Here is a 72089-nt window from a genome sequence, read left to right on the forward strand (position 1 = left end):
GTTTTACATGAACCAAGATTGTGAGATATTGGAAAGTTCAGATATTAGCTAGCTTGTATTGAGTTCTGTTTTGCTGAGATGTGTGTTGTATGCGAATCAACATCACCATATCTGATACAAAGATGGATCAGAAACTTCATCTGCGTTTTTCAACCTGTGATAACGCACCAATTTGTGCAAGAAAACTGTTGCCTTTTCATGGACTTTTTTCTTGACTTCATTCTTTTTTATCCCACCGGCATGTAATGCGGTGGGATATAGTCGTCGCCTCGTCCGTCCGTCCGTCCGTAATCATTTTGTTTCTGGAGCATAACTCAAAGACCGTTCGATATTTTTTAACCAAAATTGGTAGATATGTCAAACATAACCTAAGGTGGTGCCTTTTGCTATTTACAGATTATTGTCATTTTTATTTTTCTCGGTTTCCATGGAAACGTTTTGGACTTAGTCTTAAAGAAGGGTGGGCTTCGTTTCCGGAGCATAACTCAAGAACCGTTCAATATTTTTCAACAAAACTTGGTAGATATATGAAACAGAACCTTGAGTGGTGCCTTTTTTGGTATTTGCAGATTTTTGTCATTTTTATTTTTCCCGGTTTCCATGGAAACGATTCGGACTTAGTCCCAAAAGTGAGGGGTGGGCTTCGTTTCCGGAGCACAACTCGAAAACTTCTCAATGTCTTTCAGCAAAACTTGGCAGATAGGTTTCCATGGAAATGATTCAGACTTAGTCTCAAAAGGAAGGGGTGGGTTTCGTTTCCGGAGCATAACTCAAGAACCATTCAATATTTTTCAACAAGACTTGGTAGATATATCAAACAGAACCTTAAGTGGTGCCTTTTGCTATTTACAGATTTTTAGCATTTTTACTTTTCCCGGTTTCCATGGAAACGATTCGGACTTAGTCCAAAAAGTGAGGGGTGGGCTTCGTTTCCGGAGCATAACTCAAGAACCGTTCAATATTTTTCAACAAAACTTGGTAGATGTATGAAACAGAACCTTAAGTGGTGCCTTTTGCTATTTGCAGATTTTTGTCATTTATATTTTTCTTGTTTTCCATGGAAACATTTTGGACTTAGTCTCAAAAAGAAACGATTGCTTTCTTTTCCAGAGCACAACTCAAAAACCGTATAATATTTTTTAACAAAACTTGGTAGATATAGCAAACACATCCTAAAGTTGTGCCTTTTGCTATTTGCAGATATTTGTGATTTATTATTTTCTCAGTTTCCATGGAAACAATTTGGACTTAGTCTCAAAAGGGAGGGGTAGGTTTTGTTTCCGGAGCACAATGCGAAAACTTCTTAATATCTTTCTGCAAAACTTGGCAGATATGTGAGGCAGATCCCAAAGTGGTGCCTTTTGCTATTTGCAGATTTTTGTCATTTATTTTTTTCATGATTTCCATGGAAACGATTTGCACTTAGTCTAAAATCAAGCTGGACTTTAAGTAACTGTCAGATGATTTGTTCTTTCAAAGATGTGGAGGCCGGGGGATATGTCATCTTCTGATGACTCTTGTTTTACAAGCATTGGTTGCTGAAGACCAATTCTAACCTGGATCTTTATTTCATCAAGTAATGAAAGAAGGCACAAGTTTCTCCATCCATAACCTGTTCCAGAGTACAGCAAGGTGGATGAAAGTTTGATAATAATTGATCTGTTATGGCCTAAGGCATCTGGTGACATCAATCGATAGCTTACTTTACAGTGCATACAGATGTAATTCTTGTCTTTGTTTTGATTTTATTGATTGTTGTTATTGTTGAATAGACCAGTACAATTTCAGCAGGTGATGTTGCAACATAGAAATCCATAAATATATTATAAAGCTTCAATATTGCTGTGTGCAAATGTGGACAAGAAACAAACACTCCTTGACTTTCAGCCAGATTCACTTTACTGTCATCTTCGCGACGTGTGACAAAACACTTCAGGACACCACCATTGTGTACAGACGGCAGTTCATGTGAGGGTCCTTGTCACTGGTTTGTGTAATGCTTCACAGTTTTCCAACCATAAGATGGCAGTCTGTAAATGCAGATGGATTGTTGCTGATTATATTAATTACTGGTCCAGATTTGATTAATCAGACACAAACCTAAGTCTAGTATCATATTCTCTGTCTTCTGTAATGTGTACAATGTAAAACAGGCCATGTCTTTGGTCCAATATTAGCACAATGTAATCTCCCTGCAGCAAGTCCTGCTACAAGGCAGCATGAATTAAGTAATCACTACCCTCCTAATCCAGGACCAACAGCTTATTGTTGAGGATTTACACTGACCTCCTAATCCAGGACCAACAGCTTATTGTTGAGGATTTACACTGACCTCCTGATCCAGGACCAACAGCTTATTGTTGAGGATTTACACTGACCTCCTGATCCAGGATCTACAGTTGAGTGTTGATGATCTATGTGGACCTGGTCCAAGAGTGAGTGAGTGAGTTTAGTTTTACCTCGCACTCAGCAATATTCCAGCTGTATGGTGGCGGTCTGTAAATAATCGAGTCTGGACCAGACAATCCAGGGATCAACAGCATGAGCACCGATCTGCGCAATTGGGAACTGATGACATGTGTCAACCAAGTCAGCAAGCCTGACCACCCGATCCTATTAGTCGCCTCTTATGACAAGCATGGGTTACTTAAGATCAATATTCTAACCATTCACAGGTCCTGATCCAATACCTCCAGTTGACCAGTGTGAATCTGATGCACTAAAGCCTGTCACTATTGTTTTTATAATGTGGCAAGCCAGTGAACACTGATAGTGTTTGATGGATTACGCCACCTGACTGGGTTAGTGAGGTCACCTTTCTTGTTGCTGATCCTAACCTTCCCACACAGATTACAGACATTCATGATCTGTCAACAACTGAACAGTAACACCCCATTATTCACCTTCTTGTCTGGGTCAGGATAGGTCTCCTGTATGTGGGTGCAGACAGTGTTGGGATCAGAATATGTCGGATGTGGGATAAAGGGTGGTGTGGGTCTGATACAGTGGAGACAAGGGTGGTGTGGGTCTGAATTACAGTGGAGACAAGGGTCATCTCGGTCAGAATATGTCGGGGTGGTGTGGGTCTGAATTACAGTGGAGACAAGGGTCATCTCGGTCAGAATATGTCGGGTGGTGTGGGTCTGAATTACAGTGGAGACAAGGGTCATCTCGGTCAGAATATGTCGGGCGGTGTGGGTCTGAATTACAGTGGAGACAAGTGGAGAATATGTCGGGCGGTGTGGGTCTGAATTACAGTGGAGGGTCATCTCGGTCAGAATATGTTACAGTGGGATAAATCTCGGGAATGGGTGTGGGTCTGAATTACAGTGGAGACAAGGGTCATCTCGGTCAGAATATGTCGGGCGGTGTGGGTCTGAATTACAGTGGAGACAAGGGTCATCTCGGTCAGAATATGTCGGGGGATAAAGGTGTGGGTCTGAATTACAGTGGAGACAAGGGTCATCTCGGTCAGAATATGTCGGATCTGGGATGGTGTGGTCTGAATTACAGTGGAGACAAGGGTCATCTCGGTCAGAATATGTCGGGGTGGTGTGGGTCTGAATTACAGTGAGACAATCATACAGTCAGAATATGTCGAGACAAGGGTCTGATCTACAGGGAGACAGAATATCTCGGTCAGAATATGTCGGGGTGGTGTGGGTCTGAATTACAGTGGAGACAAGGGTCATCTCGGTCAGAATATGTCGGGGTGGTGTGGGTCTGAATTACAGTGGAGACAAGGGTCATCTCGGTCAGAATATGTCGGGTGGTGTGGGTCTGAATTACAGTGGAGACAAGGGTCATCTCGGTCAGAATATGTCCGGGTGGTGTGGGTCTGAATTACAGTGGAGACAAGGGTCATCTCGGTCAGAATATGTCGGGGTGGTGTGGGTCTGAATTACAGTGGAGACAAGGGTCATCTCGGTCAGAATATGTCGGATCTGGGATAAAGGGTGGTGTGGGTCTGAATTACAGTGGAGACAAGGGTCATCTCGGTCAGATTATGTTGTAGTCAAGGATCAAGGATGGTGTAGGTCCGATCTGCAAAGGGTTTGGGGCAAGGGTTGTCTTGGTCAGAGCATGTGCATTGTGAGGGTAAGTTTGACCAGTCAGTGCAGGTGCAAGAACTTGCTGTGAAGTGTTGTGTCCCCAATGTGTTGGTCTTGATGGCTTGTTAGTACACCCATGACCAGTGGTCCTGATGTTATGCATGTACCTTCCGCATGACACTCACTCAGGCAAAAGAGTGAGTACGCCGCTTTTAGCAATATCATGGCGGGGACACCAGAGGTGAGGTGAGGTGAAATTGGGTTTAACGTCATGCTTGAGAATATTTCGCTCATATGACGACGTGCATGCGTGTGTATGTGTATGTGCATGTGCGGCTGCTTGTACTAGTCCAGATCTAAGCTGGTTTTATAGTGCTAGCCCACTGAGATACCATGCCGCAGTGAAGCATGAATACCCCAATCAGACACATTATACTGACTCCCGAGCCGACTAGTCCTTGTTTGTACCCATTAATGCCGAGCGCCAGGCAGGGACCAACAAGTACCATATGTTAACGTCTTTTGGTATGACGCGGCCGGGGATCGAACCAGCGACCTTCCGCTCTCCGGGCGGATGCTCTAACCATTACACCACGGAGGCGGTCGGGGACACCAGAAATGGGCTTCACACATTGTACCTATTTTGGGGAAAGAACCTGGGTCTTCAGCGTGACGAGCGGACGCTTTACCCACCGCCCCCTCGGCCAGGGATGTACTTACTGGGCCGTGTGAAGATCCATGTTAACACTAGTTCCTCACAAGATCTGACTAAAGGGAACAGGTGGTGTTCATGATGTCAATCACTGGATAATACAGTAGGAGCCAGGTGACCATCTGTAACCACCTGATCCACATTTGTAAACTGAGGATCTAACCTGACCCCACTGGCTGACTGAAGACACAAACACACCTTGTACTGTCCTGGTTTATTCTGCCATAACACATTACAGGCACTGTCCTAGATACACGTAAGATGAACGGTTGACTCACATGGAGTAAGGCACAGGCTAACAGACAGGTGCTCTGGGCTTCAACACCTACAGGACTAACACAACATGCGACATCAAACCACAGGACCTCTCATTGATTTAACAAATATCTTGGAGTGGTTTGAGTCGACAGTTGCTAACTATCAGGTCCCACTTAGACACTACTTCACAACCTTGAGACAAGGGAAGTGTAGAGGAGGCAATATACATAAAAATACATCTGACAACAAGACAACAGGTCCCGACAAGCTACTAGCAAATAGCAATGGGAATAGAGGGTTTCATTTTCTTTAACCACAACACAAATAAAATTGGCCTGGCAACAGATAATTGTCTACCTGATGTTTTTTACACACTAACAAGCTCTGGAGTAACAATGTTTCTTTTCAACATCCATCAGTGATTATGTGCATCCCCATACTTATTATGTCTTGAGAGAGAGAGTGACACCATTGTTGAATGATCCATTGCTGGATGTTGCTATATGGATCCAGTTCCTCTTGGAGACTTGCAACACATGATACTTCAAGCTTCACGACTCATATTACTATACACATATGTATATATATTTACACACAATATTTACATCGCTGACAGTTTACAGTATAACAATAGCAGGAGAAACTGTCTATATAATACAAAATGAGGTAAGCTGACAAAATAAAATTGCAAATATACCACCATGAGGCAAAGTTCTCTGATTATACATGGACCAACTAGAAACAATATAACCTTGCCTTCAAACACAGTTTGCATGCTAGATCTGCTTGCTCTACAAATGTCACCAAATGACTGAAACTACCAGCATCCCCTAGTAATGAGCCATGGACAACAACCGATACAAATGTACTAATCAGGCCATTCTGAATTATTTACTGTTATAAGCTATATATTTTGAAGTTTGAAAAAAATGTACATATAAAAAAAATACACTGTACAGTTCGATGGAAAATAATTTTTGCAACAAAGACCATCTATCCATCTGACATTTGAGATACATTTTTCAACAATTTTCTGCACGATATCAACCCAGTTTAACTAGACACTATAGATGCTCCACCTTGGGCTTTAAGGTTCTAGTTCTAAGTACATACTGTATGAAACCTAAGCCTCCTGGACTTTCTAAAACAACGTATTGTTATCTTTATGTGCAAAATGTATGGAAAGAATGTGAATCAGTCTATGTTTCTGTTTGAAGTCTTAGTTTTTATAACATTACACATTTGTCTAGTTGGCAACACAATGTATTTCGCTTTATGTTCAAGTTCCCCAGAATTGATTCCTTGCAGGCCATGTCTTGTGAAAAGAGCTCCCTCAGATATTCAAAAGATAAAATGCATGTGTTTACACATGCACAGAATCTTACCACTTTACCAAACACTTTCAATAAATTATTCATGTGTACGTCAACCATACAATAACACAAGCATGATGGTCTCGCCATCAGTATGGATCATTCGTTCTCAATATACTCTGAAAAATCTCACAAACTGGCCGATTACTTAATAAACATAATTATGGAATTTCATATTTACAACTTAACCTTATCATCTCTTTGCAAGATTAACTTTGTTTTACATGTCACCTGTACAGATCCACAATTTACCGTATATCCTTCAGTAAATCACGAAGTCAATGGTATCGCTATTGCTGTAATGAACAGTGTTACGTCCAAAACCCTTGCTACAGACTAGAAACCGATTAAAATTGCTTAAAACACACATGCAGAAAGTGTATTTCAGTTTCAGGTTTACTTTTCCATAAATCATTCTGAAATTTGAATGATCTGTTTAAAGTGAGGCAAACAAAAGATTTGTCATGTTTTCAACTTTTTACATAAAACTGCTTATACAGTGAAAATGCTGTAAACAATAACTGTATTGCTTCAGCCTGAATGTCATTCTATATCCACACAACAATGTTGTTGATCAGTAAACACTGAGGTAACCAACACAAGCTGACTCAAGCAAGTACAACTTGACAGTGGACATTATTCAAACATCTGCAGCAGCGTGGAGGAACGGGTCATTGGAATTGAAAAGCTTCACTTGTGGCTGGTACTCGATCATATCGATGTGCCTGTGTAGTGTGACATAATGTTTCACAATACCTGGAGAGAATGCATAATCAATAGCTAATCAGTGATATTGATCAGCTGATATATACCTTCATTAACGAGGGTGGAGAGTGCTGGCTTCCTGAGGACTTGTCAGACACCTGTGGTCATACCTCATTAAACCTCTTGTGATTTCATCTCGCCTATTTAGTTCATAAATTGGCTTGTATATCATGAAAATATAGTTGATAGTCATCATTTTGATTTCAATTTTGAAAAAAAGAAGGAATTTGAACCTTTTAAGAATCCAAATGTTAAACTAGTGGCCCAAATGAGGTAAGATTATACTGACATGGAGTAATGTAATTATTCTATTGGCTGACAATCAATTACATGATGGCAGTCCATGAAATATATACAGGCACTATCAATAATGTCACTACAAAGCAACAGGAATACAAAGGAAAAATATCCTGTTCTTTCAATGCAGATCTGCAAATCTGCAGAACAAAACTATTGGATATGTCTTAGTTCAATATAACCAATAAGATATAGATTCTTTATAAGGTCAATCTTGTAGTTAAGAACATGACAAAATGTTTTTATTGAACATTTGTTTTGATCAATACTGTCTTTTATTAGTCCATAAAAACAGATATTGACCCCCTAAAAGTTTCTATGTTGTATCTGTTAAGCCCTCCTTGACTAAGACCTCCTGACAAAGCCCTCCCATGTGCACCCTCGCTAATGTCACAATGCCACAAACTTATTCCCCGATATTGACTCCTGGAAATAACACTATTGATCAGGTGATTAACACTGTGTTGAAATATGGAGAATATATTCAGAAAGCCCTGTAATGGTAAAACCCTGGCCACCAAACACGACAAGCCAATAATACTGAAATAGACCAGGTATTACATCCACTGTACATCCTCGGTTTATTTCCAGATAATGCAATGATCCATGCATGATTAGCCTAAACAGCACTAGTCATCATGTGAATGTCTACATACATACAACATGTGATCCCAGCCTAGGAAATTAACACTCCAACAGCCATGTGTCTGATTCTGTCATCTGCCTGGATGTACATAAAGCTACTCTTCCATTTATTTTATGTTTTCTGCTTGGTGGTGACAAATGTCAAAGCCAAAAATATCTTTTCTGTAATGACTTCCTTCTATTTAATTACTTGGTATAAAGTTGTTTTTTTAGATTTTGTAGTCAGTGTAACATGTTATATTTGGGATTACACTTTCTTAGTAAAGTACAGATTCTAGTACTTTTGTTTGGTTGAGTCCCATCCGGGATTCGAACCCAGGCACCTAATCGCCAGCACACAAAGTCAGACGCCTAGACCGCTCAGCCACCGTGGCTTCCACAAAAATGAAAGTCGGACAACTGGTAGTCTAGACTGCGGACTTTGTGTACCCCTCTGATAAGTGTTAATTGGCCCGGCTCCCATGGCCGAAAGCTATGAAATACACAATATAAGAGGGGTACACAAAAGTCTGCAATCCAGACTACCAGTTGTCCGACTTCAATTTTTGTAGATTTTTGCGGTCTAGGCGTCTGACTTTGTGTGCTGGCAATTAGGTGCCTGACTCTGAGGGTGTGGGTTCGAATCCCGGATGGAACTCAGCCTAACAAAAGTACTAGAATCTGTACTTTACTAAGAAAGTGTAATCCCAAATATAACATATGTTACATTTGCCCACTTTCTAAATGGCATTGTGTATTTCATTTGTAATCAGTGGCAAAAACTATTTCTGAGTTAGAGGCAAGAAATTAGACTGCATCCAACATATATACATTGAATTCCACATTTGTCAACTTTTGGCTTGGATGATGTTTAATCAAGGAATTAGAAACAAAATGGCTGGGTTGCTCAGGTAACTTTCCACTGAGATACAACCATCCAGCAGGGTTTGTAGTACTTAGGAAAGCATGTGTTAATTTCTAATGCCGTGACAAATGTACTTGGCACAAATGAGTCTTTAGATTCAGTAACCATGGGAACAATAACAGATGGTATCAGTATATACGACAGGCCAGGACAAATTACCAGAAACTGGATTAGAAGATATCAAAATTTCTGAGATATTAAAAATGTTGCAAGAAATCAATTATAACTCCTCTTATTCTTATTTTCCACAGGTAAGCTTGACTGAGGGAAATAACAACATACTGAAAACACTTGATGTGACCTCAACTCACGTAGATGTACTTAGAGAACCATGTGTCTGGTGACGATGAAGTCTATAACTAGTACACAGCCATTGCTTAAATGATATGTTTGTTCCACAGTTGTGGACCATAAATATCAATCAAATGAAAAATAATTTTCCAGACATTGCAATCCTAGAATTCAACCTGATTTCACCTGGACGGATATGAAACAAAGATATGAAAATATCACTGAAACTATTCAACTATCTAGCAGAGTATTAAAGTCTGCACTAAAGATGGGTATTATTATTATAATATTATTATAGCTATTATTACCATTAGAAATACTATGTACAGAAAACACAGGTTAACAATGACACATATTAAGTCTACGACCCTTGGGTGTTCCAGGAGCCTGGTATAACAGTTGAAGGTGAGACATTAATAAACCGACTGGTTGAGAAAATACCTCACATGATGTACTAACTCCTTTGACTTACGACTGACTGACTGAGTTTGGTTTTACGCCGCTTTTAGCAATATTCCAGCAACATCACGGCAGGGGACACCAGAAATGGGCTTCACACATTGTACCCATTTGACTTAAGAACCTGTCCCACCCATGTGACATAACTCTCTATCAATACAGGTGATCACTACAATAAGAATTATTAAGTTTAATTATGATAACAAAAGAATAAATATATTTGTCATGATCCTAAAACCTACCTTTGTAATCCCCATGAAAACTTCTAATAGCAGAGGAAACACTGGCTTCAAATTTGTAGCTGTATAGAGAGGTACTGTGTGTTTGTTTCTTCTACAAATGTACCTCCATGTTAACTACCACATGTTTCATATGTAGAAAACATAAAATGATCAACGTTAACGAATGATAATGTAGACAAGCTACAAACAAAATATCCTACATCTTACATCTCATAATTTCTTATGAGACTACTTGTCTGCACATGATTTTTCTAGCAAATCAATTTTGTCAGAATCTCAGCTGTATTTGTTTACGAATCTGATGAGATGACATGTTTTGAAAAAATATATATAAAAACATACAGCACAAATGTCATGGTGTTCTTGGCATACTCCTAATCTTAACAGGATAAGACAAAATGGTCCCCAAATTTAATAATAAAACATTGTGGGCTGCCTTACTTTGACGTTTTATAAAAAATATAAAATAATGAAAAAAAAACCCATATCCTTTGGCAACTAAATGCCATATGTCAAAACTACACTTGGCATGTAAATTGAGGCCAGACCTAAAATGTTCAAAATAAACTAGATTCTTTACAAAAGTACTGAGAACCATACAACATGTACATGATCATGTGACCCCTTTACCATCGGTCTGACCATTCGGGACGAGCATCGGTAAATCTTTTAGCACTTTTAGGTAATCGACCTGATCTTGTTGAAGTTGCAGATCGCATAGTAGATGCAGCAGAGGCATTGGTTGATGCACTGGTCACACTGCACATGCTCCGTGACCTCTGGCTCAGAATCGACCCTGCTGAACCAGGTCGTGACCTGCGACCTGACTTGAGTAGGTTGTCTCCTGCAGCGATGGGGACTCCGTACAGCATGGTGTGCTGGTAGTGGTTGATCTGATCATCGCGGGACATTCCTCGTGTTGGCTTCACTTTTTGAAGACGGCGCAAAAATTGCTGAAATACAAACATTTGTACAAGTTCAGTTCAGATAGTTTCATTACATGCTGATATTTATATTGAGTATAATAGCATTATGTGAGTAAACAGTTTTTAAAGTTTATAATATACCCCATAGAGAATGTTAAGAGTTTGTGTCATTGAGGATCGCGTGCTAACTGTTCCATTGTTTGGAGCAAGGCCTATGTCAATGTGACGTAATTTGAACACACTTTTGAAAATATATGCAAGGATTTACCTCGTGTCCTGTATTTGAGGGTCCCTGGGACTCATATTCTTAACTCTCAGGGGTCCTGGACTACAAAATGGGGTCCCAGACACTTAAATATTATTATTAATACTGTTATTGTATTGTGTATCATGATCATCACATTGTTACAGTAATTAAATTGCAAATGATACCATAACCCAGCTAGTTGCAAATTTGGAATTTATACAAAAAGTATTTGGACTTTTTTCTGCGTCCCTCTGGATGCGCTAATAAATTTTGTTGTGTCCATTGTCAATTTTTATGCGTATAGGACGCAGGAATTCGCGTCCTGTAAATCCCTGATATGATATCTTTCTTTGCTTGTGACATCAATCCAGTTCATGTGAGTCTGTCCCAACACTAAGACAACACTGTTGTTTATTTGTCGTTTAAAACTTCACTTGTCAATATTCCAGCAAATAACTGAAGCAGTATTGGGAGAAGTCCATGTTGACAACCACACATACAGAACATAGGTCTCAACTTGGACTTACAAAGATCTGTTCCTCGCAAAGACTTGGAACATTCAAACTTAGTTCACTTGGGACAGTTATTCCTTTCAGCTTCTTCCCCACATGGGCACAATGTGTTAAGCCCATTTCTGGTGTCCCCCGCCGTGATATTGCTGGAATATTGCAAAAAGCGGCGTAAAACTAAACTCAGTCAGTCAGTCAGTCCTTTCAGCTTCTATTTTTTTTTCAAAATAGCAGTAGAATTGTAGCTTTGCACTGCTCTGAGATTTGCCATGTTTACAACCTGACATTTATTGGTAGCAGGTACAGTGCTGAGAACTGTTCGACCAGGAACAGCCCTGACCTTATTGTCTGATGCGGAGTTTACACCTGCTTCCACATCCATCATTCAAGTTGTGTAATTGATACCATTGTTGTTAGCAATATTCCAGCATCATGATGATTTGTGAAGAGTCAAGTCTGAACCAAGTCTGATCCAGTGACAGAAAGCATGAGCAACAATCTACTACACAGGGTCATGACGACCCACTATGACCCAGGTCACTCAGTCTGTGTAACAGATTTACTGTCATCATGGTCATAAGTGACAAACAGAGCTCAGAGGTGAATTTGCCCCAAGTGAAAAATGAAAGTGTTTGCACTTACACACTTAAAAGACTGATACGGGACAGTAAACGTGTAAACAATATCGTAAAACATGATAGTAACTAGGCAATGTAGGTTGTAATTTTCTCTGTTGACAATCAGTGTAGATGTGCCACACAGCCCTATGGATACGAACAGAATGTGATCATTGTTTTATACTCATGCTGACAATGCATCTTTCACTTGATTGAATCAATGGGTGTACATGGTCCTGTCACAGCTGCAACTGTTGCCACATTACACAGATCTCAAGCAAGCTCAGCTACAACCATGTTCTACATCATTTAAATGAAACCCAATACACATCAGAAATACAGGTTCAGTCTGTTAGATATAACCATGTTTGTCACAGGCTGCAATATCCCTGCAGGTAAAACAAAGGTGGGCTTCACACACTGAGCCTGGTATCTAACCTGGTGGAAATCTAACTCATTGTTGGGATTGGAGAAACACATTTGCCATGAGATAATGATCAATTTCCAGTGTCAGTCTCCAGACCTACCCAAAACAAAGAGCAACAGGATAGAGTCCCCATCCCACATGGACACGAGAAAATGTACTGAGTTTTAGTATGATAATGATGATAATAAGAAAAGCTTTAATTCGGTAAAACCTGACATGGCCTTCATGTAAATCGACTACTGGCCAAAATCCAATTATGTTGATGGGGGTTCATTTATTGTTTGCAGAATATGCTTGAAACATAAGCTCTGCACACTGCTTCATAGTTGATATTACATTATAAGGAATAAACACACGTGTGGCTGCATCACTCATCCAGGCATACGTTTTATCCCGTCTGGATTATTGCAATGCTCTCTTGGTTGGGCTACCAAAACAACGAATTGCAAAGTTACAGCGGGTACAAAATTGAGCTGCTAGAGTTATCTCCTGAACCGGCAAATATGAGCACATAACTCCAGTTCTGATGCATCTGCATTGGCTCCCAATAGTCAAACGGATAGAATTTAAGATTCATGTGCTAGAATACAAAGCTTTTCACGGTATTGGCCCATCATACATCAATGAACTGATCCAGTGCCATCAACCCTCCCGTTCCCTACGTTCTAGTAGTGCCCAGTTACTAGTTGTGCCACGTACGAGGACAAAGACATTTGGAGACAGATGTTTCTCAAAAGCAGGTCCTATGCTTTGGAACAACATCCCATTGGGCATTAAAAGTGCAGAGAAAATCTGTGCATTTAAGAGAATGTTGAAAACATTCTTTTTCAAATCATGTTACAGTTCCGAGTGACTCTTTCCTTGTCAGACTCATACGAAAGCGCCTTTGAGCAGGACTCATCTGGACATTGGCTCTATATAAATCTCTATATATTATTATTATTATGTTTTACAGATTAAAGATAATATGCAGCAGAGAGGGTTTGGGTGATCCTGGCACAGTCAGGCTGGTAAGGCTCATCATCAGCTCAGGGCCCTTGCCCCCTCTACACGCAGCCCAGACAGCGAATGGGACTTCTCCCAGGAAACGCTGCCTAGTCGAACCCACCAAGAACTTTCCGGAGAATATGATATTATTATTATTATTACTAGGACTATTCCAGTAATATTCCTGTATGAGACACCAAAAGGGGGTTTCACACATTGTACCCATGTATGGAGCACTAGCTTCCATCACCAGGCTACCTAGCACACCTTGCATTTTATGTTTATGTACATGTATGGAGTCTTGCTGTTTTGACCAGCGTGACTTACACTCTCAGTCCAATGATCTCAAATTCAACAACACATCACTATAACACACAGTATCAGCTGTACCTAGTCACAAGTGCTGAAAAACAGTGTAGACAAACGTAAATAGGTGATGACATCAGATAACAATCAATTATTCCACTAGCTTCAGTAGTGGGCAACTCATCAGCAAATGCTAATATTAGCACAACCCTGCCCTTGTACTGGTTCAGTTAATTAACTCTGCAATGTCTGCAATGAGGCTTCCATATCAAGTACAACAGACTTTTACACTGACAGCATTCGTGACTCACCAATCCATTTCATGCAGCCCCAAACATCACCATCATAACCTCCCACTTTCAAACATCATGACCTCCCCATTCCACACATCATGACCTAACCATTCCAAACATCACCATTACAACCTGAGTTCCAAACATTACCATCATGACCTCCCTGTTCCAAACATTACCATCACGACTTCTCTGTTCCAAACATTACCATCACGTCCTCCCCGTTCCAAACATCACCATCACGACCTCCCCGTTCCAAACATTACCATCATGACCTCCCTGTTCAGAACATTACCATCAGGACCTCCCTATTCCAAACATTACCATCACGACCTCCCCGTTCCAAACATCACCATCATGACCTCCCCATTCCAAACATTACCATCATGACCTCCCCATTCCAAACATCACCATCATGACCTCCCTGTTCCAAACATCACCATCATGACCTCCCCTGTTCCAAACATTACCATCATGACCTCCCCTGTTCCAAACATCACCATCAGGACCTCCCTGTTCCAAACATCACCATCACGGCCTCCCCATTCCAAACATTACCATCATGACCTCCCCATTCTAAACATTACCATCACGACCTCCCTGTTCCAAACATCACCATCACGACAGCACTGTTCCAAACATTACCATCATGATCTTTCAGTTCCAAAGATCAGTGCCAAACATCACGAATATGACCTCCCAACTCTAAAGATCACAATCATGACCTCGCTGTTCCAAACATTACCATCACAACCTCCCTATTCCAAACATTACCATCACGACCTCCCCGTTCCAAACATCACAATCACAACCTCCTCGTTCCAAACATTACCATCACAACCTAAGAGTTCCAAACATTACCATCACGACCTCCCTGTTCCAAACTTCACAATCATGACCTCCCCAGCTCCAAACATTATGACACCATCATGACCTCCCTGTTCCAAACATCACCATCAGGACCTCCCTGTTCCAAACATCACCATCACGTCCTCCCCATTCCAAACATTACCATCATGACCTCCCCATACTAAACATTACCATCACGACCTCCCTGTTCCAAACATCACCATCACGACAGCACTGTTCCAAACATTACCATCATGATCTTTCAGTTCCAAAGATCAGTGCCAAACATCACGAATATGACCTCCCAACTCTAAAGATCACAATCATGACCTCGCTGTTCCAAACATTACCATCAATGATCCTCCTATTCCAAACATTACCATCACGCCTCCTGTTCCAAACATCACCATCACAACCTCCTCGCTCCAAACATTACCATCACAACCTAAGAGTTCCAAACATTACCATCCGACCTCCCTGTTCCAAACTTCACAATCATGACCTCCCAAACATCGCTCCAAACATTATGACACCATCATGACCTCCAACAAACATTACCATCATGACCTCCCTATTCTAGTTCCAAACATCACCATCATGACCTCCCTCCAAACATCACCATCATGACATCACCATCACCATCATGACCTTCCTTACCTCCAAAACATTCCATCATGACCACCATCATGACCTCCCAAACATTACCATTCCAAACATCACCATCATGACCTCCCCAGTTCCAAACATTACCCCTATCATGACCTCCCCCCATTCCTTCCCAAACATCACCATCATGACCTCCCATCATGACCTCCCCATTCCAAACATCACCACCATCCCTGTTCCAAACATCACCATCACCTCCCTGTTCCAAACATCACCATCATGACCTCCCCACCTCCATCATGACCTCCCTCTGTTCCAAACATCACCATCACAACCTTCCCGCTTCTAAACATTCCCTGTTCCAAAACATCACCATCATGACCTCCCTATTCCAAACATTACCATCATGACCTCCCCTCCCCACAACCTGTTCCAAACATCCATCATGACCTCCCCTGTTCCAAACATCACCATCATGACCTCCCTAAACATTCCAAACATCACCATCATGACCTCCCTGTTCCAAACATTCCCACCATCACAACCTCCCTCTGCCCAAACATTCCAATGACATCAAACCATCACGACCTCCCAAACATTACCATCATGTTCCCAAACATCACCATCACCTCCCCTATTCCAAACATCACCATCATGACCTCCCTGTTCCAAACATCACCATCATGACCTCCCCGATTCCAAACATTACCATCATGACCTCCCATTCCAAACATCAACATCATTCCCGCTCTAAAACATCACCATCACGACCTCATCCACCATCATTCCAAACATTACTATCATGACCTCCTGTTCCAAACATCACCATCACAACTCTCCCTGACCTCCCCCTGTTCCAAACATTACCATCATGACCTCCCCATTCCAAACATTACCATCATGACCTCCCTGTTCCAAACATCACCATCACAACCTCCTATTCCAAACATCACCATCATGACCTCCCTGTTCCAAACATCACCATCATGACCTCCCCATTCCAAACATTACCATCATGACCTCCCATTCCAAACATCAACATCACAAAACATCACCATCACGACCTCCCCATCACATTACCTCATCCCTGTTCCAAACATCACCATCATGACCTCCCCATTCCAAACATTACCATCATGACATGACTCATTCTGTTCCAAACATCACCACCATCATTACCATCACGACCTCCCTGTTCCAAACATCACCATCACAATCTTCCTGTTCCATACATCACCATCAATGATCACTGACCTCCATCATGATCTTTCAGTTCCAAAGATCATGACCTCCCAGTGCCAAACATCACCAATATGACCTCCCAACTCTAAAGATCACCATCATGACCTCCCCGTTCCAAACATTACCATCACGACCTCCCCGTTCCAAACATATACAACAAACAAGTAATAAAGTGAAAAGAAAATCTGAGGCCTCTTGCTTGACATTGTTTCTCGGCATAGTTTTCAGAAGATTTTCACTTGTTCCAGCTGAACATTCTTAGTCCAGGCTTTGAACAAGTTGCTGAGTAATCATCGACTCCAAATGATATTTTTGGGACATGGAAGGACGTAGTTGTAGTCAGGTATGTTCAACACCAACACAAAGGTAAAATATTCACTGATCGATTCTGTGTTTGCAGAAGGGTTTTCATCAATGCCTCTGGGTGCTTGCAAGCCACACACAGCAGCTAATATGAGATTAATCCGGGTGGACTGGCTCCTTTGTGTAATGGTGGTCGTTCACACACACGGTGACACAAGTGAAGACAATACACAACCATGGCTGTAACGCTGTTGAACAGCTGTACACCGGGGCACAACAGTAGAACAGGAACAGTGACCGGCATTGGAAGGATTGTGATATGAATACTAAATATGTATTTTATTCAACAGGCACTGTTGGTTCTAAGTATAAGTCAAGAAATCGGTGGATACTTATATTCAGTAAATGCCATTTCACCAAAGTTAGACAATAAGCAGTTTCAATTATTAAAGTTTATTTTCTATTTTAATTGAGTTAAATAATGGCATCTGAAGATCGTAATAAACACTGTGAATCATACCATCAATTTAGATTCTGTGTAGACACATATTTCGCCATTTTCCATGTGATTTCCATGTTTAAAAGGTGTTTTGTGTACAGTGATTTTGAAGCCTATAAAAATCAGTAGGACAAATGTCCTGAGTGGGTGTCTGGTGATAGGCCATTGACTTAAAGCTCTTTTTGACATGTTTTAAATCCCAATGCCATCATATAACTAAATTGTTAATGACATTTAATGTTGCAACTTGGATTCTAGATATACAGCAAAATTAAAAGATCTAATCCCACTGTTAATAAATATGAAATTTATTTTTCTAATATTTTTCAAATAATACAACTACAATTTAAATAAATTGATTTTTTCATGAAAATGCAAGCATTTATAATGTCCAGAAATATCACAAAAGAAGCAAAAACTATGGCGATTTTTTTCCATTTGTGACACGTCACAACATCCCCATGCCTTTTTCTTTTATATTTTCATTTTTACGTAATCAGAAAATTATCATATAAAGATTTCTTAAATAATATGTATGGTCGCCTATTTCCCGATATCAGTGGCTTTCCGCTCGGTAACATGACACAACAACGGAAAATACCTCCGTTTTCGAAGCTTCGTATGAATAACATGCGAGACGAATCGTTTGATGGCGGGTAATGTTCGAAAGCTCTGAACATCAACAATATCACTATACCCTTGCCGAGAGTATTTTCACAGTTGTAAGAAGCGATTTTATTGGATAAAGATTGGTTGCTAATGACGCTTTTTCGCCACAGTCTGCTATAAGGGTCGTGATTGGTCAAAATCAGACACGTGACATGAGGCAGCCAATCATATTACGGCAATAAATACCGTCCTCATAAACGAAAACTTTTATATTTAGACGAAAGTTTTGGGTAAAATAATGCTATTCGGAACATATTAAGCACGAACTCGCTATCTATACGTAAATTATGGAACTTATTGGACGTATCGTGCTAGGTTATGACCTATGACAAATATGCTTCATGCATATATTTTCGCATTAAACATCGTGTCCAAGTGTGAAGATTGAGGCGGCGAAAGCTGAGATGTCACTTGTCAGTGACTGACTAGCATTACAGATCGCACAAAAAGATGGAAATAGTAATTTTATATGTACGTTTGACAACTTTTATGAATGCTATTGTTGATTTTATTCATTAGTTTATTCAATTTATTTAATGATTTCCTTGAAACATTGTTACATACGGGTGGGGTCGGGAAACCCCGTTTCTGATTGTCCAATGCTTAAAATAGCAGCCAATCGCGCAATCCATTACATGTACATTTGGTGGCTTAGTGTGATAAAAATGGATGCGTAAATACATACACGCCGCGGAAACATGATCAAGATTTCGTGGTTAGTTTTTGATGAATTTGTAAATGATAATGTTCATAATTTATTAGGTCCAATATGTGAAAATAACATCGAAATTATCGATCGGCCCGAGTGTCCTAATTAGTAAGAAAGTAGTCGGTCATTTGAAAATGTTGTCGGACTATGACCGAAGGCCGATGACAATCTGAAACCCTGGTGTAATATATATCATCACAAGGAACTGGTGTTAAAACTGGAGTGACCCGAGGCACTAATAAAATATCCCAGAAACTTCAAACCATGTCCAAAAAACATTTATTTTTATATATATATATTTATTATTAACTTCACAGAAACATAGGGACTGATAAATCATGTATTGAGTTTAGCAAGAAATTCAGCATGCTCAGTGTTAACTCACATTCTGACACAAGCATATTTTCTGTCAAATGCATAAAAGTTTAAGGTCTCATCACTAACTTTTACCCAAAATCTTGATCAATAATAATTATTCCTGAATAAACAAACCTATAACAGTTAATTACAAATTATATATCTGAAAAAAATATTCAGCCTCACAGCAAGTCACCTTGTATGTCCCCCTTGTTCACTGAGTGAGTGAGTTTGGTTTTACGCTGCTTTTAGCAATAATGCATAAATTTGCAGCAAACATCAGAGTGGGAGACATCAGAAATGGACTTCACACATTGTACCCATCTGGGGAATTAGCCCAGGTCTTAGGCATGATGAGCGAATGCTTTAACCACACCCCCCCTTTCTCCTTGTTCAAATGTGAGACCAAACATACAAATGACTTAAACAAACCATACCAACAATAAGTACAATGAATTCATTATGTATGCATATCCCATATGGCACTGCAAGCCTAATATTGACAGTCACTAGGCTCTCAAAGCAACTTGTAAGTACTTCAACCTTGGCTCGGGTCGCTACTGGGACGTATTAAGCCCTATGTTTGAACCAAGTGTTTAACTATTTCAGGACGAGCTGTAGAACTTGCTCTACAGGTTGTGTTCATAGATACACAAGATTTTGAAATTTGATTGATCGGATGAATTTATACATGGTATCAAAACCTTTTTCTGACAGAGGCAGCAACATGATAACAGTGTGGCAAAACAAACACTTGTTGTCAACCATGGCTGTAGTTGCTGACAGGCCTCAGGCCAAAGTAAAGGCCTGTGTTTCAGCTCAACAGACATGGGTGGGTACCTGGGTTGGTAGGTGGGTGGGTAGGTGGGTATGTGGGTTGGTAGGTAGGTGGGTGGGTAGTTAGGTAATAAAGGAGTCACATAAGTTGGTAAGTAGTTAGGTTTAGTTGAAATATACTGGTACATTATAAATAAATTATTTTTGACATAAACACATATTTGGTTTAGAAATGATGTTGGGTGCACTGTTTTCTAACTGTAGGTAAAATAGAAGTGACAACAAGAACAATCCACACAAACAATGTTGAGATATGAAATAGTGGTTTCTTTATGGTACTTATCTACTGTAATAATAGCATAGGGTTGAAAGTGAAACGATGGGTTGGTCGTACCACCCCAAACACATGTACAGAGAGTGGCCTAAGTAGCCAGCTTTCATGTCTGGGGCATGGAAACTACCCTGTACGACACCCTAGTGGTGACAATGTAATTTTTAAATGATATGACAGATGAGCTGGTCGTGCAACAGTTTCCAACAAACCACTGTGACCATGGCTGCAATGAAAAAAAACCCCAAAACAAAACAGAATTAAAGGGAGTCCTTGAGGTTTTTCATAACTTGAGAGTCTTTATATAAGGAGTGAGCATCTTGAAGTTTAATTATATTGGCTTATCCCTCTTTGACTTTCGTCCTGTATTTGTTTCTGGGTCACTATAGGTCTCTATAGGTCACCAGCACGGGACTAAAAAAACCAGAAGTGTAAAAAATGAAGATGACAAAAATGAAGATAAAGGATGAACTATTTCATTTCGTCTACCAGAACAATGTTAAGAAAGCACATCTTTTTCACTGTTGCTTTAATTAAAACCTGATGAAAATTTATTAAGTTTTGAGTCTTGACCTACAATCTTGAACTTTTGGACCCAAAATCCATACATGTCCTCAAAAAGAACAAACAAAATTAAAAAAAAAAAAAATCAAGTTTCAGAGCTGACTGAAGGGGGTGGGGTGGGGGTTCAAGAGTGGTTTATGTTCGGAGCAATACTACAGATATGTTGCTGAATACCAGCTGATGACATACACAAATTCAGGCTTAATTTGGAACACACATACAAAAACTACATGCTATAAGGTAGCTTAGTCAGCATACAATACTCAGTTCCCTTTGCTGGTTGTCAGTCCAGTATTCAGTAGAAACTCATTAACTGTGACTAAATTAACTCAGTATATTATTTAAGACAAAATGAAAAACAAGACAAAATTACTGTATGTGTAGTAGCAGAAAGGATGCACACAACTGTCACAACTTGTCCCATGTGAGAACAAAAAGTATGGCAGTGTGAATCATTAAAACCGATTCCTTCAGTTGTAACCATGGCAGCATGCACATAAACTTTTACTCTCTCTTACCCATTGTTATACAATGCCTAGGTGGGTTACAAAGAAATGGCTATCCATAAACAGAGAAATGCTTCACAAATACGTAATGTTTTCTTTGTTATTGTAAACAGGAGTTCTCAGGTAACTGTGGGAGCCCTACATCAGACCCCACCACAAGGGACGTCACGATATGACAATCTCATAATATGATATATGTCATGATATGATAAATTGTGGTGAATTCCCTGTCCATGAAATATCTTTGATATAATTACATTAAATATGAATCAAAGGGTCCATATGTGAAATGACATTGGACTATATGAAACAATACAAGCAAGTGAGTATCTTGTATCATACTGTTTGAGAATATTATCAATGCATGGATGTGCTGGTTAATGCTAACATCCTCAGTACATACTATATACTTAACACACATGATGCATGTGTATCATTCCCCTTAATCCATGAATTAATGCATAAGGAGCAAAACTATCACCATTAGTAGAAATTTAACTTAAAAAAGAAGTTTACAATAATAACATGATACACTTAAGTAACAGATTTGCTTACATGATTGCAATACTGTAACGCTTTCTTTAATGATAATTAGGGGTGGGTATTGCAGAGAATTTTCATATTGCGATATATTGCAATGCGAAAGCATGTATTGCGATATGTATTGCAATATATTGCATGAAGTATTTTTAAACAAAAACTACTTATAATCTAGTTACTTCTTGATTTATAGAGCAAAAACACAACAAAATCACTAGGCTTGATTAAAGCTTTAATAACAACTTTTAATCATGATAAAATAAAAATGTGAATAATATTTGGCACAAATGAAACAAGGACATATCCGAACATTTCCGAGTGTTACAAAGTTTTCCGAATGCAAGTCAAAATACCGGTTTTCGATCAGCGTATCGCAATACGTATCGTTTTCATGTCTGAACCGGTAAATACTGGTAAACCGGTTATATTGCGCAGCCCTAATGATAATGCCTGAATGAAGTGAGTGAGTGAGTATGGGTTTATGCCGCTTTTAGCAATATTCCAGCAATATCATTGCAGGGGACACAAGAAATTAGGCTTCACACATTGAACCCATGTGGGGAATCGAACTCAGGTCTTTCGTGTGATGAGTGAATGCTAAGACCACTAGGCTACCCCACTGCGCCTGCCTGAATCTAAATTTAAAGATGTTTTTTAGTGCTTTTATATTTTATGACACATTATATATTGCCCATATTGTGTCTCACAGGCCTTCAGGACAGATGCTGTACTTCATTCAGCTCAATTTGTCGTGTGATACAACAATATGATATATCTCTTAATCTTCTGAATCTCCACTGACGTAAAGCACCCAAAGAGATTCCTGCATCAACCAATTAACAGGGCATTATCTGGTCCAACTCCACCACAGTTGCCACCTGTATAACAATAGGAGATTTATATGCCTCATTAGGCCCTGGCAGTGTGCTGCCCTGCACTAACACGCAGCTGATACACAGGGAAAAGTCTTTTCCAAGACCTGTGTCACTATGTTCATAATCTACTAAGCTGGGTATTACGAGGATCAGCACCTTAACAATCCTGACGAATGTAATCAGAGTTTATTGGCTCCACCTTGACTTACTAAGGTAAAACCAGGACTTGTTTATCATTAGAGGAAGAGATTAACACTTAATTACACCACACCTTTCTGTGTTTATTGGTATTTCATTGTATATTTCTGGCTGTCTAGTGATATACTCGTCAGCAATGTACTTGTCTCAGAAAGTAGTATTTTGGTAATTCAAACACATAAATCATGCATATTGACTGGCCACATACACACAGAATCATGCAGTCCACCTACGCTCCATTCAAGTCTGCTGTCACCAAACTTCATATTGTTCTATAAATTCTTTTGCAAACAACATCATACGACAGAAAGCAATAAATTTCTTAATGTCTCCTCCCCCTTGGTCTGAATCAATGAGCACATCTGACGAAGATTTCCTAACATGTTTATGATTAAATCTGAGAGTTAGTGTATAGATCTATCGATGGATTTCACACTAATTTGTGATATGGGTAAGTTAATGTGAAGTGAATTTTGCAGTAATGCCCTGATAAAATTTATACTTGATTGACTGAATGTATAAAACTGGAGGGGACATGTTAGTGTAGAATATAACATCTTTATAAAGCAAACATTGCCTCAATTGTTAAAAAGAAGTTGTTTACCCATAAGAGCTTGTTCACCACTGACCTCTAAACAACACCCAAAGAAGTCATTAAAACTACTGAAAAGTCATCCTTGATAGCAAATATTACTGTAGAACAAAAGTCCACTGTTGAAATATGACTGTCATCCAAAATGAGCTGAACATCTTTTTCAAATTCTGAAGGAAACAAGTGTGCCTTATTAAGAAAAAAAGGTCCTACTGTCATTTGTCTCTAGCGATATTTTTCAAGCCGGGGATATCTTTTATTTACTGCAGAATGTGAATGTGGGAGGACAAGGTTTATGGAAACATTTCAAGCTGGCTGCAGTTGGTGATGGGAATTGGTAATAATCATGATTGGTGATTGGCTCATTCTCACCCATCAGACATCGAAATTACTAGTTAGCGCCAAGTTGCTGATTTCCAGTGTTCTCTTCACTAAATCTTGCTGACACCAAACAAAAACCCATTACCTCAGCACAATATTTTTCAAGACATTGGTTTCATATTTCCTCACTTTTTCTCCAAATAATAAATATTACATTGTGAATAAACCTATACAAGAGATTAAAATAGTTGAGAACTATACAGACTAATGTTATGGATAAACAATTTCTTTATTGGGACGATGTAACGTTTTCAAGATGTCGCGCATCATCCCAATAAAGAAGTTGTTGGGATACTTGACAACGATACAAGAATCTGTATCAAGACGTTGCATCATCCCAATAAAGAAGTTGTTTATCCATAAAGTTTGTCTGTATATTACTCTCCATCTTCTAAACAATGCCACTCAAAGAAGTTGAGAACTTGTGAGAGGTAGCAAATTTTTGTGTGTTCAATCCTGAAAATGATGTTTGACTGACGATTGTTTTGAACAATCTGTTTACCTCAAATAATTGGAGCAACTCCAGTATTAGTTGTATGTGGATGAATGCTGTTTTATGCTGATCATCACTATTTCCTAAAACAGGGAATTTGGGCACCCATTGGAAGACCATGTCACAGTCTCCAGTTCTCTTCAGTCAGCCACTGACAGGCATACTTGGGCTCTATTAATAATATCATGTCCAAATTGTACCGGGGGTCCTAATGGGGACCGTCTGAACGCACCAATATTAGGGTTATTGCCTGACTAGATACTGACCCACAATAGCCATAAAGGGCCTGGATTACTGTCTGTGTCATTTTACACAGTTTACAGACAAGTGTACAGGTGCCAGGAAATTACAGGCATAGAATCCACAGAATAGAAGAACTGGCCTTATTGTGTGCTGGGGTCATAGATATGTGGGAATCCATGCAATATGTAAGGTGATACTCTCCATACAGTCAGTGCTCAATACAGGCAGTGATCAAGCGGGACTTGAGGTTTCAACAATAGGCCCAGCAAGGGTAGACAGAAACTATCAACAGTCGGCAGTGTTCCTTCATGTTGGTGGCTGTCTAAACTTTCAAGGTTGGGTCTTGCATGTGTCATGTCAAGCTTAGCTAATGCAGAAAGTCAAACACATTTTACACAACCCTGGACAAACTATCACTGGTTTTTGCTTTGAAATTCAAGCACATTTGGTTTCTGGGCTTCTTTTTAGCATATTTCCACCAAATATCAAGGTTCATGGGGACACCAGAAATTTTACTCATGCCAGGGATTGAACTCTGGCCTATGGCATGACATGTGAACACTTGAAGCACTGGCTCCGACTCTATCCTTGACATTACAGCTTCTCCAGCAGGTTATTATATTACCAGGGTAATATCAATGTCTAAAGTACATCTCAGTTCATTTTAAACACGTGAAAGGTATTTATGCATAAATGAAACGAAGATCTAAGAAATAATTAGTTCAAAACTAGATTAGATTAAGCAGACCAAAGAACTGGACTTGGAATGAATGGAACTGAGCAACTCTAGCACTGCAATCAGGGCTAGGCAAGGTCTCCTTAATGCCAGTAGTCATATCCATCAGCCAAACAACACTGAAATAAATTACTAGGTTTTGGATTATAACTAGAGTCACTGATTTGAGAACTGTCAGTAGACAGATAGTGTGAAACACGCTCAACAACCAACGTGTTCCTGTTACCATGGTCACCCAGTGTCTGTGCTGATCCTCAATTCATCATTAGACATCTACGACATCTGTGTACCCAAATGTGCCAAAGGGTTTGGTGACTGTGTCTAACCATGGATCTTAGCATCATTTAGTATTATCACAGGGACCAATATGAGCTGCAATTTACGGAACAAATAAACAGTACATTAAACAAACATGACCTACTATGCAAATCAACCATAACATTACCCAAGCAACAAATAAATATACACATGGTCATTCACTGTCGCACTCTTTCAAATGAACACCATGCTAACATGGTATACACAACAGAGTGTAGGTAAACAACATGTTCGTCTTTCTACTTCACTTTCCAGTGGAATGAAACCTTTCCAATAACACATTAAAGATCCACACTGATGAGCACCTAATGAGGTTTGTGTGCACAGGTCCCTGGGCCAGTGCTATCCCCACACAGCATGTCTACACCTCTCCAAACTGGGGTTACCTCACACCTTCACCTCAGACAGGGTATACAGCAATTTGTGGCCATCTCATTCATTAAACATGACTGCACTAGTCATGCTAGCTTTCAGCTGACGGCCATTATTCAAGACTAAAATGTGCTTCTTCACCATTGCTGAACCATCGAATGGATTATTGTTAAACATAGCAATATGCAACACTATTTCAACAATCTGTTGGCAAACTGTACATGATTGAGTCGGGACCAGACAACCCAGTAATGGATACTGTTAGCAAGATCACATCATCATACTACCAGCCGGGTGACCACGCATGACCATCCAATCCATTAACTTGATTAAGGAACCATGTTGATCAAGAAGCCATGTACAATAAACATGAGTTCCTGGACCAGTTATAAACAGACTGCCATGGAAAGCAACAGAGTTACTAATGTGACACAAGCATGTTGTACAGCCAGTAACACCAACAACCTGACATATCATCAGGAAATTTCTACACAGTTGCCAGAAATTCTTTATTTCGGTGTGGTGTGGGCGATCAGCCCTATGTACAACATGGTCCATACATTATAAGGAACTTATGCAGGTACAGCAAGGCAGAGGTTTAGGGCATGAAGGATATAACAAGTTAATATCTGGTGATACAAAACTTTACAGGGCACTTATACCCGTACAATGAAGTATATCAGCCTATATATGGAGATACATCTGGTTTTAGAGAGCACTTATACAAGTACATCAAGGCATGGAAGATATAACAGAACATATTCGGGGATACCCGGGATAGTATCGTAAAGATGTCTTGATGCACCAATTAATTGCAAGTATATAAATTTGATCTTGCCTTCAACATTTTACGTCTTAAAAATGCTACGAACAGGAACACAATGAAGAAGTAATTACAAAAAGTGTTACAAAGTTGTACAATGTGAGAATCTGCTCTTGGATTTGGAACAAATTGGTATGATTATTTCTTTATGATATTGTATTTGGTTTAAGGGAGAGTGTTGAGTGAGTGAGTATGGTTCACATATTGCACCCATGTGGAGATTGGAACCGGGTCTTCAGCGCCACGAGCGGACGTAATGCAACCTGTTTGGGGTGAAGTGTACTCTTAACACATATCTATAGTGGCTCTACCCTGTACGAAAGTAATAATTCTAGTGAAACCGGTAATAATATGCTAAAACACACTTTCTGTGAAAAAGCAGATTTGAGTAAGGTCCATCATCTTAGCAATTGTAATCAGCAAGCAATACCTACATGGTACCTGTAACTTCAGACCAATTTGTATTTGTGATAGTGAGTGGGTGAGTTGTGTTTTAGGCCGCTTTTAGTAATATTCCAGCAATATCACGGCGGGGGGCACCAGCAATGGGCTTCACACAATGTGCCCATGTGGGGAATCGAACCCTGGCCTTCGACGTGACGAGCGAACGCTTTAACCACCAGGCTACCCCACCGCCCCTGTATTTGTGATAACGCAGACTGCTTTGGCAGAGATTCTAATAAGAATGGTATTTTCCCAGCATTCACTGCTATTCATCAAAGATAACAAGACGATGATAAATTCCTTACATATCTCCCCATGGTACTGTTACCTAAGACAAAAACTTAGCTGCAGACAATGGATGGTAGGTGGCTGAAGCACGACTGTGGTTAAGCGAAATGAATCCCCAGACACTATCAAGTCATCATGAATAATAGATTGCTTTCCCTCAAGATTAGAACAACAGTACATATTGATGGCTGCTAGCAAGCATGGCTGACTTCACGATGAAATGTACACCTTGTCTGTTACAACTTAACATATTTTTCATTGTGTTGTTTAGAAACTTATTCTTTTTTTTCTTACCCAATGCAGCAAAGATTAGGTAAATTACAAATGTGTTAGAAAGACAATCAGGATGAAGACATGTAACGCCACATCCAAAAGTTCAGATCTTGAAAGTTTCCTGCATTTGGTTGATTTAACAACACAATGCACACAAATAAATCAAAGAAGTTTTTAAAATAACACGGTGCCATGTTCCTTTAGATTTATATGAAGCCAGTAAAAACCGGAAACACAAGCAAGTATCTGTGCTGCCTTATGTCTTTTTGGCTTCACCATTTCAATTTTTACTAAACACAAGTTGCTCTACACATTAGTCATGTTTCTTGCATTTATCCACTGGCGAAGAAACAAACATTGTAACATTTTTACTGCTGTACTTGAAACTAAACTTGCTGATAGTAAATCTGCCTAGTTTGAGCCTGGCAGAATGATTGAGCACGTGATTTTAGCCTCTTCATTATTCTAGCCATGTCAGGACAGCCTGCCAGTAACGCAGCTCTGTTTGGCTGGCAAGCCAGCGGTTGACAGTATCAGCACTAATCCATGCTGTTTAGGGCAATAACCATGTACCTGGCATACAGCGAAAGGCCTTGAAACCTTCTAATGTCTTTCTGTTTTCAACATGGTATAGCTTCAGTCAGCTTAAATACATGCAGTGTTAAAGATTTGACAAAATCAAGGGTTGCTTGTCCTAAGTCTCATGTCAAAAGTGAAGGATGCTGGGGTCTGCAGGTTTAGACAACAGGACCAAACCTCAATTTTCAATGTTCCCAATTTTGAACAGTGAAATATACTGAGAAACATTAGAAAGGCACCACACCAAAATGCACCGATGATGCTCAGATATCGTGGGTAAATTTCAGTCTGATGGGGATATTTCGTATTACATGGGTGGTGCATTTCTAATGTTGTTCAGCATATATAACTGGAGCATTATCAACCAGATTCACTAATTTTGTGAAAATAATAAGATCCTCACCAAGTTGTCCGATTCTATTCTTTTCTGTTGTCTCTGTCGGTTAATGGCTGATGCTGTCACTCTTCTGACTGGTGTTGGGTCTGCCCGTTTCATTTGATGAGGATCTCTCTGTTCTGCTACATGCTTCATTATTTCACGCAACAACCTCTGATTTTCCTTTTCAATTAATTTAGTTCTGTCATCAGTAAATGTATAATTGCTACTGTCATGAGCCTTTGGTGGTGCAAACATGACACGTCTTGTGTTGTCCTTAACACGTTTCGTTTTCTCCAATTCTGAAACAGCTTTCATCAAAATATTTAGATCCAGTGTTTCAGCCTCACCTGGAGTTATAGAATAACCGGCATTCTCCAGATTTGGTGGTATGCCACGGTATTGCACAGTTTTTTTATGAGATCCATTTCGGAGATCAGACCTTAAATTTGAGTCATACCTCTTCTTGTGAGGACTGTTCCTTGGTGACGTCAATGGAGAAACGTCTGTCATATCACTTTCCGAATCAGAACCTGACCTGTCATCATTTCCATATCTTGATTTATTCTTACGGCTTGAATCACTGTTTCTGAAACTGTTATTTCTATCACTAGCTCCCCATGCCTGATGCTTAGAACCACTTTGCTTTTTACTAGGATGTGCTGAAACAGGTCTCACTCTTGCTTCTCGTGGTCTTCCTTCAACTTTATGAACAGGATTTTGTGAAATGTCTTTATACTTTCTCTCTTGTTTATTCCTTGGAGTTGGACTGGGACTTCTATCTGAAAAGTCTGATGTACTCTCACTGCCACTTTCACTATCTGACAGACTTTCTGATCGTGATCTTGTTCTTCTTTTGTCACTACGTGAGTGTTCCTTACTAGTCTTTTCAGACCTGGTATATCGTTGATCTGGGCTTGTGGACTGGGAACGACTCTTACTTGATGATCTTGAACGATTTCTTCCTCTACCCCCAGATCTCACACTTGATACATCACTAAATGAAGAATCGCTTTCCGACTCGGAATCGGTGTGATCAGAATCAGATGAATATTCCTCCTCATCCTCTTGATTCATGAAGTTGGAAGATGGCACCTTATCTTCTCGAGGACCACCAGTCCTTGAGTTTGATGTTCGTTTATATTCGTATTCTTGAATATCTACAGGTGAGTCGAGTTTTGGAGACTTCGGTGCTGGTGGTGGTTTTGAGCTTATTTTCTCCGAAGACGTCTTGTCTCTTGGAGATCGTGATCTATCTTTGCCCGGTGAGTCGAAAAAATCAAAATCAACATCGCCCTTTAGTTCTTCTAAATCCTGGTCCATATCCATATCAACGTGTGTTGCAGCAAGATCAAAACAGCATGGTAAACTCCGCCCTGACGTATCCGACTCAGCACTTCATGTCAACCCGCTTGTTTTGTAGCAACTATTCAGTGCATTGTGTAAACACATTTCGTAGCAACTACTCTTAGTCGTACGTGAGGCCGTTAGATATTCATTCATCTTTTTTAAATAGTACATTTTCAAGCTGTTATGTTATATTTTGTATAGTGATTACATTGTTTGAGATACATTTAATACTTGAGATAAAAGGTTGATGATAAATTAAATGGTTGAAGACCTCATATACGTAATTAGTCGTACATAATATGTATAATGATAAATCTCGCACACGAAGGGAACCTGCGAGAAGTAAAAAATGCCTTCTGCTAAGAAAATTTAGAGTGGCGGCAAATTTGACTAGGATTAGAATATTTAGTATGTACAGATATAGTTTGCTCTGAATGTCCCTATTTGTAAATGTGTCCGAGAATTGAGGAACATTTTAAATTTTGAAGTTTTAAACACTGTTACATCAACCCTAAAGGACGTTTAGGATAAGGACCTTACAAGGCCTGTAATTACTTAGATCTACTTGTTTCAGTTTACAGGCCTACTGGAAATTTCGATTTTTAAAGTTGTTGAATACTGAAGTCTATTGGTATTATAATTATGAGACATAGGCACATCCAAATTTTGTCATTATTTTCATTCATACGAACACATTAAACATGATATAGTTTTGTACAATTCAAATCATGTAGATCATGAGGGCCATTACGGGCCCCCTTGTTCTACCTTAGATAAGATAAGATAATGCTCATTACATACTCAATACATAAAAATACAATACATGACATATGAACAAAGTTCTGTATGTAAGGTTTTGTACACCACTTAGAATGTAACTGAAATCATGGTCTAACAATATGTAAGTTAACCTTTCTGCTTTTAGATGAGTGTTCAGTTTTATGCGATGCTAGTGAAGTTTAGTAATCTTGTTTTGCCATGTTAATAACATCTTTATGACTTGAAACCAGAGCTACAAACCAGATTTATGATCAAAACTTGTTCCAGATATTGTCCGCCCATTCAGGCAAGATCTGTTCTTGCTGAAAATAATAAGAGAAGATAGTTCATGGTATGAAACAAATAATATCATATAATAATGAAGCATTTACATTTAATCAGTCTAGATGGCAGCTAAGAAATGTTCTTGTTGCTGAAAGGTGGTACAACTGAATTGGCATGTCCAAAAATAAGTAACAATAAAGTGATAAATAAATATTCAGTAGTATGACTGCATTGATGATCTCTTTATTTTCAGATTTTTAAAGACTTCTTTCAACAATGTCAGCATTGAGAAAAAGATCCAAGTCCCTTGACTCTTTTGCTGCTCCAGATACTAAACCATTTAAACTTCAAAGAGTTGCCAGTTTTCAAGTTTATGCTCAGAAAGAGAAAGTCCGTCTTAGTACCCTTTATCCGTTTTTAACACAGGAGCAAATCCATCTGAAAATCAAGGACAGATGGAATCACATGAAACAAGAAATGAAACAGAACTACACCAAAGCTGTTCTGTATACAACACCAACTAAACAACATGCATGTAAGAAAACCCCAGCTAAGTCATCACAGTCAGTACTGCCCAGGGAAGATGGACAGTTGAAATTGTTAAAGGATAAGAAGCAAACTGGGCACGAAAATGATGTTTGTGGAAATAAAAATATGTTATCCAAATCTGTTGCAAGCAAGGCAAAAGTTGTGGATTGGCTAAACAATCCTAAGCAGAGGAGACTTTCAGACCCAATTGGACTAAAGAAAACTTATGAAGGGACAAGGTACAATCTGTCTTGTGGAATACCTACAGTCACTGATCCAACACCTTTCAAACAAGCAGGCATTTTGAAATGTGGAAGCAGGTATGTATGCAATGTCACCTGTATTTTTTTATACTAATGATCATATTGATGGGGTGGTAACTATTAACTGAAGCAGAGGTAGACACACAGCTAAAATGGCCATATCTAGATAGTCCACATTGTATTTCAGTAGTTAACCATTATGTAAAATATATGTAGATCTTCACTAGCCTCTGACTAATGGACTAGTCTGTGAAATTATGATGTGAATACCTTACAGTTAGTGCACATATTGATATAAAGCTATTTTCAGTGCTATAGGTTGCCAGGGGATCCAGGTCATTAACACAGGAGAAAAAGTTTGCATTTTGAGGAATAGAAAGGATTCAGCTTTTCAGCTGTCCTGTTTTCCAGGGGATGCCATTCATGCATGTGTCTGTTCAAAGATATTGTTTTTTTGGAACAGATCTTGAAAACTAAAGTATTTGCTGTTGGAGACTGGTAAATCTGGGACCTCATGATTTTTCAACATCAGGGTGATAAAAACCTCTATGTTTCTTAATTCTGAATGCTGATTTCAACATATATTTTACTAAGTGAATTATTATTTTATAGCGAAAAGAAGAAACAACCAAAGAAAAGCAAAAGAGGTTCACATGTCAGTTTTTCACACAGTAACGAAAATCTCACAAAACCATGTCCAGATTCCCAAGGAAAGGAAAGAGAAGGAAAGACAAAGAAAAGTGTCAAGAAGACTATGAGCTCAGAATACACCAACTTAAGCAGCTTGTACTGTGAAGACACTAATGAGAGGAATGGTGAATGTGAACACGGTCATTCAGGGACAAATTCTGACACAAAATTACAGCCCAGCGACGCAGGAGGTCTAGTTTTTCATGAAAACATGGAAGATGAATTGTTCACAACACCAGAAATTGGAAAGATACCTCTACAAGAGATTGGTAAAGCTCCACGAAAGAGAAGGTCATCTGAAACAAGGACAGAGAGACTTGATAGCCGGAGTAGGATTGCAAAACCAGGTAAACGATCGAAAATGAAAACCTTGAACAAAACTGCAAAGGAAAATTCAAGCAACTCTAATAAGTTATCCTCAGATGTGTTTGGAAATAAGGTGTGGGCAGCAACAACTTATTCTAAACAATCTGGAGGGAGGAAAAAGATGCCCAAGAAGACAAGTGACAAGAAAACTGAAGCGAGAGGAAGAAGGCTCAAAGATGCTGATGGTGGTATTGTCAGTGGGAGAAGAGGAAGTCTGGTAGGCCCGGTGAAGAAAGATTCAGATGACAATGCTTCAGGGAATTTCATCAGGAATAAAAGAGGTTTGATTGTAGGACCTGTAGGCTGTGATTTTGATGATATGGGTGATGAAGCTGGGTTGTCTGATGAGAGTGAGAATGACTTTGTTAAGAATAATGAAAGTTACTTGTATGATGAGAAGGATTTAAAGTTTGGGAAAATAGACCAGGTGCTTGACCACAAAGACAATGAAAGACAAGTCTCCAAATTGACCCGAACATCAAACCAAACATCAGGAGACTGTCCGTCCAAGGAACGGCAACTAGGTTTTAAGATGAAGAAGTCGACAAAGAAAGTAATGAAAATGAGGTATTGCAGTGACTTTGATGATGGTGACGATATTAAATCCATCCAAAAGGAAAATGAGAAACAGCAGAAGAAAGAATCAAAGAAGAACTCAAAAACAGCAGAAGACATGTTTAATTCAGAATCTCAGTTGAAGCATGAGATGTTGTCGTTGTGTAATGACTTTGTTGTACAGAAACCTGTGTCCCCTATTATTTCTGAAGGTGACAGCAGCCTCAGTGCCTGTGGAACCGACAATCTGTCCTTCCAAGGCACCACTGCAAATATGGATGGAAACCCAACACTCATGAAATTTCTACGAAAGATGAAACAGATTACTTCGCCCAGTATTCTTGACATGGGAGACACATCTCCCAAACTGCTGTCTCCAACTCTCTCAGGCATTACTGAGGTAAGATAATATATTTATCCACATTTTAGCACATCACAAAATAGGGGAGGTAGGTAGTTTTTAACTTCTTTTTCTTAAAATGACTGGTTTATCGATTTGGAAAGGTAAAAAATATACAATTTGAATTAGGGCATAACAGCAGAGGACATGTTTGAAATTAACAAAACTTCAATAATCTAAGATGAGTAAAATTCCTTAACTTGTAATGAAAATTTCCATGTGCACTACAACTTTTAACGTTAGGATGAAGCCTGCATTGTGGGAGATGTGTCTGTGAGATTAGAAATAACTTATATTTGACATTACCAGGATAGTCATAAAGACAAATTTGAAATTGGAGAAAAAAAACCAAAGCTTGAGGTTAAGAGTCGGGAACTTTAAATTAGGGTTGATCTTGTCACAAACAAGTTATTCCTATCATGTACAGAAAACTAATGACACTGACACATAAGCACACTTTTCAAAGTACATATTTCCATTTACTGAAGTATACTTTGGCCGTGAGGATGATTGTCTTCAATGTGTGCCTAATATTTTTTTGTATACATTATCAAAAGGGTTGATTGAAAGGGTTTGACATACCCCATATATTAGTGTACCATGGCACAGTAAATACTGAAATGGCACGGTTAAAAATGTTCTCGGTGCCCTTATGGCATGCCTTTTTTTTAGGAAACGTAACTCACCTTTAATCATTTAATCCCCCAAACAATAATTTTTTCCCAAATTGAATAATACCATACTTATCTAAATGCTCATAAACCCATTTCAATGTTTAACAATTAATCCAAAATGATCATCATCATTGTCATATATTTTAAACACAAGTGGGCACACTTGATTTCCGAAAGGCATGCTTAAAATATTTGTCTGGTCCCCTAAGGCACACTTACAAAAAACAATATTTCTATCCCTGATTGATTCACATAATAGTTCATAATATGTTTAACAGTACAAGTGGTAAATTAACTTCACAGACATACAGTTTGGACAAAGATAAAGAGACTTTGTAGAAAACAGTTTAGGACAGAGCATCACTATACCATATCTTTACATACACTGCCTCATTTGACACAAATTGTATAGCTCAAGATATTTCTGTGTAGGGGTGGGGGTGGGGTGTGTATATGTGATCAAGGGGAGAGAACTCTGTAGCATTATAAATTTAGAATATACAATAACGGCTAATTAGTATGCTAATAGATTTCAGTAATACAGGCTAGGTTTTGATGTGAACACAAAGGATATAGTGGTATTGGCTGAATCCTTTGATCTAATGAGCTTAATCTTTCTTACCCTTTTGTAAATCCCTTTTGTGTGGATATTGATTAATTCAATCGCTTTGATATTTTACTTTAAGCCTATGATTATCAGTTTACTACACAATGTAGTGAGGACCGAAAACATTTCAACAAACTTTCTCTGAAATATGTGATAATTATGTAGCGCTGGACATTGATACAGATCTTGGACGTCAATAATCATGAACTAAGTATTGATCAGCTATCCAAAAGTATTGGAGAAGTAACTTGGAGCAAAAATGCAAAGAAAGAAGACATATTTCACAGCAATAGAAAATTATTGGTATGTTTATGCATGAGCCACCATACAAAAACACATAATTTAGTGTGTGTGTATATTAAAACTTTATTTCATGACAATAGTTTATGTAAGATATTATTGATGAAACAATGTTCATTTCGATAATCCATAAAAAGAATCCTTTCCATTGATGATTTTTTTCCAGTTATCAGTCTTTTTAGCCAGTCCATGCAATTGCTGAATAAGTATCAAATGATTATCGCTAAATCACACAGAAGGAACTTGGAGCAAAATTGTAAGAGACAAGTCCAAAAGAAATCCAAATATTTCACGTCACTGGTGAGTGATCATACATGTATGGATTACTGAAACTAACCAGCGTTATGAACACAATTGAGACATTGCTCTAGAATAAAGACTAACATTTTGTAATTATTACACAAGGAAGATTTAATTATTCATGTAAAAATATAGTAAGGATTTTCTAACAGGATCAAAACTTTATTTCATCAGTATTCACAATAGTTTATATGTAACATATTATCAATGACACAATTTTCTTATCAGTGATAGTTACTAATTTTTCAATCTTTTTAGCCAGCCCTAGTGGTATTAGTAAGAATGTCTTGCAGAGAATTCCATAACATAACATGTAAATCCTTATTTGTTTAGCTGTCAAGCCTGTCTACAGCATCAACTGTTAAAGAGTGTGATCAACCTGTCCAATCACGATTAAGGACTCGAAGAGCCAGTGATGTGAAACAGCCTCTTGAGGCAGAGACGTTTCCTTCAACCTCCAAGTCAGCTCTCCGACACAGCAACCAAGTAGGCAGTCTTGGCTTTCTTGTAATACATACTGTAGTTTTATATGTAAAACTAACCATTATAACAGTCTGCATTGTAATCCACCAGTTGGAAGCCGGAGTCTAATATCAGTCTGTTTCGTATAGTAAGATCATCTGATAATTCTTCTATGGCAAAGAAATGCTCCTTTAAGAGATAGGTTTGAGCTAGCAGACTCGATAGGTTTTGCCAAGTGTTTCTGTACTTTACAGAGAAAGTTTAGTCCCAAATATAAAATCTGTTGCATTTTATCACTTTCCGAATGGCACTGTGCACTGAGATAAGTATGTTTCTTGTGCATTGACATTTGAAATATTGTGTGCTACATGGAGTTTAATTGCTGTTTAGTAGAGTCACTCGAGCCATAGAGCAAGAAAGCAAGATTATGTTTTATTGAATTAATAATAATAATACATCCATCTATAAAGAGCAGAAATTCACAATCACAATGTGCCCTGTGTGCTAGCAGAGAGTTTAATGCTTGAAATTGTAGTATTGATTAAACAAGTTAGTCTTCTGCTGTGATTTGAAAGAAGAGAAAGTGGAAGCAGTGTTGATGATATCTGGAAGACAGTATTATTCCATTTAGATGCAGCTGTGAAAGGAAAACATCTTTTACAAAAAGTAGATTTAAATCTTTGAACAGAGAAGAGATGTTGATCTTGTGAGTGGAGAATTCTTTTAGGACAATAAAACATTTAACTTCCCATGTTTCAGTTGTCTTGCCATTAACATATATTGGTTGGTTGGTGTAGAGGTCAACAATATATTGGTATTAACTGCAAGTTAGCTGTGTTCTTGCTAAACAGTACAGTATTAGCACTATTAGTCTGGATGTGCAAATTTAAGAAATAAGTGGAATGTTTAGAAATTGTTTGGAAAGTTATCAGCTAAATCCAGGAGTTTGCCCTGGCCTGTACGTTTGCTTGGGTCTCTGAGTAATATATTGTGTGTGTGTCCCACAGCAGTAGGAGTTTGAAACTGGAAATAGTGAGTCAGTGAGTTTAGTTTTATGCCGCTTTTAGCAAACTTCCAGCAATATCACGGCGGGGGACACCAGAAATGGGCTTCACACATTGTACCCATGTGGGGAATCGAACCTGGGCCTTCAGTGTGACGAGCGAACGCTTTAACCGCCAGGCTACCCCACCGCCCCAAACTGGAAATATAATGTAGTGAGTGTGAAGGGTTATGGTCGTTATGGATGATGATTTATGAAACTTACATAACTTTGTAAGGGATAACTTTGTTATAACATTAATGCAGACTGTCAAGGACACCCTCAACAACACATCAATGCGATAGTTCACTGCAATACATGTGTAGCGTATGTACACAATACATTTAGCATAATATTAGACTGGAAAAAGTGACATACAAAACAGCACATTTTGCAGGTGAAAATGAATGAGTTATCTCCCTTTGATTTGGACTTTGTTATTGGTTTTTCGGATGCTAAAAACATTGTTTTCTAGATTATCACATGAACAATTGTAAATCAAAGAGAGCAAAGACTGCGGTCCAAAATCATACATCCGAAAACATATTAACTCATACTTTCAACAATTAGTATGAATGTTACAAACTAATAGCTCCCCTACATGCTAAAAATATTGGACCCACTGCATTGCATGGGCTCTTCAGGAACAGAAACGTAAGCGCAAGTGTATGTTTTGCCTTGTGAAGAGATTGGTAAGAGCTGTATTGTCTTTTGCAGGGACAGAAGGGGGCCAAGGAATACACACTGTGCAGCATGTTCAAGGATACGTTACAGCCGACACAGGACATTCACAAGTCTTCGGCAAGGAGGTGATGCTTCCTTGTATCTCCAGATATCTTTTTATATTTTTGAAATCACATACCTTTTCTCCTTAACCTCATAGTCTTGTGGTGAAAATTAATGATCATCAAAAACATTTCAATTTTGGTACACCTTGCTTTGAAAATTATCCAAACAATATAATGGGCTTCTAAGATTGTGGTGAGCTAGGTTTTTGGTGTGACAAGTAGTGCTGGAGCAATTGATTGAATAATTGGTCAGTCGATTGATCTTGCTTACATCAGCAATTATCGATGGGATCGGGAGACAAATGAAAACATCAAATTGAACTTTAGAAAGTATGTTTCTTGTTGTTATGTTTGTTAAGCCATGACATAAAGAACTGATGTAGTTTCCCCAACTCGTAAAACTGTAATGTAAACAACATACTCGCATGAGTGTTTCAACAGGAAGTGCCCTTGGCCGTCTTGACCATGGTATTAATTGGTGCCTGTTTTGTTTGCAAGATACTATGACTGTGTCCAGTTATTGCCGACATGAGTTTTGTGGTGGGGTGTACCATTATAATCGATTACTGAGCTCCGATTATCGATCTACATATTGTGATCGATAACCAGCACTAGTGTGATGTGAACACATCGACAGCATGTCTACCCAACACAACTTTAGAATTGTCTTAAGACTCGACAGAGATACCTTACATCCCATACTGACTGAGAGGTGTTTGTGGAAAATATCTATCTCTTTAGAAAACTAAATTGGAATATCTATAAACTGGTAACATTTGTACAAAATAAGTCATTCAATTGTTCATTTAATTGTATGCAATTCTGAAAATTTAAACGATTGCTTGTGTTAGTATAGTACATGTTATGTTAAGCCCTTTATTGTGAAGGTGTGCAGGTTTTGTGAAATATATAATTTTGTGGATTACAGTAAATTACTTTTATAACGAACATGCTTGTAACGAACTGATGGATTACGCAGACCTGTTTTGGCCACTTGCTATTATTAAATGGAAATGCACATAACAAATTACAGTTATAAAGAAATAGAATTTGTGACCCCCTTCAGATTTCTGTATATCTGTAGTTTTCAAAGCAGATTGTACCTCAAGTCCAAACTCAGTCTTTACACATAAATGGCTGCATAATGAAGTACTGAGATATGGTGTGTCTATGAATTGATTCTGACAGATTACTTGACCAAGTACAATAAAATATGTATATTTTTACTCGTTTCAGACTGGTTAGGAGCAATTGTATGCCAGGCAGAAGCAACTTTGATGACATGTTTGAAGACCAGGATATATTCCATTGAACTGTAGACACTCTACTGTTTGTCAACTGTCTAATCATGTAACACATTGCCATGAGTTTCAAGGAATACTGAATCACATAATTACCTATATATCTACATGTCTGATATTGACAAATCATGAGATGATCTGTAGTTATGTCAAGAAAGTTTTGAATATTTTCTCTGTTCCAGTTTTTGTCTCTGACATCAGTGTTCTTTGTCACTGTTAATTAGAATTTACTAAGGTTATTTTCTGGCATAAAGGTAACCAACATCTCTTTGATATTTCTGTTGTCACACTCTGTACAATAACTCAGAAAATATGAAATATATTTGGCAAATTTGTTATGGTTTGCTGCATGTCCTCGACCAGTTTTAGTTGATTTGATCTTTACTAATCCCTTCACACACATTTTTCATTGGTCAATGTGAACATTGCTGCTCTTTCTCTAAAGGATAAACTGATTATACCAATAAGCATATTGTTTCTTATCAAGGACAAGAGAATTCTACATTAACATAGTTTTGTATATACAATCAAAAGCCACATTTACATGTTCATTTCGTACACAGTAATATATTTACGTATCTCTAGGTATAAACTGTTGGTCTGTTTTGTCAGATATAACATTAGTTGGATATTTCTAGATTCTATTTCTGTTTAGTTTACAGAAATAGCTACTCTGTATTCACACCTTGAAATCAAGCTGTCAAATCTGAGACCATGTGTCATAACAACCTTCTTCCATGGTGAAAGTGAAGTTATCATGTTAAATGACTTACTAATGTTGAATTACTTGTTTGTTGAGTATTGGTTTTAGAAACTGTTGTTTCATTGCATTACCGACACAAATAAAACTTATTGTTGAAGAGATGATTGTAATTTCATTCTGTGTTATTTATTTTATAAATGCACATTTGGTTATGCATATGCTATCAGCGGAATGTTTGGTAATTATCAAAATACTGTTATGTAACAGTAGGTCGAAGTGTTACCATAGCGCCCTTGTTTATGCCTTGACTAGGTAATTCCCTGTCAAGACTGAATACAAGTGTGTGCAGGGTTTGAAATACCCCATATATTAGCGTGCCATGGCACGGAAAATAATGTTCTCGGTGCCCTTATGGCACTCCTAATTTTTTAGAGACATAACACACCTTTAGTCACTTAATAACAAAACAAAACACCTCTACAAATGACAACCAAGCTAAAACATTTATTGACTTTATCGCCCCGGAAATCACTGGAATTATGATGGTTCATGTAAAGAAATCTGGTTGTTTTTTTCATTAGAGTGTTGGGAGTACTGATAGTTCAGTTATTGAAGAGGAAATTGTGTATGCTAGATGTATTGAAAAAAGGGAACCTCTCACACAATTCTTAGCTAATAAAGGTGTTGGGAAAGCAGAACAAATGAAACATAAGAAAGCCATCTTAAACAGAAGTCATATCAGTGATAACTGGTTACATTTGTTGTTTTCTGACAATAAATTTGAAAAGATCATCATCCTTGTGGGCACACCTGATTTCTGATAGGCACACTTAAAATATTTGCCTGGTGCCCTGGCACACTTAGAAAAAAAGAGAGTATTTATATCCCTTGTGTGTGTGTGTATGTGTGTGTGTGTGTGTGTGTGTGTGTGTGTGTGTGTGTGTGAGAGAGAGAGAGAGTGTGTGTGTGTGAGAGAAAGAGAGCGAGCTGATACATGGAACATGGGAGTTTAGTGCTCTGCTGAGATGCAGGCTGGATATGGTGTCATGTGTCACATGAGAGTTGACAGACTGGCAGCAGAACTCATGGCTCATGGACTGGCATAAGGACTGCAGGAACAGGGCTCCGCAGTAAATAAATATCAATCCTTGTGGGAGTGTCAGTCCTTGATCAACTCACAAAACATAACTAATGAAATAAGCCAAGTTTGAAACTTAGATTTAATCTGTTATACAATGTACACACTGATGTGGCAGCCACATGACACATGATTATAGTTGAGATAGTATTAAACCATCTCCTCTCCCACTCTAGAAAGATGCTCATGCCAATGGAATAGCATGGTGACGTATTACTGATGTATATGTAGTCACTGACTAGGATACTGTCAGACATAAATTGCCCATACATCCATGTCATAAACATACCATTACAAATAATGTGAGTACCTCGGGTGTCTATAATAGACATAATGGACCAATATCGTACCAGTATTGCACTAATCTTAAAGCTAACAAACTTCCAATTTCAATTCATTATCATATCCTCAAATATCAATGTTTCATCAGTAATGTATTCAATTAACACAAACGTAGTTATAACAGTTAAGTACAAACCAAACTGCTCCCCACCTGAAAAATTCTTAGTTACACTTCTACAAATCAATGGAAATGCTGACTGATAAATAGAAATACATGTTTTGTAAGAAACATTATCATAAAGATGTTTTACTTTAATGACACAACAAACATCAATGTCCATGAAACTGTGTGTACAACCAAACACATGATAATGTTATTTACAAATGATGATGGATACAAAAAGAAACATTTATACAGCACTTGGAACATAAACCAAGATGTTGAATAAATACTGTCATTCAGTTATGTTGTATTCATCTGTGACAATTGTGATGATGAATAGTAGTGGCACTTATAAGTTGTCGAGATTGTCCCAGTGTGCAGTCTCCACACTCACTGTGATGCTGTCTAGCATTCTGCAAACAAGTCCTTAATAGTGGTATTCTATCTCATTTCTTTGATGTCCCGAAGCCTGAGAAGCCCATGACTGCTGCCATATCTGGATCAATATTTGTGTTGAGTTCCTCATCTTCAGGGTCCAGCTTCCGTTTCCTGTTCTTACTTTTTTCTCGGCGGTAGGCTTTCTGCTTCTCCTCCTGGGGTCAAATGATAAGGGTAAAGTTAACTTTTGACAAAACCCATGACTGTTCTCCATTTAACATCAATTTTCAGGCACGGATGACATCAAAATTTAAAAATAAGCCGGATTTAAAGTGGCGATCTGATGTCCGTGTAACATTTCCTTCATCATAAATTCTTAATACCTCACAGGCATAATATACTCAAAGGCCAACAGTAACTGGTCATGTCCCGAGTCAGCTGAGGAGGGCTATGTGGTCATTAAATGAATGGGTTAATGATATGGATTTGACGCCTCTTTGAACAGTTCTTCATTTTCAGTTGTATTACTGTGTGTCAGTTTACTGTCAAAGGAATGCTGAAAGTATGTAGGTATTTGATACCTAATACTCGTATACTATAGTGAAACATAATGAGACAGTGGAGTGGTAAGGCCAAACAAGGAACATGTATTTTGTATTAAGAACATCACACCCAATTAATGGATATACAGCTTTGTTTGTATTGTGAATTACATTGAAGTTCCTGTCGTATGGTATTGTTTTAGTATATAGAGAATCTCTTACAATGTACCAGCCCAAATGTTCTGGTCAATATCCCAGAAAACAAACAGTAGGGCACAATTATACCTCCTCTTTCAGTTCCTTCATTCTCTCTTCAAAGTCATATTCTTTCTTCTTTTCCTCTTTTTTCTTCTTATTCATCTCAAACCTCTGCTTGACTTGGTCCAGGGAGGATCTTTCAATCCGCATGGACATCCCCAAGTTACGTTGATCTGCGGAGGTACGAGTGTGAGTTAGGGAGTTGAGTATTACTGAGCCTTTAACAATATTACAGCAATGTCATGGCTGGGGTGGGGGTCACACCAGAAATGGGCTTCAACCATAGGGGTCCTAAAGCCACAAGTGTTACCTTAAAGGTCACATGCAACGCAAAACACAACTTTGAAGATTCTGATACCTTTCAGTATGGACTTACAGTAACAAATTATCAAAAATGCAAATTCAACCTATAAAGTTGAAAAATAACGCGATGAAAAAACCCCCCGAAATAGGAGTTCAAACGATTCACTTATTTCACCCCAGCGCTGGGGTGAAAAGTAGTTTTAACAGCTGTGCTAGCTGTGCCCATAGCGCATGCGCAGTGATTAGGTTCATGCGGCTTGAACCGGGAAGGCAACTCGTAAAAACACAGTAAGTGATGCGTGCAAGGATTATCGCTGTGGTCGAAGTTTGAGAACAAAAGATGTTTCTTGTGATTACAAGCATCTTTGGTCTGCAGTAATACAAATACACTGGTCCCGTACTTTTTCTTATATGTTTTCACATCTTGCTTTTTGGGGGGTTGGCAGAGTTGCAAACCAAGTTTTCAAGAAAGTGTAGCATTAGAAATACTAATTTCTTTGTAAAAATTGCTCAGCTTGAAAACTGAAATGCTTTAATACATGTCTATGGAAACATAGCAAAATATGTTGATTGTGATAAGCAGTCTCTGTCACAGACAAAACTCAGTGTCTGTTTTATTGACACCTATGTGTCTGCCTGCCTGTCTGCTAATGACAATATGCAATACACAACTTCAATCATTGACCACATGCGATTTGAACTTGAAACGTATCATACTATACACCATACACAAAATACATTGATTTATGGCTCGTGCACCTGAGCTCTGTCTCTGTCACATTATGTAATTACACAGACAGGCAGGTGTGATACTTGTACACATGACATGTTATTATGTCAGTGGGTTGCAAACAAACTGCATCCATTTTTCTCAGATGACTGGATCGGACGGAAACCAGTGCAAACTCAGATTGTCAGTTTCAAGTCCTGCTTTGTACTTGGACGAACGACAGTTTCCAGCCACGCAGTAGTTCACCATCTCAGTATTTGTTGATTGGATCGAACACAAATGCAGAAAAAATGAGCATGTATTTACAAAACCCAACATCTCTCTATGTACACACACACACACACACAAATGAACCAGCCAATGAAAGTCTTCGTTACACTTGAGTGCACACCCACACGCTCTGACTGGGTTCGGTCTCTCGGGTGCTTCGTTTCGAGGGAAGTAAACCCAAGTACAAAATATTGCACTTTTGATTTGCGATTGTACGCTTATAATTTTGTTTATTTGTTTTTTCATAATCAGCAATGTATATTATATGTCATGAATTAGTGATAATTGTGTTTCAATTATGTTTGTATTTTTGGTTGCATGTGACCTTTAAGAAATTGACTTGTCCTTCCAGGGATGGGACACTGTTATCCATGAAGTTCACTTAATATGAGATAAAAACAAGTTATAAAATGTACTCTACATTAAGCCCCACCTCCCCTAAAACATGCTCTGATGATTATGAGTAAATAATTAAATAGTTACTTAAAAGAAATACTTACGTTTCTTTCCATTGATGTGATCCAAGAAATTAATGGAATCTTTGACAACACAATCACATACATTGCAGTAGTACCTGAAACGACAGAATACCTTCTTCAGTTCAAATATGAAAACCAGTCTGAACGTGGTTATGACCATAATTTTCAGTAAAGAGAGTGTTAGTACATGGATTCCAGGATTATTACTGGTTGACAGGGTTGTACCTAGACCCTCAAGACAAGGGGTCCAGAGGGCCCCATATTACTTATTTCAAGGATCCTAAGCTGAAATATGAGGCTAAAGTAATGTAATGGTGAAGTGTACTGTATTGTAAGCTTAATACAACTTAAGTTACACTAACTATATATTTCAAGCCAAGAATTGGGTACAACAGATATCAACGTTATAAATATTCATTCATCACTTGTGCTTATATGACAGATAAATGTTTTACTGGACTTGAGCATCAACTGTAACTGTTGTTGACTGCAATCTGGTAATTTAATATACTGCACAGAAACCACTTCTTTTACCGTTTTGACTGTAAGACTAAAACTCATGTAGATTTCAACATGCTGAAAATACAAATATTTAGCAACCTGCAGGTGTAACCTGTACTATCTTCACATGAAGAACATGCATAACCCATGGGCACATGATATTTCATGTTAACAGTGTAAGGAGTTGTGTCAACAGAATGACTTGAAATCCATCGAAAACATTGTCAAGGTATTGAAGATATTTGAGAATATCTGACAACCACACAATGAACCTCTTACCCTCCTTGTTGCGATGCTGGAGTTGTTTTTGTGATGACTGTGGACTTGCCAAGTTTGGAATCAAGATCAACCTTAAACAGAACATAACATCTTCATGTAATGAAAGGACATCCATACACAACAAATAACAGGAATGAAGCCATTTGGATGGACTGTTCTGTGTGCATTAACATTCAGTACTGATAACATAGTCTTGTGTATCCATACTGCCATAACTGATCTCACAATCTGCAGTCTGAATTACTGAGTGAAGCAGTTTTGAGTTTTTGTTTGTTCAACAAGGATTATTTCATCAGTCATGAAGAATGTTACTATCTGAACATGTACATTTATACATTATTTATGTAATGTAATATGTATTGCATAGTACACTAAAACATTAATTAACTTAGTAGGGTTCATTAGTTCAGAGCAGGGCTTAATTTACTTCATAGAGTACTGCATGGCCTCATTTCATCAGCTGTCTAGAAATATTACAAATACCTTCATTACATATTCCATGATGGTGGAACGTAGTGTACACACACCAATGAAGTTAGATCATGTTGACAGAACAATCATTTACTTATTGTTGGGTGTGAAGATATTATAATATTTCGAATTAATACAAACCTTGTACTCTCTTGGCTTGAGAAGCTCCCTCTTGACTGGCACTTCGTCATCTTCATCGTCTAGCTCTTTTGCCAAAAGACGTTCTGCTGCAATCTTCTCGTATTCATCTCGATCCCATTTCCTCCTGTGGTCTGGAATTGGTTTCTGGAAGAAACATAGTCATGAAGATATATATTATGGTCAAAGTGTTGAATGTACACCACAAAGAATTGGAATAATATGAGTGAATACTATAAAGAAAAGAGACAATTCCTCAATTGGAGAATATTCCTCAAACTCATTCAAAACGTTTTGCAGATATGTCTGTTACCAATCACAGAAATTCTGATTGTAAACTTACACATATACATTTCAGAAACCTTTGCTACAACATGGCTACAGGCCAAACATTAGATTGTTCAAGTGTAAAAACACACTGTGTCTTTTGAACTTGTTTGAGTTCAAATTCTTTACAATTAGTTTGTTAGCAGAGTAAAAGAGTTAACATTTTATAGATGAATCGCTCCACACGATGAATCTGTTCAAAACGAAACGTCTTTTGATTTTGTAGGATTCCACTTCATTTGATTCTCAAACAAAACATTCATGAAATTAACTCATCTCCCATCTAAAAACATCACAGTTTTCATTCTCTATCACTGAAAATCTCCCGTCCAAAACTGTCAATGAATTGGCTTGAAATATTTACGGTTAAACGGGTACGTATACATACAAGTAGAAAATAGCAATATTCTGAACCATGTTCAAAATATGACAAAAGAATAAATATATAATTTAGGAACAAACTGTGGTCCAAAAGGACACAGTATACACTTCCATCAATTAGCTTTACGATGAAGTTGAAAAATTATGCGTTAACGCCAGCAAATTCTACTACTGTCAAACAATAGAAAATATTCTTGTTTGTCGTTTCTGACAAAACATACTTCGTACGCCATGTTGTCTGTGTAGTACTTAGCCTCAGTCGACTAATGCGTACCAAGGCAGCTGCAAACATGATTCGAATAAGAGTTACCGCCCTTTAATCTCGCGATCCATGCCAAGACTTCGTGATTCATTTGCCTTAAACCAGGACCAGGAGATCATTTCGTTCCAAATATACTGCGCACAAGTGCAAAATATCAGTTGGCCACGCATAGTCAATGTACCTCGACAGGGTTGGTAGTTTGGCATTGTGCCCGTGTGCTGACGTACAACCAAGAAACGTAACTTATATCCTCGATATCCACAACAATGAAGTTTATTATTGTAATTTAATTACACGTTACTAGAACCTCTACGAGTGATTTATTTCCCCAATTGGGTGTCTGAAAGTATCATTATTAAACGAAAGAGAGATTGCTGTAACAAAACTGGATAACAAGTGTAACTAAATCGGCATAGACACTCTTTAAATTTAAAATATTCTATCTTTAATTTGATAAAAGATTAATTCAAGGAATTATGCCATGTCCCATAAGCTGCCTTTATATGATAAGCAGAATCAGGATACTCTTCAACACCCCCTTATATAGTCTCCCTGGCAGAATTTAACATGAAAACCTCGACGTGATGACAAAATCCCTGTGTGTGTGAACAAACAGTCGTTAAGTCCGCGAAGCGTACGTAAAATATCATATAAGTGGTAGTTGTCAAGGAAAATGTCTCCCTCCGATTATTGTGTCGAAACGTCTTAATTGCCTGAATTCAAGGCATATTTAAAATTGTGGAATTATCGCATTGCCAAACACAAATTATGTAATGCATGCGGGAATGTGCTTTAGTACCAGAATTACAGTCGTGGAACGCTACCAAACTGCATGCGAACATGTAAAAAGACTTTAAAAGTGGGAGGGTTGAATGACCCCAGTATCAGCTGTTCGAGTACTGCAGTTTGACGGAAGCAATGTAGGGGGACAGTGAACTGTCACAGAGTACGAGATGCTGGAAATATCGTACTGCTTCAGTAAAAGCTTATTCAGGCTGACATTAAGACCTATATCAACCGTGGAACGATTCCAAGCTGCATGTGAACATCTAAACAGACTTGATTGTCTAGCTGATTGTAATAGTGTTAGTAAATGAAAACGGCCTTGTGAATGAAAAGATAACTGATATAGAATCGTTAATGCTTGGACAAGTGTTTGTCAGGATCTGTAAAGATACAACCAGTGTCAGATCGGAAAGTCCACACAGGATTTGTCAACTTTCCTGGTAGAATGACTATGTAATGAGGTCTCTATGGCGGACTGCCTAATGCATGAAAGACCTTGAGTTTGAACGGGCGAAATTATGTTCATTGTTTCCATTTATGTTAACACGTTGCAGAGCATGTTCATAATCCTTTCATATGATCTGTCCTGTCTAAAGTCGTAATGACCACAATCATCATCCCCAAGCGAAGAAGGAAACCACAAAACACCCGCGACGTTCTGTAACAAGCCGGGGCGGTGGGGTAGCCTAGTGGTCAAAGAGTTCGCTCGTCACACCGAAGACCCGGGTTTGATTCCCCACATGGGTACAATATGTGAAGCCTATTTCTGGTGTCCCCTGCCGTGATATTGATGGAACATTGCTAAAAGGGGCGTAAAACTAAACACCCTCACTCACTGTAACAAGCCGAGTACAGAAAGACACGAATGGTCAGAATCAAGCGGTGTCGCAGCGAAAGTGATCGGCCATATTAACGTCAACGTTGTGACGAACCACTTTCTAAACGAGGAGAATGTGTTGAATCCCTTTCAGTACTCTACGGCACCAAAAGGTTTTAATCAGTGGGAGCCAGTGGGTCGGTACATTTGTCTGGGCTTCACACTTGGGGTGGCTATTACGGTGTTGGGATTTTATGAGCGCTTCATGTCTGAATTTCAGTCTTAAAAAAGTTGTATGCATTGAAATATTGGAATGTAACAGTCACAAGACTCAGAACAATGTGTGGCTGTGGAAGCTGTTTGATGAAACGTCTACTACATGCCTACAGTGAACCCTTTCATAATCCGGAACCCCCGCATTCTGAACGATTATTGTTGCAAACATCTTCCACTATGCACATGTACAAAATACAGTTATTCTAAACCTATGAATAGAGAGTGCTGGGTGGTGTTTGTGGGTGATAGTTGCTGGCGATGGTCCTGTGGTGGGAGATGGTGACAGGTGGTGTTATAGCCAAACCATTAGGTAGGACATGATAATGTTTACGTTAGCAACCAGATGATAAATAGCATAAAGTGACTGATGGTTTACGTTTCCAGATATGAAGTAGTTCTGGCAACCAACATCCACATGGAAACCAACCGAGCCCTAACGGCACAATCCTGAATATAACAAGTTACACGGTACCACATAGACTCAGCTACCACATAGGCTCAGCTTGACAAGACAGATACGCCAATATATCGGCGTCAAATAACAAATGCAGGATTTTGACAAATCATTAAGCATAACCATGGCAAATCCGAGCTTCAAACCAATGAACTACGGATCCGGATTATCCTCGTTTTGCCACCACCCTGAAAAGGATTAACAGCTACTGTGTTTATACAAGCACAGGGGTCATGTCAAAATTACTCATAGCAGCAAGTGAGTGAACTTAACTCAGGCTTAATCAGCATCCACGATAATGTTAACAGTGTTCACTATATCTATATATATGAAAACTTGCGAGTAAACACAGTTCACTCAATTTTAACAATGTAATAATTAAGACACTTGCAGTGACAGGTTAACACATAATCAGTGAGATGGTGTGTATAAGTATTGGGAACACCAAACAGCTTCATTGCAAAATGGCAAATGCACTCGTAAATGTCGAGTTCATTCCTAACAGTCGTGGTAGCCGTAGTCTAGTATTTCAAGGTTTTAAGTATAGAGTTAAGAGTACGCGAGGTACCAGCATTCACTGGAAATGCTGTATTGCTACATGCCCAGCCACCATCAACACTTCGAACGATCTCATCTCAACCCAAAACCATGGACACAACCATCTTCCAAACAAGGCCAAGATCATCGTGGACAAGTTCCTGGGGACAGTGAAGGACTTGGTGAAGAAGGACAGTAGACCGATTTCGTCGATCTACCAAGAAGAATTAAATGGTACTTATATGTGTTATTAACGACCTTCCCCATCTATCAATGAACTCAATACTGCCCCCTGCAGACATTCTGTTTTATGCACCTCATATACATCCTCTTTTTAGGTCTACGATCAGCTGAAGCAGATGCAACACAGGCAGCACCTCCGTTTTACAGCGTCCCAGCCTCTACAGGTCCAGAGCGAAGTCAACAACACCGATCAGACATCGATCTTCCCCAGATCTACACACAGACATCTGCCGGCGACAGCTTCCTTCTCCATTCTGACGACAACATGCTCATCTTCACCACCGAGTCCAGTCTACGACATCTGGCTGCTGCTGACATCTTCTTCTGTGATGGATCATTTAACATCTGTCCTAAACTCTTTCATCAGCTATACTCCATACGTGCTTTTGTGGGCCAGAAGATGTTTCCTCTTGTGTTTGCCTTGCTCCCAGATAAGAAGCAATCTACATATAAGAATCTTTTCCAGACCCTGCAACTCAAGTCTTCAGAACTCAACCATTGCCTGAGACCTGACTACAGCGCCTCCGACTTTGAGGTTGCTGGTCAACAAGCTGCTGTTGAAGTGTTTCAATGTGAACTCAGGGGTTGTATGTTTCACTACAGACAAGCTGCTGTTGAAGTGTTTCAGTGTGAACTCAGGGGTTGTATGTTTCACTACAGACAAGCCATATGGCGAAGTGCCCTGCGTTTTGGACTGAAGTCCAGGTTTGCATCTGATCCAGCTGTAAACCTGGTAGTTCGACGAGCTTCTGTCTTGCCCCTTGTAAGACTCTGTGACATTGATGAAGTGTGGCTTCATGCTCTCGAAGAAGCTGACCTTGCTGATCCAGCAGTTCTACGTTTCACCGACTATGTGACCGAACAGTGGGTAGAGAATGCTGGCAGATCCACATGGAACCACTTCAACACCAGTGGTGCCAGAATAACGTACCACGTGGAAGGCTGGCATGCGAAGATGAACAAGAGTGGGCATCCTCATCCAAACCTGTTTAAGTTCATTAACATTCTGCAGAAAGAACAAGCCCACACTGAAATCACCATCAGCCAGATCCTGTCAGGTGGATCAACTAGAAGACCACCTTTAACGTGAGAAAGACAACCTCATCGCCAACATCAAGACGCCAGTGGAGTATGCTGATTAGGTATCTCACCTCATTGGACTTTAATTGTTTATAACTGTGAAAGTGTGTAATCTGTGTAATAAATTTCTTAATATTCTTATTTTGTACTGTATTAATAGTTTATGTAATTTGTGTAAATGCATTAAAACGTGTGCAAATCTTGTGCAATTTCATTAATAATACTTCTGACACTGTAATGTAAATATTGTGCAAAGTATCCCACCTCATTGGACTTTAATTGTTTATAATTGTGAAAGTGTGTAACCTGTGTAATATATTTTTTAATATTCTTATTTTTCTTATTTTGTACTGTATCAAAATTTCATGTAATTTGTGTAAATGCATTAAATACATGAGATGACCCCCGCCACCTCCTATTGTTCTTCCAACCAACACGCATGACTGCTTCGCCACCCTTAACAATAGGGTGGTGGCAAGACGAGGAGACCCCGGATTGACGTACACATAAGAAGGGACAGAACTCCGGTTAGCCAATTGTGACGGTGTTCATTCTCCCTTTAAATGATTCAACGGAATATGAAGTAGGATGTGTAGATATATCCTTGTTACCACAGTGTGATGGGCATTTAAATAATCACTGCGATGAGATCACGGAGCCGATCTATCTTCCCTGATGTGGTCACCTGTCGCTGCTGTCTGGGACGTGATCACAATATATTTGTTACGATGTTGAATGAGAAGTGTAAAAGCCTGGAAAGAAAGAAATAATCGTGAATATTGCTTATCAATCTTATTCTAGTTTTAAAAGTACATAATCATTAAAAAGGGCGATGTGACATATGTAAAAGCCCAAGGGTCACAGACGGCCCCCATCAAATACATAGCGAATGATCAGTCATTACATGGTAGCCAGAAGGCGAGGATTTCTGCCCCTAACAGTAATCACCCGTTTGTCTGCCCCAGATCCGATTAATCATCGACACCCCCCCACCCGCCTTAGTTGTGAACTTGTGAACTGTTATACAGAATAATTCTCTTCATGTCATAAATTTCTGTACATATGTACAATAATATAATGTTTCTCTCTCTCTCTCTCTTTCTCTCTCTCTCTCGCACGCACTCAGATACACAACCCCGACAAGTTTAATTCAAGAAATTAAACCCCCCATTTACTCTTGTGCTATCTGAAAGTGTCACGTATCGATCAGTCTGGCAATAGGCGATTACCTTAAACACAGAGACCCAGAGCCTCAATTCACAGACCTACCTAACTGCAGCGTCTAAACGACGACTGGAAATAGAATCCGCTGTGATTGGGGTCTATCATTAAGGATACATGCGTATTAGAAATCGATTTGATCGAAAAACAACAATTAATAACAATTAACATGTCGTTTAGTTGTTATAGATTTGGAGCACGCTGTAAACCATTAAATTTAGTGTGAGGACTTGTGTGAAGCTATTTACCCTTACGATGTATCTCCGTGTGTCATTTTCTTACACACACTACGCTGTATAAACCAGCTACAAAGCTGCTATGTGGACTCATGTTTTTGAAGGTTTCATAACGCAGGTGTGGAGTCCTTACACTGGGGAGCGTCGTGGCTTCGTTGGGAGACGGGCAGATGTTCAATCGTGGCTGTTTTCTACTCTTGGGCTGAAAAAAGACTCGAGTGTTTAAAAGACCACTCTGGCATTAATGAACTTTCTGTCCGATGCATGTTTTAGTTCAAGCTTCTTTAAGCAATTATTTCAACTTGGGTTTCTTTGTACTGCAAATGGACAATGCAGGGCACGCACGCTGTAAAGACACAAATGTCAATCAGCGTCGAAATATACTCCTAAATGTCTTGCTTTATTAAGGGATGATTTGTAATTATGATTTCTCACTTATAGAAGAAAAAATTCCATATGACTAGGCTGTTGTGTTTCTTGTTGTGCTTTGTAAAACAGTATGAAAAAAATACCGATGAAGAAAACATATATCCATGTACAGTGTTATATTCGTGTCCATTTCCCCGTTGAGACAATTTGTCAACCCAGAAATCTGTACGAAAGAAAATTAAAAGAATTAAACCAACAAACAGCAATCAGTTATAATTAAGAACTGCATTACAAAATCATCTATGTTTTCAAATTACTGCCAAGGAATTACAGTGGCTAATCTGTATTTTGTTCAGCTAGACTATAAAATTATGTGCATTTGTTCTTATTTTCTAAAAGTTATATACATGTACATTTGTTGCTATTTTCACTAAGTTTGTCAAGCGTTGATTCTCAAACGTTTTGTAAACTCACAAACGATTTCCCGCCAATAAAGTGGTGAAAGAGATTTAAAGACCCTAAACACAAAACTTTGGGCGAATGTGTGCACCAACAGCAGTGTACCTTACATGCATGGCTTTCGTTAAGTGCAAACTATGATCCGTCTCTAAGGCTGATAAATAGTCGCAGGGCAAATACAGCCAACTACCATTCTAGCATAAATGTATAATTTCCATAAACTGGTTAATCGTTTGTGCGCGCCAGAAGTATGCGCCTACACAAACCTGGATAGTGATAACATGCAAGAGCACTGCTGACATACTCAGGCCTACCAGTAGTCTGTCATACAGACCCCGAAACAAATATAGCTAAGAGAGCCCATGCCAGTCTAGAATATGTGGCAAGTCTAGATTTCAACAGTTTCTGAAAATGAAGAGAGTCTGAAGGCTCCTTTTTGTTATATCTTATTTTTTCATTATTATGAACTGTTTTGTTTCTGTAAAATGTGTTCATTTCAGAGACTAGTTGTTAGTCTAGCCTACTATTCTACCAGTGAAAACCAGTATTTGAGCAACCGGATATGAATGCTAAAATTAATGGATGTTAACTTCTTTATTTTGACGTTTCGGAGTATACTCTTACTTCTTCATTGGGTGACTGAAAACACTAGGGATCAGAAAGCGGGCTATGTACACACTTTATAGATACAGCTACACAAATTCCAGCAAGACAAAATCCCCATAACGTGTGCGTGCTAAGGATAAAAACCCACTACAGTTTTAATGGAGAACGCAACAAATCGTGTGCGTGCGTGTGTGTGGGTGCGCGCGCGCGCACACTCCTTTCTTTCAGTCTGTGTGATTTATTGCGTTTGGTTCTTCAGGTCCGGGTTAGAATATTGGCCTTCAGTAACCCATGCTTGTCGTAAGAGGCGACTAACGGGATCGGGTGGTCAGGCTCGCTGACTTGGTTGACACATGTCATCGGTTCCTAATTGCTCAGATCGATGCTCATGCTGTTGATCACTGGATTGGCTGGTCCAGACTCGATTATCTACAGACCGCCGCCATATAGCTGGAATATTGCTGAGTGCGGCGTAAAACTAAACTCACTCACTCACTCACTCAGAAAATGTGGCGGGTTACATTCGTTACGATGCACAGTCAATCTTGTTGACATCTTACAGAAATGTTCTTCACCTTATTTTTAAGGGGGAGAAACTATCCAGTCTATCAATTTAAAGTCATGTAATATTTTTGCAAACTTTAAGGTTCGACAGCAGAGATCTAACCAGCAAACCATATTAATTGCAGAAATAACCACGACAGGGATCGATACTATTCACGGAGGTCTGTTGCTCGATGTGCTGGGCACTGTGAGATGTGTGTTGGTAGCTGGGCACTGTGAGATGTGTGTTGGTAGCAGCCACTGTGAGATGTGTGTTGGTAGCAGGGCACTGTGAGATGTGTGTTGGTAGCTGGGCACTGTGAGATGTGTGTTGGTAGCAGGCACTGTGAGATGTGTGTTGGTAGCAGGGCACTGTGAGATGTGTGTTGGTAGCAGGGCACTGTGAGATGTGTGTTGGTAGCAGGGCACTGTGAGATGTGTGTTGGTAGCTGGGCACTGTGAGAGATGTGTGTTGGTAGCAGGGCACTGTGAGATGTGTGTTGGTAGCAGGGCACTGTGAGATGTAGCTGGGCACTGTGAGATGTGTGTTGGTAGCAGGGCACTGTGAGATGTGTGTTGGTAGCAGGGCACTGTGAGATGTGTGTTGGTAGCAGGGCACTGTGTGAGATGTTGTTGTGTGTGTAGCAGGGCACTGTGAGATGTGTGTTGGTAGCAGGGCACTGTGAGATGTGTGTTGGTAGCTGGGCACTGTGCACTGTGAGATGTGTGTTGCAGTAGCTGGGCACTGTGAGATGTGTGTTGGTAGCAGGGCACTGTGAGATGTGTGTTGGTAGCTGGGCACTGTGAGATGTGTGTGTTGGTAGCACTGGCACTGTGAGATGTGTGTTTGGTAGCAGGGCACTGTGAGATGTTGGTTGGTAGCTGGGCACTGTGGCAGATGTGTGTTGGTAGCTGGGCACTGTGAGATGTGTGTTGGTAGCAGGGCACTGTGAGATGTGTGTTGGTAGCAGGGCACTGTGAGAGATGTGTGTTGGTAGCACTGGCACTGTGAGATGTGTGGTTGGTAGCTGGGCACTGTGAGATGTGTGTTGGTAGCTGTTGGTAGCTGGCACTGTGAGATGTGTGTTGGTAGCAGGCACTGTGAGATGTTTGGTTGGTAGCTGTGGGCACTGTGAGATGTGTGTTGGTAGCTGGGCACTGTGAGATGTGTGTTGGTAGCAGGGCACTGTGAGATGTGTGTTGGTAGCAGGGCACTGTGAGATGTGTGTTGGTAGCAGGGCACTGTGAGATGTTGGTTGGTAGCTGGGCACTGTGAGATGTGTGTTGGTAGCAGGGCACTGTGAGATGTGTGTTGGTAGCAGGGCACTGTGAGATGTGTGTTGGTAGCTGGGCACTGTGAGATGTGTGTTTGGTAGCTAGGCACTGTGAGATGTGTGTTGGTAGCTAGGCACTGTGAGATGTGTGTTGGTAGCAGGGCACTGTGAGATGTGTGTTGGTAGCTGGGCACTGTGAGATGTGTGTTGGTAGCTGGGCACTGTGAGATGTGTGTTGGTAGCAGGGCACTGTGAGATGTGTGTTGGTAGCAGGTAGCAGGGCACTGTGAGATGTGTGTTGGTAGCAGGGCACTGTGAGATGTGTGTTGGTAGCTGGGCACTGTGAGATGTGTGTTGGTAGCTGGGCACTGTGAGATGTGTGTTGGTAGCAGGGCACTGTGAGATGTGTGTTGGTAGCAGGGCACTGTGAGATGTGTGTGTTGTAGTAGCAGGGCACACTGTGAGATGTGTGTTGGTAGCAGGGCACTGTGAGATGTGTGTTGTTGTGAGATGTGTGTTGCAGGGCAGCTGTGGCAGCACTGTGAGATGTGTGTTGGTAGCTGGGCACTGTGAGATGTGTGTTGGTAGCTGGGCACTGTGAGATGTTGGTTGGTAGCTGGGCACTGTGAGATGTGTGTTGGTAGCAGGGCACTGTGAGATGTGTGTTGGTAGCAGGGCACTGTGAGATGTGTGTTGGTAGCTGGTATCTGGGCACTGTGAGATGTGTTGTTAGCAGGGCACTGTGAGATGTGTGTTGGTAGCTGGGCACTGTGAGATGTGTGTTGGTAGCAGGGCACTGTGAGATGAGATGTGAGATGTGTTGGTAGCTGGGCACACTGTGAGATGTGTGTTGGTAGCAGGGCACTGTGAGATGTGTGTTGGTAGCTGGGCACTGTGAGATGTGTGTTGGTAGCAGGGCACTGTGAGATGTGTGTTGGTAGCAGGGCACTGTGAGATGTTGGTTGGTAGCAGGGCACTGTGAGATGTTTGTTGGCAGCAGGCAGGTGATGACGATGTAGGTTGAGGTACTGTCCGTGACAGTCTAGATGTTTGTTGGCAGCAGGCAGGTGATGACGATGTAGGTTGAGGCTGCTGTCCGTGACAGTCTAGATGAGTGATGAGCCCATCCCGTCTGCCACTGTTCACTTTCTGAACAGTAAACATATTTGGCTTTAAAATACTTAAGCATCCTATTCAAACCAACTAAAAGAGATGTTCAATATATATTTATATTGTTTATATCGTAAAAGGCAGGACATGGAAATCAGGTCACTGACAGGACATCGGAACACAGAGCACAAGTTCTGGCAATAGACTAGTTCTGACAAGTATTCACGTGATTATAAGAATGTCTGTTGCCCTTTGTGCTCACCTGGAGCCTGAACCTGTCTGTCCTTCCTGTTTTTACCTTTTTGACAAACGAAACAACAAAGCATGCGATGTTGACACTCAGACAACCACGACATCTCTTCACGTGTGTAACAGAACTAGGTAAATGGTGCAACGTCACCATGACGTGTTCTCCATCAGTGAGTCGTTCAGAGTTCTTGCTGCAGATCTGCCCCACTTCTTGAGTGAATCATTCTCCACCAGGAAACGTTAGTTGCTTGACCAAAATGAGCCCAAAGTGAGCCTTCTCCATCAGGAAACGTTAGTTCTTGACCAAAATCTGCCCAAAGTGAATATTACAACTCACCATGAGCCTTCTCCATCAGGAAACGTTAGTTCTTGACCAAAATCTGCCCAAAGTGAATATTACATGGAAACGTCACCATGAGCCTTCTCCATCAGGAAACGTTAGTTCTTGACCAAAATCTGCCCAAAGTGAATATACAACTCACCATGAGCCTTCTCCATCAGGAAACGTTAGTTCTTGACCAAAATCTGCCCAAAGTGAATATTAAAACTCACCATGAGCCTTCTCCATCAGGAAACGTTAGTTCTTGACCAAAATCTGCCCAAAGTGAATATTACAACTCACCATGAGCCTTCTCCATCAGGAAACGTTAGTTCTTGACCAAAATCTGCCCAAAGTGAATATAAAAACTCACCATGAGCCTTCTCCATCAGGAAACGTTAGTTCTTGACCAAAATCTGCCCAAAGTGAATATAAAACTCACCATGAGCCTTCTCCATCAGGAAACGTTAGTTCTTGACCAAAATCTGCCCAAAGTGAATATAAAACTCACCATGAGCCTTCTCCATCAGGAAACGTTAGTTCTTGACCAAAATCTGCCCAAAGTGAATATTAAAACTCACCATGAGCCTTCTCCATCAGGAAACGTTAGTTCTTGACCAAAATCTGCCCAAAGTGAATATAAAAACTCACCATGAGCCTTCTCCATCAGGAAACGTTAGTTCTTGACCAAAATCTGCCCAAAGTGAATATAAAAACTCACCATGAGCCTTCTCCATCAGGAAACGTTAGTTCTTGACCAAAATCTGCCCAAAGTGAATATTATAAAAACTCACCATGAGCCTTCTCCATCAGGAAACGTTAGTTCTTGACCAAAATCTGCCCAAAGTGAATATAAAAACTCACCATGAGCCTTCTCCATCAGGAAACGTTAGTTCTTGACCAAAATCTGCCCAAAGTGAATATTACAACTCACCATGAGCCTTCTCCATCAGGAAACGTTAGTTCTTGACCAAAATCTGCCCAAAGTGAATATACAACTCACCATCGAGCCTTCTCCATCAGGAAACGTTAGTTCTTGACCAAAATCTGCCCAAAGTGAATATAAAAACTCACCATGAGCCTTCTCCATCAGGAAACGTTAGTTCTTGACCAAAATCTGCCCAAAGTGAATATAAAAACTCACCATGAGCCTTCTCCATCAGGAAACGTTAGTTCTTGACCAAAATCTGCCCAAAGTGAATATAAAACTCACCATGAGCCTTCTCCATCAGGAAACGTTAGTTCTTGACCAAAAATCTGCCCAAAGTGAATATAAAACTCACCATGAGCCTTCTCCATCAGTTAGTTCTTGAAACGTTAGTTCTTGACCAAAAAATCTGCCCAAAGTGAATATTACAACTCACCATGAGCCTTCTCCATCAGGAAACGTTAGTTCTTGACCAAAATCTGCCCAAAGTGAATATAACAACTCACCATGAGCCTTCTCCATCAGGAAACGTTAGTTCTTGACCAAAATCTGCCCAAAGTGAATATTACAACTCACCATGAGTTCTCCATCAGGAAACGTTGGTTCTTGACCAAAAATCTGCCCAAAGTGAATATTACAACTCACCACGAGCCTTCTCCATCAGGCAACGTTAGTTCTTGACCAAAATCTGCCCAAAGTGAATATTAAAATCAGACTCACCAAATGAGCAACTCACCATGAGCTTCTCCATCAGGAAACGTTAGTTCTTGACCAAAATCTGCCCAAAGTGAATATTAAAACTCACCATGAGCCTTCTCCATCAGGAAACGTTAGTTCTTGACCAAAATCTGCCCAAAGTGAATATATAAAAACTCACCATGAGCCTTCTCCATCAGGAAACGTTAGTTCTTGACCAAAATCTGCCCAAAGTGAATATAAAAACTCACCATGAGCCTTCTCCATCAGGAAACGTTAGTTCTTGACCAAAATCTGCCCAAAGTGAATATAAAAACTCACCATGAGCCTTCTCCATCAGGAAACGTTAGTTCTTGACCAAAATCTGCCCAAAGTGAATATATCAAAACTCACCATGAGCCTTCACCATCAGGAAACGTTAGTTCTTGACCAAAATCTGCCCAAAGTGAATATCTGCCCAAAGTGAATATAAAACTCACCATGAGCCTTCTCCATCAGGAAACGTTAGTTCTTGACCAAAATCTGCCCAAAGTGAATATAAAAACTCACCGCGAGCCTTCTCCATCAGGAAACGTTAGTTCTTGACCAAAAATCTGCCCAAAGTGAATATAATCAACTCACCATGAGCCTTCTCCATCAGGAAACGTTAGTTCTTGACCAAAATCTGCCCAAAGTGAATATAAAAACTCACCATGAGCCTTCTCCATCAGGAAACGTTAGTTCTTGACCAAAAATCTGCCCAAAGTGAATATGAATAACTCACCATGCCCTTCTCCATCAGGAAACGTTAGTTCTTGACCAAAATCTGCCCAAAGTGAATATAAAACTCACCGCGAGCCTTCTCCATCAGGAAACGTTACTTCTTGACCAAAATCTGCCCAAAGTGAATATAAAAACTCACCTTCTCCATGAGCCTTCTCCATCAGGAAACGTTAGTTCTTGACCAAAATCTGCCCAAAGTGAATATAAAAACTCACCGCGAGCCTTCTCCATCAGGAAACGTTAGTTCTTGACCAAAATCTGCCCAAAGTGAATATAAAAACTCACCGCGAGCCTTCTCCATCAGGAAACGTTAGTTCTTGACCAAAATCTGCCCAAAGTGAATATAACAACTCACCATGAGCCTTCTCCATCAGGAAACGTTAGTTCTTGACCAAAATCTGCCCAAAGTGAATATAAAAACTCACCGCGAGCCTTCTCCATCAGGAAACGTTAGTTCTTGACCAAAATCTGCCCAAAGTGAATATAAAAACTCACCGCGAGCCTTCTCCATCAGGAAACGTTAGTTCTTGACCAAAATCTGCCCAAAGTGAATATAAAAACTCACCGCGAGCCTTCTCCATCAGGAAACGTTAGTTCTTGACCAAAATCTGCCCAAAGTGAATATAAAAACTCACCATGAGCCTTCTCCATCAGGAAACGTTAGTTCTTGACCAAAATCTGCCCAAAGTGAATATTACAACTCACCACGAGCCTTCTCCATCAGGCAACGTTAGTTCTTGACCAAAATCTGCCCAAAGTGAATATTACAACTCACCATGAGCCTTCTCCATCAGGAAACGTTAGTTCTTGACCAAAATCTGCCCAAAGTGAATATTACAACTCACCACGAGTCTTCTCCATCAGGAAACGTTAGTTCTTGACCAAAATCTGCCCAAAGTGAATATTACAACTCACCATGAGCCTTCTCCATCAGGAAACGTTAGTTCTTGACCAAAATCTGCCCAAAGTGAATATTACAACTCACCATGAGCCTTCTCCATCAGGAAACGTTAGTTCTTGACCAAAATCTGCCCAAAGTGAATATTACAACTCACCATGAGCCTTCTCCATCAGGAAACGTTAGTTCTTGACCAAAATCTGCCCAAAGTGAATATAAGCCTAAAACTCACCATGAGTTCTTGACCAAAATCTGCCCAAAGTGAATATTACAACTCACCATGAGCCTTCTCCATCAGGAAACGTTAGTTCTTGACCAAAATCTGCCCAAAGTGAATATTACAACTCACCATGAGCCTTCTCCATCAGGAAACGTTAGTTCTTGACCAAAATCTGCCCAAAGTGAATATAAAAACTCACCATGAGCCTTCTCCATCAGAGAACGTGAGCTGTTGACCAAAGTTATGTTTAGTGTATAGACGGATTTAAAATTATAATTTTGGATTTATTGGTGCAAGTATACAATACACAATATACCATTCAGTGCTGTCCTGGCAAGATCCGCACCTCACACATACTATGGTAAGTAAATACCACGCCTTGGTCCCATGAGAAAAACATTCAGGAAGTAGTCTTGTGTTAAATTTACCGATGGTTTTGTGCCACTTTAGAGAGAGAGGACGGGACATACTGGAGATAACAAACCTACAAAGAGACTATAACCTGCAGCCTATAACAGTTGTGTTCCGATAACCCACTTCATTTCAAGGATGATAGATTTCTAATAGGAACTTTTATGTACTCATTAAAGACGGTCCATTATAGAAACATAAATGTCATAAAAGAATAAACGTATATATCCAGCCAAGTAATGCTTTTAAAATGTCAGATAAAATAATTCTAAAATGTCATGTTCAAAAGCAAAAATGTAATTATTTGAGTTGAAGCCGGAGAAAGAGTTTGAAAAATGAACTTAAATATAATGAAATTCAGTAACATGATTACAACGCAAATGAAGCCTTTTTCACGGCGATCTAAATGTGAAATGAAACTGATGTAGCGAACTGTGTGGACGATTAGGATAGAGTAGACTGCTTAGTTCCAGAAATAAATACTTAAAACTAAATTAAATTAAATATGTCTACAAAATAAAAAATAATATTTGAAACAGAGCTAAGAGCTGTGGTGAGACAATGTAGATTTGCCGAATCAAAGCCTTCCTTTTTCCTTTATTCTCTATATCTAGGAGACAGACAAACGCTATGGGTCTGATATACTTTGTGTTTGTTTGGTGTTGATGGCCGCACTCCACAATGGAGTCTGGGCTCGACAAACTAGTAGCTGTTATTATGAGCAATAAAAGTTGCCCCACGCCGTTAGAGAGATTCGACACACAATGACCCCAGTCACCGAGCCTGACCCCCGACAAGCATATGTTGATGGGTGGCGGAGGGTGGGGTGGTGGGTGGGGTGGGCTGGGAAGGGGTGGGGGTGCTATTTTGTATTCCAGAATAGATTGAATCACAAAACGCTATCGGGAAATAGTTACACTGCCCCACAAAGCACAACAATTAGATGTGACTGGGGAGTGTGGTTATATTGCCATGAGAAGAGGTCCGCTTGCACGGTCATTGCTTACCGTAGGAGGCGAGTGGAACAGGTGGTTGGGCTCGTGGGCTTTCCTTGTCAGCGACAGTCTGGGTTTTGTTTGTCTGGCCACACTCGATTATTTACAGGTATCCGACATACAGCAGGAATATTGCTTAGTGTGGCGTTCAACAACAAACAAAACAATATCTATGTTACTATTTAAAAGCACAAAATTAAAGTTTATAGTGTATTGATTCAACGTATGGCACACAAACCTTCAAATGTGGATCCGTCCGTTCAGCGGCATGACCATGTAAATCATCAGTAGTATCGTAATGCCTACAACTCAACAGATCTAGAGCAGCAATACGGCTGGTGCGGCTTCACACAATATTTACTCATACACATGCATACATAGCATTGGGCTCGTTCGGCACACTTCGTTATATCCCGTGTGTAAATAGGCAGAAAGTGATAAAAACACCATTATATAAGCACTAAAATGAATGATCGAATCTTTCACGTTTGTTTAGCATAGTGGTGGGTTTTTGATTACCCTGCGCTCACAGAGGGAGCCCTTCCTGCAGTGGATACGACGGCAGCTTTAAGATTAGTATTAACAAAGAATCCCATGGGAGTCGAGTTCTTTTGTTAAAAAAACCATATAAAATATATTCGTGGGAAACTTGAAAGAAGTTAACGAAAAAGATACATAAATTGAAAGTAATTTACCATTTTTGTAACTTTTCCTATTTCATTTCTTTTGCATCCGGATTCATGAACACACAAAAATGAAAAATCTTTTTTGCTACCAATATCAGCAGATCGATCGCCAACCGCCTTGTATGTTTACAGGTTTCAAACACTGTACACACAATAGCCTCATCCGTTAACTCAATGTTAATGGCGAGTCATACTTGATGATTTATGTCGAGTAAACATATTTTGATATTTGATCATGTCATATAATTATCTGCTTTGGTAATTATCTGATTTGATTAAATTCAATTTCGAAATGTTCGACATTAACGAACTCGGATTATTCGGGGTATAATTCGACTGTTCAGTCGAATCTTCGTGTTTGTCAAGAAAGCTTCAACTGCCTAAATAAAAATTTTGTTTGTAATAATTGCACTTCATGTGACCTTATCCATGTATTTAAGGATGCATAACTGACAAACATCGACTGGAGAACAAAAGTACATTTGTGTCAAATCGTGCCAATATTCCTAGGAAGGCGTCAAATGAACATCGCGCTAAACGTCCGTGTTATCCTAGCCATAGAAGTAAAGATATTTGAACTGAAAGCTTAATCAACAAAAATAATACCTCGTGTCAAATTGACAGCCAGTCGAAAAGGATGTCAAAACTAGAGTTTCTTGATCGATATAATATGTTTACATGTCGGCCACGTGCTGAAGGCGAAAGAAACCGCCGTGGCGATCACGAGAGGCTTATGGTTCTAACAAACAGCTTAATGTCGATTTCCTTGTTATGATAACCGGCTTGGGAACTCTATAATGTTGGTTTAAAATGATAATGTGTTTTTGTTACGACGGAAGATATTGTCGTGTTATGTGGACCGTCGACGACGTCCTGTTGCAACGACACCGCACACAAACTTATCGCGGGATAATTGTTCGGCGACGGATGTATTTATGGGAATAAATGTTTACTTGATGCAAAATAGCACATGTTGCCTGAAATAAACATTTTTTTCGCATTCTGCGTGTATCGATATATTCTTCCATTTTACAATCCTAACAGATTTGACATTGTCCGCAGAATGTGAAAAGTACATGCATCACAATATGAATGTTTGCCTGAAACTCCAATGGTTCCGGACAAATATATACGAAATAGCATATTTTGACAGATATAAGCATTTATGACAAAACAAAATATTTCGAATGTACAAGAGCAATGACTTCGTACAGACACAAAACAATACATTTTGATATGTACACTGGCCTATATACGCATATTTCTTCTTTTCAAATTAATGTACATCTTCCCAATTCAATTACAACTCAAAGACCAAAAAGTCAAATGAGACACATGTTTGTTAACGTTTATACTTTGGAGCCGTACAATAATTATAAATCTTTACGATTATTTAGATACTCCTCGTAGGAAGTATGTTTGACCGTGTTGTTTCACGCTTTGCACGTTGTGACCACCGTCTTTGGTTCCCAGAGTCATCTGTTGTCCGCGTCCCATCTTACAAATGTCCACAAGACAGGCGTGAAATTTTCCACCTTTAAAATATTAGCTGGGATCAAATCGTCAAATATACTCTGTCCACCCAGGCTGGCGGGGGATAAGGCGAAGGTCAGAAAATGACCACACCACTAATCAAACAAGGAGCAATAGACATCCTTGTAGTACACCTCGCCTGAGTATGAGGGTTACAGTTGATCACCACAGGGTCTGCCATCTTGGTTCGGTTGACTTGTAGAATTTAGTTGTGTCCATGTAAGGAGGTGTGTTTTCGTTTGAAGTTGGCATGGCGTCGGCTTATCGACTACGGTAGCTTTGGCCTTATGCGATAAACCGACACAGGAGTTATATATGCTTAGGACTTTGCGTTTACTGTCCAGTCTCGAAGCTAACATGTTCGTCACTGTTCTGGTTTACTCGATGTTGCAAAGGAGACTCACTGTCCTGCCGCCCCTGGGTTTTGTCGTGGCTGTGGTCGGCATGGTCATGCGTGCGGTCAAGTTGATGATGACGGTGATGGTGGTGATGATACAGTGAGTGAGTGAGTTTAGTTTTACGCCGCACTCAACAATATTCCAGCTATGTGGCGGTGGTCTGTATATAATCGAATCTGGACCAGATAATCCAGTGATCAACAGCATGAGCTTTGATCTGCTCAACTGGAAACCGATGACATGTGTCAACCAAGTCAGCGAGCCTGACCACCCGATCCCGAGCGATGATGCAGTTAGCGGGTGATGGTGACGGTGATGGTGGCGATGATACAGTTAGCGGAAGATGGTGATGGTGATGGTGACGGTGATGGTGGTAATGATACTGTTAGCGGGTGACGGTGATGGTGATGATGATGGTGGCGATGATACAGTTAGCGGGTGATGGTGATGGTGATGGTGGCGATGATACAGTTAGCGGGTGATGGTGATGGTGGCAATGATACAGTTAGCGGAAGATGGTGATGGTGATGGTGGCGATGATACAGTTAGCGGGCGATGGTGATGTCGGCGATGATACTGTCAGCGAGTGACGGTGATGGTGATGGTGATGGTGGCGATGATGCAGTTAACGGGTGATGGTGATGGTGCCGGTGACGGTGATGGGGGCGATGATACTGTTAGCGGGTGATGGTGATGGTGGCGATGATACTGTTAGCGGGTGACGGTGATGGTGATGGTGATGTCGGCGATGATACAGTTAGCGGGTGATGGTGATGGTGGCGATGATACAGTTAGCGGGTGATGGTGATGGTGATGGTGACGGTGATGGTGGCGATGATATAGTTAGCGGATGATGGTGATGGTGGCGGTGACGGTGATGGTGGCGATAATACAGTTAGCGGGTGATGGTGGCGATGATACAGTGCTAGTGACGGTGATGGGGGCGATGGTGATGGTGATGCAATGATACAGTTAGCGGGTGATGGTGATGGTGGCGATGATACTGTTAGCGGGTGATGGTGACGGTGACGGTGATGGTGGCGATAATACAGTTAACGGGTGACGGTGATGGTGATGGTGATGGTGGCGATGATACAGTTGGCGGGTGATCGTGATTGTGGTGGTGGCGATGATACAGTTAGCGGGTGATGGTGATGGTGGTGGTGGCGATGATACAGTTAGCGGGTGATGGTGATGGTGGTGGTGGCGATGATACAGTTAGCGGGTGATGGTGATGGTGGCGATGATACAGTTAGCGGGTGATGGTGATGGTGATGGTGACGGTGATGGTGGCGATGATATAGTTAGCGGATGATGGTGATGGTGATGGCGGCGATGATACAGTTAGCGGGTGATGGTGACGGTGATGGGGGCGATGATACAGTTAGCGGGTGATGGTGATGGTGATGGTGGCGATGATACAGTTAGCGGGTGATGGTGACGGTGATGGTGATGGTGATGGTGGCGATGATACAGTTAGCGGGTGATGGTGATGGTGATGGTGATGGTGGTGGTGGCGATGATACAGTTAGCGGGTGATGGTGACGGTGATGGGGGCGATGATACAGTTAGCGGGTGATGGTGACGGTGATGGGGGCGATGATACAGTTAGCGGGTGATGGTGATGTTAAAGACCTAAACTTTGATCAGTATTTGTGTAATCACTCGCTAGACGACAGTAATGCATCAAGACCAGATTAATCTGCTTAAGGATATGATTAAAAGTATGTGAACATTTAATGAAATAGCTGAACACCAGACAAAAATGCTTTCAAATTGTGTGCCCGACACATTAATGTGGCGCCCTATTTTATTTCAAATTGTCTTCAGAACTAAATCTTTGATGCTATCAGGACTTGAGAAAATGTGCTCTCTTTATCCGACGATTCTTTTTGCTCAGACACCATCGTTTTCCTTTTACAGATTCGCAGACGTTAATTTCCACAAATGTGAAATATAATTACAGTTATGAAGACAGCCATTTTTGTTCCCTCTGGGTCTTCGAGTATCTCCCTCTAAAAGAACCCCAAATGATAGCGTTACAAACAGAGCGATTGTATCGCCGCGACTGTGGTAACTACGGGTTACGGACGATGCGATAATCTTAGCGCCGTGACCGTTATGGGTACAGGGAGGGCCCAGTAACTGTCCAGTCCACTAGTCATTGTTACCTTTCCTTACCGACTCAGGATTCTCAGTGACAGTGACGCGTCCTGCCCTCACATAGCCATTCCCTTAATACTGGAACACCAACATTATTCTTAAATAATCGATGTATAATGAACACATAAGTGTGGCCAAGTCATGTTTTAAGTGTTATTAGCTTGACAGTAAAACTGTTTATAAGTTTCTATTTTAAGTATTTGTATATAGGTTTTGTTTACTTTATTAAGTGTCAGCCTAACTTTACAGATAACAAACCCTCTAAGTTTATTGTATCCCTACTCATTTAACATTAGCCACCCTCCTTGGTGAGGCCATGCGCTTACACTCTGCACAAGTTTCTTTTGTCCTTCTGCCTCAGTTTGTCTGGTCAGCTTGCCACCTATGGAAGAAGAGTGAGCTACGTATGAGAAAACAACGATACAATATTTATACCTCACGTGTTTATACTCCAAGGTAAAAGGTACTTGCGACACACAAACAACAAACACAATCAGTGTAAAACATTAAGCTGCGAATGAAATGCTATTACCTGGAATGACCAATGTTTCAAGGTATGATAACGATCAACAGTCCACAAGAACAGCGTACCTGACACATGCAAATGAGCCAAAACACAAGAGGGTGTTCACAAACGGTCGTGTCCATCTTGTGCATTGATGCAGCCATGGCCATTAAATGTCGATGAAAGTCCTGGTGTCTGCGTGCGTGCGTGCGTGCGTGCGTGTATGTGTGTGTGTGTCATTCCATATCCAAGGAAGGGGTTCCTATGGCGTTGTTGGAGGATTTGGATTACGTTGTATACGTCGCTCCATTTCATTCCCAGACGTTTTCCAAAGGCGCCAATTCAGTTCACGTGACCTGCCGTCAGCTCGGTGAAGAAGGATACTAATTCATGCAGAGAACTCTTCTCCACTCACGTGCTTCCCATCGCAAGTGACGTCCACGTCCATGTTCTGGCGTCAGAATTGGCCGTCCGGCTGGGCGTCCTTCCGTACACAACTGTTGTCTCAGATACACTGTTGCCAGGTATGGTGCGGGCTATAAGAATTGTTGGCCGGAACCTGTGTCGGAGGTGCGTGGTTCGAATCCATCGGTTTTGACGTGAGGCCGTTACTGGTAGGGCGGTCTGTAACTCGATTGTTTTGGTGAAAAACGTCGCCGTAAGTGCCAAACGGTGTTTATATGGAGTCACGTTGCGCGGTACCAGACTAAAGCATTCTTATAGCTCCCCAACTGTCAGCGTGGCATGTTGAACTTGTACAGGAGCGATGAGTAGAGGTGTTTTTTCTGACTTATGCAATTCTTAAAAAGCGAACATTGCTGGTCATATCTCTCAATAGGAATATGCAATTCAAACAACAACTGCTTGGTTGTTGTGTTTCTTCGACCATTTAACACATCCTTTCTCTGGTTCAAATCCAAAAATTCAGAGACCAGATTACCAATGAAAGAATTCCATGTCACAATAACGTATATATGTTCCAAAACCTACTTCCGTGAGTGAGTGAGTGAGTTTTGTAGGCCGCTTCTAGCAATATCACGGAGGGGAACACGATATACTTGTTCCATACGCTGCACCTATGTGGGGAACGAACCCAGGCCTGTGACGTGACGAGTGAACGATTGTTACAAGTATTCGATTAAATACAATGGCAATACATGTGGCACTCTACACTGTATTCCTACTGACACCCCTAGGCAATCAGCTAAAATAGTGTCCAAAGCGTCGTAAAACAATACTCACCCAACAAACAGTGGGTATGGAACTGACACCCCACTCATTTACATGTACATATGCCTATATACAAGCCTTGCTCCAAGGCTGTACTGTATGCTAAGCCCATGGATGTATAGTAATTATATCCTTCGAAGAGGCAAGTCTAGATAAGTGGACAGTAAGGACCCCAGTCTGTCTTATATATACTCATGCCAATAATGGTTGTCACCCCCCTCCCCACCCCAACCCCGCATACACCTCACACACCAACCCCACACCCTCTCTCCAATTAAAAAAATTGAAGGGGGTGACAACCATTATTGGCATGAGTATATTATTGTATTTAGAACTTATCATTTAAACTATTAATTTTTACCTTAGAGACCTGTGCAAGTCTAATGTGTCCCCGTTGAGGGAAGACATACACAATGAATAAAAGTGGCATTTCCATTTTTGTTCCCTTTCATTATATTTTACGCATTTGTACAAAGATTGATGACAAATCAATACGCAACAGATGGGATACTTAGTTATTATTCTCCTGCCTGAGGGTGGGATACAACACGTGATTTACTTCCCTCTGTAGCTCGAGGGATACAGTATCAAGGATGATATCCACTTACGTGATATCACATAGCAGACTGGCATTAATCAGAATAATACTACAAATAAATCATTTATTACCCGTCCCTTTCCCGTCATGAAGAACACATTGTTAATAGTACTCCTAGGTCATCGTGAAAACTGCACAATGATGCCAAGTGAGTGTAGCTCACAGACAGACAGACAGACAGACAGACAGACAGACAGACGCCAATACACGAACACACACACAGCACGCAAAACAGTTTGCCACATACAATCCAGGAAACAGTTTGCTACTTACAATCAAGGAAACAATATGCCCCACATCTAGGAAACAGTTTGCTAAATACAATCCAGGAAACAATATGCTACAGAGAATCCAGAACACAGTTTGCTAAATACAATCCAGGAAACAGTTTGCTACATACAATCAAGGAAACAATATGCCACACATCTAGGAAACAGTTTGCTAAATACAATCCAGGAAACAATATGCCACAGAGAATCCAGGAAACAGTTTGCTACATACAATCCAGGAAAACAGTTTGCTAAATACAATCCAGGAAACAGTTTGCTACAAACAATCCAGGAAACAATATGCTACAGAGAATCCAGAACACAGTTTGCTAAATACAATCCAGGAAACAGTTTGCTGCATACAATTAAGGAAACAATATGCCACATCTAGGAAACAGTTTGCCACATACAATCCAGGAAACAATATGCCACAGAGAATCCAGGAAACAGTTTGCTACATACAATCCAGGAAAACAGTTTGCTAAATACAATCCAGGAAACAGTTTGCTACAAACAATCCAGGAAACAATATGCCACAGAGAATCCAGGAAACAGTTTGCTACATACAATCCAGGAAACAGTTTGTTACATACAATCCAGGAAACAGTTTGCTACATACAATCCAGGAAACAATATGCCACAGAGAATCCAGGAAACAATATGCTACAGAGAAGCCATACAAGTTATCACGTATGGGGTAGCAACAACGTATCATTTGCATAATTAACAAAGTTGACATTCAAATGTTGATGTTTAAACTAACATTTCATCCCAACAAACAATAAAACGCCAGGTGGGTTTTATTTGATTTAAGTTGACAGAGAATTAAGAGCTCAAGTCAACACGACAACTTTATCAGCGGAATATATACATGTTGCTCTTGCCTGCTGACAATTTGACAGATTCGCTGTCAGCTTTCATGGGCGACTACCCCGGCAAGTAGATAAGTTTCCACTGTAAATTACAACCCTCATTGTTCCCCTGGCCTGTGTTTATTCGCGCTGGGATCATATAGGGAGGAAGATAAGGCACCCGTCTCGTATTACTGATATCTGAGTTTGTTTCCTATTGTTTGCAGGTGTCAGCGTCCCTCAACCTAGTCCGGAGTGGACGCGATGTCCAAGATAGAATTAGGAATTAGACCAAAAGGCTACGTGAGCATTATTTCCCTCCTATGAGCCAGTTTATATATCCAGGGAAAAGGGTGTTTAGTTGAGATACATTTTGGTCCATGACCGGACTACCGGTATTATCTATCTATTTATCTATCTATCTATCTATCTATCTATCTATCTATCTATCTATCTATCTATCTATCTATCTATCTATCTATCTATCTATCTATCTATCTATCTATCTATTGCACAAAAAGGTAAGGATGGGACACTTCAGTCTTCTGATTCGACTTCGGATGTGCAGAACTCGAAGGGAAAGCTTAGATCACTTCGACTTATTCGAGGTTCACTATTGTCTTGATCGATAATTAGTGCATCTTTAATAAGGTATGGACAGTTTTAGTTACTTTTCGTTTATGTCCAGTACCGTCTGAGCCTATACCACAATTACATGGCCCAGTAAAGTTCTGGGTGAAAAAGGCTTGTTTGTCTTAAGCAGGACCGGGAGGTCAAGCACGGTGGCCTGGTAGATACAGGTTACCGAATACCACTAGCGAAGATTGATACTCATGATG

General features: G+C 39.9%; 3 protein-coding genes across 4 annotated transcripts; 1 reads left to right on the forward strand and 2 right to left on the reverse strand.

Annotated features, from left to right (window-relative positions):
* Positions 1-9447: 9447 nt before the first annotated feature.
* Positions 9448-30681, reverse strand: LOC124265080 (cilia- and flagella-associated protein 97-like). Its single transcript, XM_046699875.1, has 2 exons — positions 29281-30681; positions 9448-10951 (listed from the first exon to the last, which is right to left on the reverse strand). Exons 1-2 carry the CDS (start codon positions 30580-30582, stop codon positions 10625-10627), a joined length of 1629 nt encoding a protein of 542 aa, XP_046555831.1. The 5' UTR covers positions 30583-30681; the 3' UTR covers positions 9448-10624.
* A 264-nt stretch (positions 30682-30945) lies between these two features.
* Positions 30946-40783, forward strand: LOC124265063. 2 transcript variants are annotated; one of them, XM_046699858.1, is made up of 6 exons: positions 30946-31011; positions 31901-32495; positions 33051-34449; positions 36664-36816; positions 38552-38643; positions 39859-40783. In XM_046699858.1, the coding sequence occupies exons 2-6, from the start codon at positions 31924-31926 to the stop codon at positions 39932-39934; spliced, it is 2292 nt and encodes a 763-aa protein (XP_046555814.1). In that variant the 5' UTR covers positions 30946-31011; positions 31901-31923; the 3' UTR covers positions 39935-40783. The 2 variants fall into 2 exon arrangements, with proteins under 2 accessions (XP_046555814.1, XP_046555822.1); XM_046699866.1 differs by having other exon boundaries at positions 32074-32495.
* A 1045-nt stretch (positions 40784-41828) lies between these two features.
* LOC124265088 (zinc finger matrin-type protein 2-like) lies at positions 41829-47588 on the reverse strand. The gene is made up of 6 exons (XM_046699882.1): positions 47488-47588; positions 46562-46705; positions 45950-46020; positions 45191-45264; positions 43415-43560; positions 41829-42802 (listed from the first exon to the last, which is right to left on the reverse strand). The coding sequence occupies exons 1-6, from the start codon at positions 47497-47499 to the stop codon at positions 42656-42658; spliced, it is 594 nt and encodes a 197-aa protein (XP_046555838.1). The 5' UTR covers positions 47500-47588; the 3' UTR covers positions 41829-42655.
* Positions 47589-72089: the final 24501 nt, after the last annotated feature.

The sequence above is a fragment of the Haliotis rubra genome, unplaced genomic scaffold (assembly GCF_003918875.1).
Source record: "Haliotis rubra isolate DU_JTF1 unplaced genomic scaffold, ASM391887v1 Scf121, whole genome shotgun sequence".
NCBI lineage: Eukaryota > Metazoa > Mollusca > Gastropoda > Lepetellida > Haliotidae > Haliotis > Haliotis rubra.

What these genes read in the sequence shown, in the direction of transcription:
- LOC124265080 (XM_046699875.1), bottom strand. Translation starts at nt 30,582, where the DNA reads ATGGATATGGACCAGGATTTAGAAGAACTAAAGGGCGATGTTGATTTT. An exon ending in GAATAGAATCGGACAACTTG is followed by an intron (nt 10,952 to 29,280) that starts GTGAGGATCTTA and finishes TTTGTATTTCAG; the next exon opens with CAATTTTTGCGCCGTCTTCA.
- LOC124265063 (XM_046699858.1), top strand. Translation starts at nt 31,924, where the DNA reads ATGTCAGCATTGAGAAAAAGATCCAAGTCCCTTGACTCTTTTGCTGCT. An exon ending in CTCTCTCAGGCATTACTGAG is followed by an intron (nt 34,450 to 36,663) that starts GTAAGATAATAT and finishes TTATTTGTTTAG; the next exon opens with CTGTCAAGCCTGTCTACAGC. An exon ending in CTCTCCGACACAGCAACCAA is followed by an intron (nt 36,817 to 38,551) that starts GTAGGCAGTCTT and finishes TGTCTTTTGCAG; the next exon opens with GGACAGAAGGGGGCCAAGGA.
- LOC124265088 (XM_046699882.1), bottom strand. An exon ending in TCAAGCCAAGAGAGTACAAG is followed by an intron (nt 46,021 to 46,561) that starts GTTTGTATTAAT and finishes GTTCTGTTTAAG; the next exon opens with GTTGATCTTGATTCCAAACT. An exon ending in TGAAGGAACTGAAAGAGGAG is followed by an intron (nt 42,803 to 43,414) that starts GTATAATTGTGC and finishes ATTTGACCCCAG; the next exon opens with GAGGAGAAGCAGAAAGCCTA.